Source organism: Oncorhynchus masou, chromosome 18 (genome assembly GCF_036934945.1).
Source record: "Oncorhynchus masou masou isolate Uvic2021 chromosome 18, UVic_Omas_1.1, whole genome shotgun sequence".
Classification (NCBI taxonomy): Eukaryota; Metazoa; Chordata; class Actinopteri; order Salmoniformes; family Salmonidae; genus Oncorhynchus; species Oncorhynchus masou.
The window spans coordinates 39,675,902-39,733,681 of record NC_088229.1 but is presented as its reverse complement, the minus strand read 5'-3'; the positions used below and the strand labels follow the sequence as shown (position 1 = coordinate 39,733,681).

The 57,780-nt window shown below is 46.3% G+C and overlaps 3 protein-coding genes across 4 annotated transcripts; 1 reads left to right on the top strand and 2 right to left on the bottom strand.

Moving 5' to 3' along the window:
• The first annotated feature begins 13,931 nt into the window (after positions 1–13,931).
• Positions 13,932–19,184, top strand: si:dkey-72l14.3 (Glyco_hydro_56 domain-containing protein). The gene is made up of 6 exons (XM_064993526.1): positions 13,932–14,477; positions 14,585–14,977; positions 15,085–15,183; positions 15,290–15,739; positions 16,407–16,799; positions 19,167–19,184. The coding sequence occupies exons 1-6, from the start codon at positions 13,932–13,934 to the stop codon at positions 19,182–19,184; spliced, it is 1,899 nt and encodes a 632-aa protein (XP_064849598.1).
• LOC135504571 (BLOC-1-related complex subunit 6-like) lies at positions 17,197–25,251 on the bottom strand. The gene is given in 7 exon segments (XM_064923279.1): positions 17,197–19,695; positions 19,849–19,932; positions 20,330–20,499; positions 20,978–21,136; positions 21,139–21,352; positions 23,731–24,374; positions 25,175–25,251. Coding segments are annotated over 6 exon segments (1,386 nt in total). The 5' UTR covers positions 24,364–24,374; positions 25,175–25,251; the 3' UTR covers positions 17,197–19,569.
• Positions 25,252–28,204: 2,953 nt separating this feature from the next.
• Positions 28,205–56,844, bottom strand: LOC135504570 (semaphorin-3ab-like). Of its 2 annotated transcripts, none has more exons than XM_064923278.1 (17): positions 56,355–56,844; positions 50,844–50,998; positions 47,346–47,408; positions 47,095–47,214; positions 45,995–46,088; positions 45,711–45,830; positions 45,387–45,532; positions 45,093–45,207; positions 37,826–37,898; positions 33,075–33,219; positions 32,589–32,808; positions 32,395–32,483; positions 32,249–32,290; positions 31,764–31,918; positions 31,381–31,442; positions 30,605–30,747; positions 28,205–30,353 (listed from the first exon to the last, which is right to left on the bottom strand). In XM_064923278.1, exons 1-17 carry the CDS (start codon positions 56,488–56,490, stop codon positions 29,886–29,888), a joined length of 2,346 nt encoding a protein of 781 aa, XP_064779350.1. In that variant the 5' UTR covers positions 56,491–56,844; the 3' UTR covers positions 28,205–29,885. The 2 variants fall into 2 exon arrangements, with proteins under 2 accessions (XP_064779350.1, XP_064779349.1); XM_064923277.1 differs by having other exon boundaries at positions 31,764–31,921; positions 56,355–56,842.
• Positions 56,845–57,780: the final 936 nt, after the last annotated feature.

Here is a 57,780-nt window from a genome sequence, read left to right as displayed (position 1 = left end):
TGCTCTCGATGTTGCAGCTGTAGAACCTTTTGAGGATCTCAGGACCCATGCCAAATCTTTTTAGTTTCCTGAGGGGGAATAGCCTTTGTGGTACCCTCTTCACGACTGTCTTGGTGTGTTTGGACCGTTCTAGTTTGTTGGTGAATAGGGAGAAAGAACAGGGGAGAGTGCCTAATGAGGTGTACATTACAAGGCCTTTCTCTACCTGTGACCACCCAGAGACCCGAAGCCTTGTTCGGCTGTGAGACGAGAGGCTCCCGGGAAATGCTGGAGCCTGAGTGTGGATGAACATCTGATCTCATCATTAGATCATATTCAATGATCTGTAGTGTCCAGTCATGTCAAGTTATTATTATGCTTAGTTGTGTAATGAAAATGGTTTTGATTGTGAATGGAATTAGTTCACGGCAACCAATTGGAGAGAGTTGATTTCCAATTGCTATTTTGTTTAAGGTGTTGTAAAACCACAGATTGAGGAAATTCAAAAACCTCACCAACCACAGATGAACAGGGCAAATAACAGACAGAGAGGGTGTGAAAAGAAAAGGAGAGACGAGAGTGTGAACGACAGAGGCAGTTAGTGGAGGAGTGGAGAAGGAGAGGCTAAACAGGTCACCTGGAGACGAGACCCCGAGCTGTGTGTGCTTTAGGGAAGTAACGGTCGCTATGGAGAGGCAGTGGTCGCTATGGTAACCCGGCGAGCGCGGGTCAGCGGCTACAGGAATGTGTTTGCACACAGAGGGGGATAATGAGAGGAGGACCCCACTGGTACAGTTGGAGAGGGTTGTGAATGTCTGCACCTCCGTGGGGGGGGGGGGGGGTGACAACTGCCACACCGCTGGTGCCATCCCACACTGAAGGGAGGGGGGAGCAGGGTGAAGCAGGTTGACAGGGTGAACCCTGAAAATGATATTCCTGTGTGTGTGTGTGTGTGTGTGTGTGTGTGTTTCTGGTGGGAGGGAAGATGAACTGTCAATGGGAGGTGATGCTGACATCCTGCTATTTGGAACAAGCATCAGGGGCACAGTAAGTGAACTGAACGGGGAGTACACGCACACACACACACACACACACACACACACACACACACACACGCACACTCGCACACACACACACACACACACACACACACACACACACACACACACACACACACACACACACACACACACACACACACACACACAAACACACACACACACTTGTTCCTGCTTCCTAGGCCACTGAACAGACACGCTCACTCAAGCACAAAATGTGAAGTTCAAGCTAGAACATTTAGTCACTTTCCCCACTGCATTTCCATCACATTCAGAGTCAAGCATGATTCAGATGGTTAAACCTGCACAGAAACACACACCCCCGCCCACCCTCACACACAAACACACACACCCCTGCCCTCACACACAAACACACACACCCCCGCCCGCCCGCCCTCACACACAAACACATATACCCCCGCCCTCACACACAAACACAAACACACATTTGTCATGGATCATCAAATCTATGTCTACAGACCCTCTAGTCCTAACATGTATACAAAACCAGTGACCTTGTATCCCTGTTCCTGTCTCTGACCCCCTTACAATGGCCATATGAACCTCCTATAGGCCTTCTGACCCACCCACTGAGCCTAAATGAGCTGTAGCTCTCCACCCTGGCCCATAGAACAGCCCCTGGACCTGACCTTGACCCCAACTGCCACACGACTCCTCAAACCCTCCCTTTGACCTTTTGACATGGTTCAGTTAAAAGGTTGCTGCTGGGACTCTCTAGATGATCCCTACCACGAATGTCCCCCTCTGGAGTGATTGGCGCCGACAGAGATGGCCGCCTCTCTTCGCGTTCCTAGGAAACTATGCAGTTTTTTTTTTTTTTTTTTTTTTACGTGTTATTTCTTACATTAGTACCCCAGGTCATCTTAGGTTTCATTACATACAGTCGAGAAGAACTACTGTATATAAGATCAGCGTCAACTCACCATCAGTACGACCAAGAATATGTTTTTCGCGACGCGGATCCTGTGTTCTGCCTTACAAACAGGACAACGGAATGGATCGCATGCAGCGACCCAAAAAAACGACTCCGAAAAAGAGGGAAACAAGGCGGTCTTCTGGTCAGACTACGGAGACGGGCACAACGTGCCCCACTTCCTAGCATTCTTCTTGCCAATGTCCAGTCTCTTGACAACAAGGTTGATGAAATCCGAGCAAGGGTAGCATTCCAGATGGACATCAGAGACTGTAACGTTCTGTGCTTCACGGAAACATGGCTCACTGGAGAGACGCTATCCGAAGCGGTGCAGCCAACGGGTTTCTCCACGCATCGCGCCGACAGAAACAAACACCTTTCTGGTAAGAAGAGGGGTGGGGGTGTATGCCTTATGGCTAACGAGGCATGGTGCGATGAAAGAAACATACAGGAACTCAAATCCTTCTGTTCACCTGATTTAGAATTCCTCACAATCAAATGTAGACCGCATTATCTACCAAGAGAATTCCCTTCGATTATAATCACAGCCGTATATATCCCCCCAAGCAGACACATCGATGGCTCTGAACGAACTTTAACTCTTTGCAAACTGGAAACCATTTATCCGGAGGCTGCATTCATTGTTGCTGGGGATTTTAACAAGGCTAATCTGAAAACAAGACTCCCTAAATTTTATCAGCATATCGATTGCGCAACCAGGGGTGGAAAAACCTTGGATCACTGTTACTCTAACTTCCGCGATGCATATAAGGCCCTGCCCCGCCCCCCTTTCGGAAAAGCTGACCACGACTCCATTTTGCTGATACCTGCCTACAGACAAAAACTAAAAAAAGAAGCTCCCACGCTGAGGTCTGTCCAACGCTGGTCCGACCAAGCTGACTCCACACTCCAAGACTGCTTCCATCACGTGGACTGGGACATTTTTCGTATTGTGTCAGATAACAACATTGACGAATACGCTGATTCGGTGTGCGAGTTCATTAGAACTTGCATTGAAGATGTCGTTCCCATAGCAACGATTAAAACATTCCCTAACCAGAAACCGTGGATTGATGGCAGCATTCGCGTGAAACTGAAAGCGCGAACCACTGCTTTCAATCAGGGCAAGGTGTCTGGTAATGACTGAATACAAACAGTGCAGCTATTCCCTCCGTAAGACTATCAAACAAGCTAAGCGTCAGTACAGAGACAAAGTAGAATCTCAATTCAATGGCTCAGACACAAGAGGCATGTGGCAGGGTCTACAGTCAATCACGGACTACAGGAAGAAATCCAGCCCAGTCACGGACCAGGATGTCTTGCTCCCAGGCAGACTAAATAACTTTTTTGCCTGCTTTGAGGACAATACAGTGCCACTGACACGGCCTGCAACGGAAACATGCGGTCTCTCCTTCACTGCAGCCGAGGTGAGTAAAACATTTAAACGTGTTAACCCTCGAAAGGCTGCAGGCCCAGACGGCATCCCCAGCCGCGCCCTCAGAGCATGCGCAGACCAGCTGGCTGGTGTGTATACGGACATATTCAATCAATCCCTATACCAGTCTGCTGTTCCCACATGCTTCAAGAGGGCCACCATTGTTCCTGTTCCCAAGAAAGCTAAGGTAACTGAGCTAAACGACTACCGCCCCGTAGCACTCACTTCCGTCATCATGAAGTGCTTTGAGAGACTAGTCAAGGACCATATCACCTCCACCCTACCTGACACCCTAGACCCACTCCAATTTGCTTACCGCCCAAATAGGTCCACAGACGATGCAATCTCAACCACACTGCACACTGCCCTAACCCATCTGGACAAGAGGAATACCTATGTGAGAATGCTGTTCATCGACTACAGCTCGGCATTCAACACCATAGTACCCTCCAAGCTCGTCATCAAGCTCGAGACCCTGGGTCTCGACCCCGCCCTGTGCAACTGGGTACTGGACTTCCTAACGGGCCGCCCCCAGGTGGTGAGGGTAGGTAACAACATCTCCTCCCCGCTGATCCTCAACACTGGGGCCCCACAAGGGTGCGTTCTGAGCCCTCTCCTGTACTCCCTGTTCACCCACAACTGCGTGGCCACGCACGCCTCCAACTCAATCATCAAGTTTGCGGACGACACAACAGTGGTAGGCTTGATTACCAACAACGACGAGACGGCCTACAGGGAGGAGGTGAGGGCCCTCGGAGTGTGGTGTCAGGAAAATAACCTCACACTCAACGTCAACAAAACTAAGGAGATGATTCTGGACTTCAGGAAACAGCAGAGGGAACACCCCCCTATCCACATCAATGGAACAGTAGTGGAGAGAGTAGCAAGTTTTAAGTTCCTCGGCATACACATCACAGACAAACTGAATTGGTCCACTCACACAGACAGCATCGTGAAGAAGGCGCAGCAGCGCCTCTTCAACCTCAGGAGGCTGAAGAAATTCGGCTTGTCACCAAAAGCACTCACAAACTTCTACAGATGCACAATCGAGAGCATCCTGGCGGACTGTATCACCGCCTGGTACGGCAACTGCTCCGCCCTCAACCGTAAGGCTCTCCAGAGGGTAGTGAGGTCTGCACAACGCATCACCGGGGGCAAACTACCTGCCCTCCAGGACACCTACACCACCCGATGTTACAGGAAGGCCATAAAGATCATCAAGGACATCAACCACCCGAGCCACTGCCTGTTCACCCCGCTATCATCCAGACGGCGAGGTCAGTACAGGTGCATCAAAGCTGGGACCGAGAGACTGAAAAACAGCTTCTATCTCAAGGCCATCAGACTGTTAAACAGCCACCACTAACATTGAGTGGCTGCTGCCAACACACTGACACTGACTCAACTCCAGCCACTTTAATAATGGGAATTGATGGGAAATGATGTAGATATATCACTAGCCACTTTAAACAATGCTACCTTATATAATGTTACTTACCCTACATTATTCATCTCATATGCATACTCTATATCATCGACTGCATCCTTATGTAATACACTTTAACTGTGCCACTTTGTTTACATACTCATCTCATATATCATATACTCATATACTCATATACTGTACTCGATACCATCTACTGTATCTTGCCTATGCTGCTCTGTACCATCACTCATTCATATATCCTTATGTACATATTCCTTATCCCCTTACACTGTGTATAAGACAGTAGTTTAGGAATTGTTAGTTAGATTACTTGTTGGTTATTACTGCATTGTCGGAACTAGAAGCACAAGCATTTCGCTACACTCGCATTAACATCTGCTAACCATGTGTATGTGACAAATAAAATTTGATTTGATTTGATTTGAAGTTTTCAATTACAAATGTCCCCTTTCAATCATGGGAGCCATACAGAACGTATCCGTAAAGCTTTGAATGCTTGTTGTGGTATGCAGGTGGTGAAAAGCATTTTGTACACAGACATCATGTGGGTACTTTCACACATTTTCCAGTGAGAGAAACAAAAGCCACTGCATTTGCAGGGCAGTGATAATTGATATCTGTCTATGTCCATGTACCATCTCTACATCTCAGCTCCGACTGCCCCACTTTCAACAACGCTGTCAGCTTCAGAAGCTGGCAGTCACACTGTCAGACAGGACCTGGTAACACAGACGTCCGTGCCAGAACTCGGAGTCCCAGTCCAGGAACTGAGGCCAGCGAAAGAGGCCATCTATCCACTTTAGGCATGGATGCTGTTTTTGAGAGGCTCTCAAGATTGTTTTTGTCACACTGGTTGAAGAGGCTACGTTCAATCTTGTTTTGAACCAATCACGTTCACCTGTTTGTGATGAGAAAAGTCACATTCTGAAAGCTTTCAAGACAGTCAAAATTGTGTCAAATCCCTTAGACGGCGAGCACATATGCCCTGCTTTATGACCTGCTCTAGATTTGAACAGCCTGATATGTCAGAGCTGTACTTTGCCCTCCATCTTTAAAAGTTTGGTGATGCTACTTGTTGGAATAAGACAGGATGTGGAATACTATTCTTAGAATCGTCCACCGTGTACAGTAGCTACAGCGCTGTGCCCACTGCCTATATGCTGTACTGTATGCCTGTCATTGCTGCTCTCTTTCTCAGATGTGTAGGCCGCCCTCCCTCCCTCCCTCCCTCCCTCCCTCCCTCCCTCCTCTCCCTCCCTCCCCCTCCCTCCCTCCCTCCCTCCCTCCCTCCCTCTCCCTCCCTCCCTCCCTCCCTCCCCCTCCCTCCCTCCCTCCACTCTGTCTCTGTGCCCCCTGCCAGCTCCCCTTTAAGACACCGTTCCGCAGCTTGCTGCACTTAAAGAGCTGAACTGTCTGCTAGTAGAGCAGTGAAATGGAAAAATTTAATCGCATTAAAAGATAAACCTTGTCTTTTCATTTGTAAATTCCTGGGACACGCTTTCCCCCTACCCTTCCTTGCTCTGACACGGCTGGTGCACTTAGAAACACACCATCCCCTTACCCCAACTCCTTCTATCTCCCCTGCTCCTCCACCCAAGAGCAGAGGATCCAGGTTCTCCCTCCCCCCGCCTCTCCTTCAGCTCCGTCCTGCTCCTCTAATTCCATTTATTCTTTTTGAAATAAGACAGAGATCAAAGCAGACTGACCTGGCTTGGCTTGTCCCCGCCCCTCCCCACCTCTTCCTGCTCTCCCTCCATCCAGAGCAGCATTGTCCCGGTCCATGTGTCACTCTCTCTCTCTCTTTGTGGGACCCTTTTCCAGTTTCGTGCCATGTCCAACCACCCCCGTTGTCCTCTGGTTCCCTAACAGGCCCAACCTCCCTGACAGTGCCCCTCTTCACCCCCACCTCCTTCTGGACCGGGAACCTCCTCCCCTCCCTACACCAATCTTCACTCCACCCACTCCTGCTTCCATGGGAATGAGCCACCTGAAGAGTGCTGAGGATTAGCGGTCCAGTTCAAAGACTTGAGGAGTTTTGTGTGGGGGAAGGGCTTTTGGCAGGAGGGGTGGGGGGTGGGGGGTAGGGTGTGTGAGGTGTTCTGTCTCTGGGCATCAGGGAGACTGCCTGCAGCTGTGGCCCAAAGCCCAGTTCTTCTGAGGGGCTATCCGGTCTGCCAACTCCAATCAGCTCCAGAGCACGGAAGGCCCCCACCACCGGCTAGCAGGTCACAGGCCAAGCAGCCCGACCTTGGCTGACATACCCCGGCTCCACAGTTCTCTATGCCTCACTGGGCATGTGCACCTAGCAAGCACTCTCAGTGGGACTGATCTGTGGGAAAAACAGTGAAGTAGGCATTGCTCCCGAAACATTGATCACAGGAGGGCGTTCACAGTTAGCCTGGCTGACGCGATCCACTTGACTCATATCGCAAGAAGAGCTCTGACACACTGGTCTGGACAGGAGCCTGTTGTAAAATGTAGTATTCGCACAGAAATTGTGCAAGAGTTTTGATTGATTGTCTCAAGCACCCCCCACCCCCCACCCCCACCCCCTGAGTCCTCTCGTTGTTCTGACAGTTGTACTGGAAGGGGGCTGTGTGTGTCTGTCCATGTGGGTGTTTGAGTGAGAAAGGCACAGAGGAGAACCAACCAGATATAAAGCACAGCCCCCTTCATTATGGACAGCATGTAAACAACATCAAGGAGCCTTTCCAGACTGTGAAGTTAGGAGGACTTAGGTATCCGCCAGGTTAATTCACAGTTGGGCATTGACTTTGACCCAGTTCTATTTCCTGGACTTCTTTCCCTTTATCATTTAAAGGATTGGAAACCATTTTCACTTATCAGGCCTCTACTGTGGTCACGGGAAATTGGGAGGTCGCCACAATATATCTTCCGTACCGTCATTTAGTAGGGAAGTCAATTGTTTCCCTCAAATTGTACAATCTCACAGAGCTCCCAGTGTCAATGTCCATGGGTCCACATTTGTGACTATTAGATGTGGGATTTTCAAACAGACTGAACTTAATAGAGCTATAATAGTGTTCAAACTATTGTTATTTTGTACGTTATTTTTCCTCCATTTGGTTCACATTCCTACAGGATGGAGTCATGTGGAACACAGCACAATAGATGTAACTTGAAAACAATTCTCCTCTTAGTCCAGTTTTCAATGTCAGCTGAACTCGAATGCTATTGGCGGGCGAGGGGGGGGGGGTGTATACACAGGAAGCTCAGTGGTTGTGTGGCCACAAGAGGGGGCCGTCACAGCATCACTGAGAGCATGGCTGAGAAGATTTGACCAATGAACATGATCACCTCAACGTTTTGCCGTTTATATGTGATTCTGTGCTCGTTTTGATGTTTGAATTGGTCTTTGGGGACAATAATACATGTAAATGGAATTGAATCTCAACGTGAGTAAAACACACACTACTTGAGAGGAGCACAGTATCTTTGCTTGGTCAGTGGAAGTAAAACCAACACCTAAACCATCCACCAACCTGACCTAACCCAACCGGCAAACCACCAACCTGACCTAACCCAACCGGCAAACCACCAACCCAAGGTTGCTGGAGTTGTAACCGTGAACAGAAATGCACAAACGCTCGTCTCGCAGGATATGTTCTGCAACATGTATATCCTATGAAACAATGTAAAAGGGGTCCTAATCTCCTATTATATCTGCCTAACCATCACCTTATACAACTATAGAAGCATGGCCTTCAACTGTGTGTCATCCTGAAGGCGTAGCACCACCACCGGACCTGCGCCCTGCCAACACCCGAGCCGATTACCAGTGCCTTGTCCTAAAATCATCTGCCACACCACCAGTTGTGGAAACCCAATTGTCATACTTGAGTAAAAAAAAGCTAAGATGTCTCATCTGTGTGAATTGGACCATTTTCCTGTCCTGCTAAGCATTCAAAATGTAACAAGTACTTCTGGGTGTCAGGGGAAATGTATAGAGTAACAAGTACATGGTTTTCCAAAGGAACGTAGTGAAGTAAAAGTAAATGTTGTCAAAAAATATAAATAGTAAAGTAAAGTACAGATACCCCCCAAAAAGGATTTAAGTAGTACTTGAAAGTATTTTCACTTAAGTATTTTACGCCACTGGCCACTACCACCACCTGTCATATAGGTCACCCACCCCAGCGGATCTGTTTCCATGGTGACGAGCCTCAGAGAACAGGATTCACCTCAGATCCCTCTCCCTCATAATCTCAGGTCTTTCAACCAGCCAGGAATATCTTATCTGCCAATCCGCACTTGGACTAATGGACACACGCAAATAAACACCCACAGACAGACAAACCCAATCGTAGCCATGACAGTTTTTGCAATCACTTTGGTGTAATTTTGACAAATGTGTGGTCAATTTTTAACTCAAAACAATCATCTCAAAAGTAATGTGAGCATTACATTGTGAAAAGCAATTACTTTCTATGAACATGTATTGCAATGTGAAACAATGTATTTTATAGGCCCCCCAAAGAAATGCCACCCCACACCATGACTGACCCACCGCCAAACCTGTCATGCTGGAGGATGTTGCAGGCAGCAGAACATTCTCCACTGCGTCTCCAGACTCTGTCACGTGCTCAGTGTGAATAGCGAATTTGCCAATCTTGGTGTTCTCTGGCAAATGCCAAACGTCCTGCACCTGTGGACATCGGGCCCTCATACCACCCTCATGGAGTCTGTTTCTGACCGTTTGAGCAGACACATGCACATTTGTGGCCTGCTGGAGGTCATTTTGCAGGGCTCTGGCAGTGCTCCTCCTTGCACAAAGGCGGAGGTCGCGGTCCTGCTGCTGGGATTTTGCCCTCCTATGGCCCCCTCCACGTCTCCTGATGTACTGGCCTGTCTCCTGGTAGTGCCTCCATGCTCTGGACACTACGCTGACAGACACAGCAAACCTTCTTGCCACAGCTCGCATTGATGTGCCATCCTGGATGAGCTGCATTACCTGAGCCACTTGTGTGGGTTGTAGACTCCGTCTCATGCTACCACTACAGTGAAAGCACCGCCAGCATTCAAAAGTGGGGCCTCCCGGGTGGGGCAGTGGTTAAGGGCACTGTACTGCAGCGCTAGCTGTGCCATCAGAGTCCCTGGGTTCGCGCCCAGGCTCTGTCGTAACCGGCCGTGACCGGGAGGTCCGTGGGGCGACACACAATTGGCCTAGCGTCGTCCGGGTTAGGGAGGGCTTGGTCGGTAGGGATGTCCTTTTCTCATCGCGCAACAGCGACTCCTGTGGCGGGCCGGGCGCAGTGAGCGCCAACCAAGGTTGCCAGGCGCACGGTGTACCCTCCGACACATTGGTGCGGCTGGCTTCCGGGTTGGATGCGCGCTGTGTTAAGAAACAGTACGGCTGGTTGCGTTGTGTATCGGAGGAAGCATGACTTTCAACATTCGTCTCTCCCGAGCCCGTACGGGAGTTGTAGCGATGAGACAAGATAGTAGCTACTACAACAATTGGATACCACAAAATTGGGGAGAAAAAAGGGGTAAAAAAAAAGCATTCAAAAGTGACCAAAATATCAGCCAGGAAGCATAGGAACTGAGAAATGGTCTGTGGTTCCCACCTACAGAGCCACTCCTTTATTGGGGGTGTCTTGCTAATTGCCTATAATTTCCACCTGCTTCCTAAGTGGACAGTTTGATTTCACAGAAGTGTGATTGACTTGGAGTTACATTGTGTTGTTTAAGTGTTCCCTTTATTTTTTTTGAGCAGTGTATATATATCAGTGGAGAAGGAGAGAGAGATGTGAGCTGCTCCGTCCGTGCAAATAGGAAAGCGTTGGGGCAGTCCTCCCATTGGATTATGGGATTATGGTCAGGACGGGCGGTCATTCGAGTGTTGTGGTCGGCACTGACCCTGCTTACAGCCAGATTACCCTGATGAAGGTGAAGTTGCTTCAACCTGCCTCCTGTCACTTACTCTGGCTCTCCCTCCTTTCCCTGCTCCACACTGGCTCTTTCTCCGGCTGGATGGCTGTCTACCGCGGGTCTCCCCTCTTACAGTTCACCACACCACCTGTCCACCCATGTCTCCCTGGTCAGACACTAACCTGACTGACTCCCTGGCTTCCTCCTGCTGCCAGAACAGTACATGCCTTGGGGTTGAAGCTTCCTGGGGCGTTAGGACACCGGTCTGTGGGGAAGCCTACCTGGATACCACATACACCAGACACCAGACGCATCTTCTCCTTGACCACCTTGAAGAACCTGGGAGCGGTTGACGTCCTGTTAGTCCTGACCAGCGCTGCCCCCCCCCCCCCCCCCCAGTCCGGCAGAGCTTCGCTAGCTAGCTAGCATCAGGCGAATCCAGGGAGTGTCCGTCTGTCCGGACCAGCAAATCAGAGGTGAGTGACCTTCTGACCTGCAGCCTAAGACCTTTGACCTTCTGTCAGAAAGTGGAGCCAGGGAGCCTAAGCCACCTCTGACGCCACTAGTTCCATCATTACTATGGAGTGGTAATGGAGATGTAGTGGTATGGTGTCTCCAGCTGATGGTGGTGCTCTCTCTGGTGGGCCTTCTGCTCTTACTGTGCTATACAGAGCTTAGCAACACTTAAAGAATGCATGTAATCATGCACTCTACAGCGTCTTTTAGCCTTTCAGACAAACTCTGGGAAGAATGAGACATTGGCTCGTTCCGTAAACATGTATTTTTCCATGATCCCCGTCCTCTCCCACGTTGCAGTTCCACAGAAAGAGCAGGTTGCGTTTTTGCCGCAACATAAGGCATCCCGAATCAATGTATATTTTGCCAGGTTTAGAGGGGGATTCCTAAGGGTCTAAGTTTGGCACTGTAGTACTCCAGTCCTTTTTTTCAAGGCAGGGAGTGACTTGGATTAGGGTGAATTGAATGTGTCAAAATAACAGGTACCTTATTTTTTGACCACATAGCTGGGACAAATATACACGCTGAGTGTACAAAACATTAGGAACTTCTGTCTGTGGAGTCCAAACCGTTTGGGCTACAAACTAATATGTCCCCAGCATTGAAAGACGTGATGCTACACCCCCACCAGTGTCACAGGACTCGTCTGAAGGTATCTGGTACTGTTTAAAAAAAATGAATGGAAGCATAGAGGTCGTTTTGGGTTAAATATGTGTCCAAAAAAACAAAAAAATTTCCTTAGATTACTTATATCTCCTAGTTATAGGAAAGACACTTCAAGACCTTATCCCCCCAAAGGCTTAGACTTTTAGAGGTTAACCTGTCTCCTCCCCTTCATCTACACTGATTGAAGTGGGTTTAACACGTGACATCAATAAGGGATCCTAGCTTTCTCCTGGATTCACCTGGTCAGTCTATGTCATGGAAAGAGAAGGCGTTCCTAATGTCCTGTACACTTAGTGTATATATGAAAGCACAGCCCAATGGGAACTTATCCACGATATTGGTTAACTGATTTTCTAAAACAATGGTAGTTAATCCGTTTTACACAGAATCCTACATGTTCACATGCTTTGTGGTGTCCCCTCCCCTTCACGCCTGATCAGTAAAACAAACAAAAGCAGATTACTGCTCAAGGATTAGAGCTTCACCCCCAAAAAAGGACACATTTACAATTTTACGGTCCTATGGATTCTCTGTTTTTCACAGGGCCGTAACGATTGGGACCAATAAGGGTAGTGTAGTGTTGGTTTTTCTCGTTGTTTCTGGCATGGCTCCCTCTGCTACGCTACAGAGTAATTACTGAGAATCCTTACAGAGCGTCTTAGAGATCCTGATGGCCAACATGGGCGGCACTAATGAATCCAATTAACTCCTGTTAATGACCTTTTTGAGGCATTCTGTTCCTCCCGTCTAGTCTCCTCTAATGGCGATGCCACTGACGCACACACACACACGCCTCATTCACCCAGCCAATCGCCTCTTCTTTTGTTGTTTTAGGCCTACTCTTGGAAGGACAATAAGTTTGCAAAAGAATCACACGAGTCAATGAGAATGTCTGGCGGCGACATGGGGCTGACTAGGGATTTGTATTTGTGTTTTTCTTTTTACAGATTAGCTGCTGCCTTGTTCTTTCTGAGGTCCAGCAAAATTAAGGCCGTTTATATCATTTTAAAAACGTTACAATACATTCACAGATTTCACAACATACTGTGTGCCCTCAGGCCCCTACTCCATCACTACCACATATCTACAGTACCAAATCCATGTGTATAGTGCGTATGCTACCGTGTGTGTGTATGCATGTGTCTGTGCCTATGTTTGTGTTGCTTCACAGTCCCCGCCAGTCAATTTCTATCTATTTATTAAAATCTAATTTTACTGCTTGCATCAGTTACTTGATGTGGAATAGAGTTCCATGTAGCCATGGCTCTATGTAGTACTGTGTGCCTCCCAAAGTCTGTTCTGGACTTGGGGACTGTGAAGAGACCTCTGGGGGCATGTCTTGTGGAGTATGCATGGGTGTCCGAGCTGTTCGTCAGTAGTTTAAACAGACAGCTTGGTGATTTCAACATGTCAATACCTCTCACAAATACAAGTCGTGATGAAGTCTACAGTATCTCTGTGTACATCCAAGGGCCAGCCTTGCTGCCGTTGCGCAGCCTGGTAATATGATTTGTTTGTTGACTTGTGATTAATTTTTATTGTTGACAATGATTCAGTGACAGGTATGCAATGTTCTAATGTGATAACAGGTATGCAATGTTCTAATGTGATAACAGGTATGCAATGTTCTAATGTGATAACAGGTATGCAATGTTCTAATGTGATAACAGGTATGCAATGTTCTAATGTGATAACAGGTATGCAATGTTCTGATGTGATAACAGGTATGCAATGTTATAACGCGATAACAGGTATGCAATGTTCTAATGTGATAACAGGTATGCAATGTTATAACGCGATAACAGGTATGCAATGTTATAACGTGATAACAGGTATACAATGTTATAACGTGATTACAGGTATGCAATGTTCTAATGTGATAACAGGTATGTAACGTTAGTGTTGGCATGTAGACAGCTGAGGGTGCCGTGTTGTGTTCCCAGGGCTATGGTTGGTTGTGAGGGCCTGGAGGCGTGGTGATACACAGAGGCGGCAGGCAGCTCCATGGCGTGGACTGAGCTGGAGCTCCGGGCCGGGCTCAGAGCTGGGCCACACAGGGCCCTACTACCACTCCTCCTCCAGGGATTGATGCTCCTTACATCCCCCTGCCTTGGTGGTCCCCCACAGCCGGCACGCACCCCTCTGTCACCCGGGCAGCCTTTTCTAGTACTATGGGGAATCCCCAACAAGGCGTGTCCTGGACGACCTGACCCAGGAGCCTTTGGGATGGAGAGAGAGGGCCGCGTGTCCATGTTTTATGAGGACACTCTGGGGAAGTACCCCTATTACACTAACCAGGACCAACCGGTGAACGGAGGCCTTCCCCAACACACCAGACTGGATGGACACCTCCAGAAGACAGGGGAGGACCTGGCGGCAGCGCTACCATCAATAGGTTACCAGGGCCTGGGAGTACTGCGTTGGGGCCAGTGGTCCCCGCAGTGGGGAAGGAACCGTGAGAAACAGGGCATCTACCTGGAGGGCTCCAGGGCTCTGCTGAGGACCTTCTTCCCTGACTGGACCACGGAGGAGGTGGAGAAGTGGTCTCAGGTAAGATCCTCATCCATGGCAGTTTAGAGTAATAGGAGAAACAGATGTAACAAAGGCTATTCAACATCACAGTTGTCTCATAATGATGATGTCATCCCGTTCCCCAGGTGGACTTTGAGGCAGCGTCCCAGTCCATCCTCATGGAGACGCTGTGGGAGGTGAGGAGGCTCCGCCCCAAGGCTCTGTGGGGCGTGACCCCATACCCCAACTGCTACAACTCCGGCCCCGCCCAGTCGCTGTCCAATTACACGGGTCGCTGTCCCGCTGCCGAGATGGCGTTGAATGACGAGCTGCTGTGGCTCTGGAAATGCTGCTCTGCTCTCTACCCCGCCCTCACTCTAGAGAAGCTGCAGGGTGGGACATCAGGGGCCAGACTGTACACGTCCAATCAGATCCGAGAGGCACTGAGAGTGGCAAGCTTGGCCGGGACCGCCTACGACCTTCCTGTGTTCCCATTGGTCAGGAGTGTCTATACATCGACCAATACTTTCCTGTCTGAGGTGAGAGATAGTGTTGGGTGGAAGTAGACGTTACCATGTTTTTGAAAGTGGTTTCTCTTAGTCTGCTGGATCTGTAACCAGTGATTAACTGAGTGATGTTCCATTAGGTGGACCTGGTCAACACCATTGGTGAGAGTGCTGCCATGGGGGCAGCAGGGGTTGTCCTCTGGGAGAAAGATCAAGGTGTCTTTTCTACAAGGACTCAGGTACAGTACACGCCTCTTCAATGTACCGTACAGTCAGTCAGTCAGACAACTGTAACTGGGTCCGAGGTCTGTGAATGACAACCATTTCACCTCTGTCTGCCCCCAGAGAGCCTGCTCAGAGCTGGCCGCGTTTGTGCGTGAGGTCCTGGGCCTTTACGCCGTCAACGTGACCACGGCCGCCCGCCTGTGCGGCGTCTCCCTGTGCCAGGGGCGTGGCCGGTGCGTGCGCCGCAAACCCGAGAGCTCAGCCTACCTTCACTTGCCGCCCTCCAACTTCGTGATGACGCAGGGGAAGGTGGAGGGGGTGCAGGCCACAGGCCAGCTGGACCCTGGCAACCTGGAGGCCTGGAAGAGGGACTTCCAGTGCCAGTGGTATGAGTCCCTGGAGGGGGCAGTCGCCGACGAGGAGCTCCCCAAGGACAGGGCACAGGGAGTCCTTCCCCCCACGCTGAATTCCCCCTTGTCGAGTGAACTGAACCAAGGGACCAGGCCCACCCTCGCTCTGTCAGACCACAGCGGACCATCACTCAAGGCACCTCTCCTACCTCTACTGCTGGTATTAGCCACAGCTCTATGCCTGAACACAGACTTATGCCTGAAGCTCTGACACACCTGTTGGATTATCAGGTCGGGGCTCAAGACACTGTCGTACCAGTGTATAAGAAATGTTTGTGGAACAGAAACTCTTAAGAGATGTTTCTATTTCCAACAAAGAAATGTCGTGAACAAAAGACAACTATTCTACTTTGGAGACTGTGGATGTTTTTATTGTCTGTACAACTGAGAACGTGAAGTAGATCAAACAAACAAAATATTCTATTCATAGGATTCGTGGTTAACATTGTCATCGTTTCTGGTCAACAGTTTTTGTGTGTTCAGTTCCTAACATTGCAGTACTGGATCTTTTTACAACTCATTTTTGTTTATTGGCACACTTTTTTTCTCCCTTTTTCTTCTTCACGCTACTCAGCTCTACTGCTTACATGGCCATGTTGTGACGGACCTGTATTATGGTCCACACCTTGGTATCCTCAAACGACGTAAACACATTCTACATGCCACTGCAGTCATATCAATTGAAATGACTTCACCGTTCAACATTACCTTTGTATTCTTACGTGTCATGCTATTGCGTTTACAATAAAATCATACCTCTATAAAAATGTACTCATATTTTCTATGAAATGTTGTTGATGCAGTCTAGATGTCCTGTATCAATCTAGATTCCCTGTATCAGTCTAGATGTCCTGTCCCGCGTCAGCCTACATGTCCTGTCCCGCGTCAGCCTACATGTCCTATCCCGCGTCAGCCTACATGTCCTGTCCCGCGTCAGCCTACATGTCCTGTCCCGCGTCAGCCTACATGTCCTGTCCCGCGTCAGCCTACATGCCCTGTCCCGCGTCAGCCTACATGCCCTGTCCCGCGTCAGCCTACATGCCCTGTCCCGCGTCAGCCTACATGCCCTGTCCCGCGTCAGCCTACATGTCCTGTCCCGCGTCAGCCTACATGTCCTGTCCCGCGTCAGCCTACATGTCCTGTCCCGCGTCAGCCTACATGTCCTGTCCCGCGTCAGCCTACATGCCCTGTCCCGCGTCAGCCTACATGTCCTGTCCCGCGTCAGTCTAGATGTCCTGCATCAGTCTAGATATCCAGTCCCGCGTCAGCCTAGATCTCCAGTCCTGCATCAGTCTAGATGTCCTGCCTCAGCCTAGATCTCCAGTCCTGCCTCAGCCTAGATCTCCAGTCCTGCCTCAGCCTAGATCTCCAGTCCTGCCTCAGCCTAGATCTCCAGTCCTGCCTCAGCCTAGATCTCCAGTCCTGCCTCAGCCTAGATCTCCAGTCCTGCCTCAGCCTAGATCTCCAGTCCTGCCTCAGCCTAGATCTCCAGTCCTGCCTCAGCCTAGATCTCCAGTCCTGCCTCAGCCTAGATCTCCAGTCCTGCCTCAGCCTAGATGTCCTGTATCTATATACTCATGTCATCAAAACCACATCCAGGAACAAAACAGACAGCTATTCTTTGCAGCTCATGTAAATTTATTGTGTCATTCTTCTGAAAATATACACTCAGGACAAAGGGTAGCTCAATTATTTCTTTGTTACAGAAAGATATATGTACAGAGGTGCTTTTGATTGTACAGAGATGAAGAGCAGTTAGAGAGGAGGCCATCTCTCCCTCCCCAGGCTAACATGTGCTCCCCCCAAAGTCTATAGTCCCACAGCCCATCCCTCCATTCCAGTGCCTTCGGAAAGTATTCAGACCCCATTACTTTTGCCACATTTTGTTGTCTTAATCTAAAATGGATTACATAAATATAAATCCTCAGCAATCTACACACAATATCCCATAATGACAAAACAGAAATACCATATTTACATATGTATTCAGACCCTTTTCTATGAGACTCGAAATTGAGCTCAGGTGCATCCTGTTTTCATTGATTATCCTTGAGTCCACCTGTGGTTAATTCAATTGATTGGACGTGATTTGGAAAGGCACACACCTGTCTATATAAGGTCCCTGACAGTGAACGTCAGAGCAAAAACCCTGCCATGAGGTTGAAGGAATTGTCCGTAGAGCTCCGAGACAGTATTGTGTCGAGGCACAGATCTGGGGAAGGGTACCAACACATTTCTGCAGCAAAGAAGATCCCGCAAGAACACAGTGGCCTCCATCATTCTTAAATGGAAGAATTGTGGAACCACCAAGACTCTTCCTAGAGTTGGCCACCCAGCCAAACTGAGCAATCATGAGAGAAAGGCACCAATAGCCACTGACAGAGCTCTAGAGTACCTCCATGGAGATGGGAGAACCTTCCAGAAGGACAATCATCTCTGCAGCACTCCACCAATCAGGCCTAGGTGGTAGTGGCCAGACGGAAGCCTCTCCTCAGTAAAAAAAACACATGACAGGTCTGATGAAAACAAGATTGAACTCTTTGGGCTGAATGCCAAGCGTCACATCTGGAGGAAACCTGGCACCATCCCTACGGTGAAGCATGGTGGTGGCAGCATTATGCTGTGGGGAGGTTTTTCAGTGGCAGGGACTAAGAGACTAGTCAGGATCGAGGCAAAGATGAACGGAGCAAAGTACAGAAGTGATCCTAAATGAAAACCTGCTCCAGAGCGCTCAGAATCTCACACTCGGGGTGAAGGTTCAACTTCCAGCAGGACAACGACCCTAAGCACACAGTCAAGACAACGCATGAGTGGCCTCAGGACATTTCTCAATGTCTTTGAGTGGCCCAGGCAGAGCCCGGATTTGAACCCGATCGAACATCTCTGTAGAGACCTGAAAATAGTGGTGCAGCAACTCTCCCCATCCAACCTGACAAAGCTTGAGAGGATCTGCAGAGAAGAATGGGAGAAACTCACCAAATACAGGTGTGCCAAGCTTGTAGCGTTATACTCAAGAAGACCCAATGCTGTAATCACCGCCAAAGGTGCTTCAATTTTATTTTTTAAATTAGAAAGAAATTCTAAAACCCTGTTTTTGCTTTGTCATTATGGGGTATTGTGTGTAGATTGATGAGGGGAAAAAATATTTCATCAATTCCAGCATAAGGCTGTAACGTAACAAAATGTGGGAAAAGTCAAGGGGTCTGAATACTTTCCGAAGGCACTGTATATCCAGTGTGAGGTTGCTGCCTTCTCGTCTAGGTGGGGCTTCAGCAGATCTGATTCCATCTAGTCGCATTCAAGTCCTTCATGGTACAAGCCAGTAACGGCACGCTACATGTCACGGCAAAATAGATATGTTCGATATCAAGAACAGGCCTACCTACTTCGTACCTACCTACCAGCCAACCTGTGAAATGACAGAAGGTACCACAGTCTCCTAAAGCGCAACATATTATCTCGGGATCGGAGAGCTCCGCAGGGAATGGCTTTCGGTTGGTAACAGGTATGTAACATGACATCTGGAGGGACTGCCATTTATACGACACATGTACCCCCACACCCTCACCTGTGTCTCGTCTCACTAGGTTAAGCAACCTGCCTAAGAAGTGACTAACATCTAAACCATCTCATCTGTTCCTGATGCTCACTCTCCATACGGGAGAGAGAGTGCCCCCGTGTGGGCAGCAGCAGTTAGTACAATCTGAACCAGGCGGGTCGGACGGCAATAAGAGAAGCATCAAGTGCTCCGTTTCCTTCAAGTTCTGTCAGGGGGAGGGGCTCCAAGCCGAGCGAGTGGGGGAGGGGTTTGAAGCATGACGTCTACATGGGGAGAGGTGAGGGGGAGGAGCGGATCATCCATGAAGCTAGCATGATTAGTAGCAGTGATTCCAGGAGGGCGGTATGGAGGGAGGGGGGTTGTTAGGTTAGAAAAGGGTCTGCAATGGAAGAGGATCTCTGGGGGAGGGGTTTCCAGGGGGGGGAGAGGGGCTACTTGCAGATGGCCTCAAGGGCATCCAGGGTGCGCTTGATGTCCCGGATCTGGGCGGCCAGAGTGTGGATGGGCTGCATAGAGCGGTCCAGCTCCTCACAGCGCGCCATCAGTGTGTACATTCCCTACGACACACACACACACACACACACACACACACACACACACCCAACACTAATCAGGACATTATACTTATGACGAGAAGCATCTGTGACTGTTGATCAGTATTCACTGCTCATCCTTCCCTTCATGTCTGGCCAAGCTATCTGTTCTCTCACCTTTATGCTCATGTCCACAGACTCCCCCAGGCTGTCCACAGAGTCTCTATAGGTCTGGATGTAGCCCACACTCAGCGCTGTCATCTGGACACACACAGATAAAGACATACAGTATATCGCAGACACTAATTCTGGGCAACATACAATTAGAGCATTACTAAAAGGACAGAAGGGAGATCAGAAATATTTGAGTGAGTGTGTGTGAATCAATAAATGAATGACATTTTATTTGCGTGGCAAAATTGCCAGCTGGCAACCCATCAATTGCGGGATTAATTGACACACAAACAAACATTACATTGATTCACAGCGATAATTCTTCAGATGTCGTGGGCAGCGCATCAAGAATGGACAATTAATCAATAGATAATAGTAGACAAGGTTATCCAAGCAATAAATAACCCTAGAGCAGTACAAATGTAATACAGAACTAAATACTAGAAACGTGTGTGTGTGGTGTGAACAAACTGCGCTAACGTACGTTCTGGATGGTTCCGTTGAGGCTGCGCATCATTAGCTCCACACTGTGGGCGACTTCCTCTGTGTGTCTCTGCAGGTCCACCAAGACAGCAGGGTCGATGGGAGGGATGTCAACCGGCCGCCGCGACGACGACCCACGACCTCTACTGCTGATGGAACCCGAGCAGTCCGCTGGACACAGACAGAGGAGTCACATGCACGCATACAGACCGGAAATTACGTTAACCGACAGTCTGCAAAGCAAACCAAATCATCCTCCCTCATCCAAACCGCTGTGTGAGTCCTTCCACCCTTCCTGCGGGTGCTAATCTAATCACTAGAGGAGAGGGGAAGGGTGGATTGATTCGATTTGGAACTCGGCCTTCAACTGCAACTTCAAAACACTGACGTGTCACTGAAATAACACCAGAAAAGGCATTTTGTGGATTAGCATTTCACTGATCACCAGGGTCGTATTCTGGCCCACTGTTAGCAAAACGTTTTTCAACAGAAATGTCTTATTAAACAAGTTCAGATGGTCTCTCTGTTTCAGTCGTTTTAATTTTTTAAACATTTTTTATTCTGTTTGGTACCTAATGAATACGACCCTGGTGACTAATTAGCCAATCCCCCATCCCGGGCCCCGCGGTCCCCCGGTGCTGGTACTCACAGTCGCAGTCACAGTCCAGGCTGGGCTTTGAGCTCATCTTGATCTTCTGCTCCAGGTTGCGGCAGATGAAGTGGGTCAGGTCCCCGTCGTGGCTGACTGTTCCCTCCAGCTCCAGGGCAGAGGAGATAGTGGCCCTGCGGCCCTCTGGCTGGCCCCCCGACCCCCACCCCGGGCCCCTCCGATGCATGCCTGGCTGATCTCGTCCAGGCTCTTGCTGTCCTGCATGCCCCGGACGATGCGCTCCCGCTCTGGGACGTTCCGTACGCGCACCTGGGCCATGACGTGGGGCGGACAAGGGCTGTTGCCTGACGACTCCCCCCCCTCAGCTGGGACAGAGCTGGGGCTGGGAGCTGCTGCCGAGGGCTCCTCTGTAAGCTGATGGGAAGTGGCAGTCTTACACATATGACAATCCTCAAGATCTACCGGACATATGAATATGCTGCACTGCTCAATGGATTCAAAATACACTTTATTGATAACTACTTTATCTGGGGAAAATGTACTTGCTACGATTGTGATATATTGTCTCATCCCGCTATCATAAGATGAATGCACTAATTGTAAGTTGCCCTGGCTGGCTTCTCCGTTTTTCGGCAGCTACGTCTGGTAAGACGAGGGGTGGGGGTGTGTGTATTTGTCAATAACTGCTGGTGCGCGATGTCTAATATTAAACAAGTTTTGAGTTATTGCTTGCCTGAGGTAGAATACCTCATGATAAGCTGTAGACCACACTATCTATATTACTTGTAGCAGTCTATTTACCACCACAAACCGATGACGGCACTAAGACTGCACTCAACGAGTTGTAAAAAGGACATAAGCAAACAAGAAAATGCTCCATTTGGCAAAGCTGACATAACTCTATCCTCCTGATTCCTGCTTACAAGCAAAAACTAAAGCAGGAAGTACCAGTGACTCGTTCAATACAGAAGTGGTCAGATGACACAGATGCTACGCTACAGGACTGTTTTGCTAGCACAGACTGGAATATGTTCCCGGGATTCGTCCAATGGCATTGAGTATACCACCTCAGTCATCAGCTGCATCAATAAGTGCATTGACGACGTCGTGGAATAATGTGTCCCTGAACAAAGGAGGGGAGGGGTTCAAATCAAAAGTAACAGTCAGTACCTGGTGTGTCCACCAGCTGCAGTAGGTACTGCAGTGCATCTCCTCCTCGTGGACTGCACCAGATTTGCCAGTTTTTGCTGTGAGATGTTACCCCACTCTTCCACCAAGGCACCTGCAAGATCCCAGACATGTCGGGGGAGGGGGCTCTAGCCCTCACCCTCTGATCCAACAGGTCCCAGACGTACTCAATGGGATTGAGATCTGGGCTCTTCACTGGCCATGGCAGAACACTGACATTCCTGTCTTGCAGGAAATCACGCACAGAACAAGCAATATGGTTGGTGGCATTGTCATGCTGGAGGATAATGTCAGGATGAGCCTGCAGGAAGGGTACCACATGAGGGACGAGGATGTCTTCCCTGTAACGCACAGTGTTGAGATTGCCTGCAATGACAACAAGCTCAGTCCGATGATGCTGTGTCACACCACCTCAGACCATGACGGACCCTCCACCTCCAAATTGATCCCGCTCCAGAGTACAGGCCGAGATGTAATGCTCATTCCTTCGATGATAAATGCGAATCCGACCATCACCCCTTATGAGACAAACCTGCGACTCGTCAGTGAAGAGCACTTTCTGACAGTTATGTTTGGTCCAGCGACGGTGGGTTTGTGCCCATAGGCGACGTTGTTGCCGGTGATGTCTGGTGAGGACCTGCCTTACAACAGGCCAAAAAGCCCGCAGTCCAGCCTCTCTCAGCCTATTGCGGACAGTCTAAGCAGTGGAGGGAGGGATTGTGCGTCCTGGTGTAACTCGGGCAGCTGTTGTTGCCATCCTGTTCCTGTCCCGCAGGTGTGATGTTCGGATGTACCAATCCTGTGCAGGTGTTGTTACACGTGGTCTGCCACTGCGAGGACGATCAGCTGTCTGCCCTGTAGCGCTGTCTTAGACGTCCATACTGGACATGGCAATTTATTGCCCGGGCCACATCTGCAGTCCTCATGCCTCCTTGCAGCATGCCGAAGGCACGTTCACACAGATGAGCAGGGACCCTGGGCATCTTTCTTTCTGTGTTTTTCAGAGTCAATAGAAAGGCCTTAAGTGTCCTAAGTTTTCATAACTGTGACCTTAATTGCCTACCGTCTCTAAGCTGTTCGTGTCTTAACGACCGTTCAACAGGTGCATGTTCATTTATCAAGCATTGGAAACTGTGCTTAAACCCTTTACAATGAAGATCTGTGAAGTTACTTGGATTTTTACAAATTATCTTTGTAAGACAGGGTCCTGAAAAAGGGACGTTTATATGGATAGTCACTCTACAAATTACCTCGACTAACCTGTACCCCCGCACATTGACTCGGTACCGGTAACCCCTGTATAAAGCCTCGTTATTGTTACGTACATTTGTGTTACCTTTTGATTAATGCTATTTTTTTTAAACTTTAGTTTATTTAGTAAATATTTTATTCACTATTTCATTGAACTGCATTGTTGGTTAATGGCTTGTCAGTAAGCATTTCACGGTACAGTTTACCCCTGTTGTATTCGGCGCATGTGAGAGATACAAATGAGATGCGTATCTGATAAATGTAATTAAGTACTATTCTTGAGCTGTTGGCTCTGGCACTTTAACATGAACAATTATGTACAGGAGCAGTAGCAGTCAGTATGGCAAACTCACCTCAGCTGAGACTTCAGCCTGTGTGTTTCCTGCATGCTGCTCCTTGCCATCCTTTTCACACTCCTCTTCCACCTCCTTTCCCTCCTCTGTTTCTGCAGCACAGAAGCTAGAAGGCTTTGTGTGCTTTGTCCCGGACTGCTTTTTAGCTTCACTGTCAGTGTCCCCCTCTGGGGCTGTGTCTTTGGATGGAGTGCCTGTGTGCTGCCAGTCTCCAGACAGAGTCTCGTTTAGGGGCATACTTGTTTGGGAGGGTCCAGTGAGGGACATGTCTTTGGGGGGCTCGTGTGGGTCTGGCTCTGTGTCTGCTGTGCATGTGGCAAGGGGGAGGGAGGGATGGGCTGGGAACATGTCGCTGTGTTGCTGTGTGTCTGAATGGGTTGTGGAGTTGTGAGAAGTGTCTATGGGGTTTTCTTGTCCATCGCATGCGCTCTCCCCATCCACACAGTTCTCAGTCTCATCAAGGGATCCCTGCCCAGGACAGGGCACCCTACCCCCAAACTTCAGGAGCTGTGCAGGGGTATTAGGGGTGTGGGTGTACGGGCCATTCACATTACAGGATCCAGGGGAGCCTGGTGTATCCACCCCATTGGCTGCTTCCAGCACATCTGTGCCAATCACAGGGAAGAGGCTCATCCCTCCACCTGCTGCATAAAATACATGTCAGATAACAACTGGCACACTCTTCTCCCTATGCATACAACTGGGTCTGACTCTACAAATCATTGCACATCAACTTGCTCACCCTGGGCTCCAGTTGTTCTTTGTTAGTGGGGTTTGCTTTTAAGAGGGGTTGGGAGAAAGACTTCATTATTTCGTGTGATATGTTTTCTATTCATGTTTTGTACCTGGTTGGATAGCACATCTCTTGCTGGTAATCTAGCCAGTTTACAAGCATACCTCGATAGACCCACCAAATTGAACTGTCACCAATACAACTTTGCAGCTCAATCCAACAAACACAAGAAAACAATAATGATCAAAGGTCGAGTGACTGTACAATACGCGATATAAGAATATCTTTAAACCACCAACAGCGCCTGTGTTTATATGACGTAAGTTAGCTAGCTACAGTAGCTGGCTATCAGTGTGACTAGTAACACCTAGCTAGGAGCAGGAAACAGTAAAACTATTAGCAGTTAGTACCATCTGACTAACGATGTATAAATAATAAATAACGGTGTCAACATCTAGCAAGCAAGTTGACATATTGCTGTCATTATCAGACATAAGCTTGCAATCAGTCACATGACGTTAGCTCGCAGTCTAGCTAGCTGTCGATGCTAGCAAGCAGGCCTCTGAATTTTAACTTGTTTTAAGTTCCCTTTTTATTCCGTGTCAAGAGTAACCACCTGGCAATGAGTGATAGGACTTATTTCGATTTCTTACTTTCAGAAAAGTAAAATATTTGCCCGTTTTTAGCATAACCAAATAAATGAACACTTACCACTGTTGTTCTTTCCTGGAGATGTAAGTCAAGCAGGAAGCTGGGTCGAGTCCACTCTGTAAATTCTTCCATACAACCTGTAGTAGAAAACGCAATAGTTCCGCATAATGATGGATCAAATTATAGGCATAACTCATCACAGAAAGTGTCTCACATGATGATAATATGCAGTAGTAAGATGTTTTGTTTCATATCTATAATTCAAACCAATAATAATTGTAATTACCAAAGAATTTCAGAATTAAGTTGTATTTAATTGAATTCAATCAGGCAGAGTAAATCATGCCTGTGTACTTAGGGACAAATTTAACTTTACTGGGGAGGGGTTGTGTGTTTTGCTTTGGGAGGGTTGTGCTTTTTGGGGTGGTGGCACAGAGGACAGTAGGCCTTTTTCCCCTCGCTCTTATGCTCGCATTTATATTCGCTCTTATGCTTTTCCAACAGTCTTGAAGAGTTACCCCATATGCTGAGCACTTCAAAGTCTTCAAAGTAGCCACCCTTTGCCTTCATAACAGCTTTGCACACTCTTGGCACTCTCTCAACCAGCTTCACCTGGAATGCTTTTCCAACAGTCTTGAAGGAGTTCCCACATATGCTGAGTACTTTTCCTTCACTCTGCGGTCAAACTCATCCCAAACCATCTCAATTTGGTTGAGGTTGGGTGATTTGTGAAGGCCAGGTCATCTGATGGAGCACTCCATCACTCTCCTTCTTGGTCAAATAGCCCTTACACAGCAAGGAGGGGTGTTTTGGGTCATTGTCCTGTTGAAAAACAAATGACAGTCCCACTAAGCACAAACCAGATGGGATGGCGTATTGATGCAGAATGCTGTGGTAGCCATGCTGGTTAAGTGTGCCTTGAATTCTAAATAAATCACAGACAGTGTCACCAGCAAAGCACCCCACACCATCACACCTACTCCTCCATGATTCACGGTAGGAACCACACATGCGGAGATCATCTCACCTACTCTGCATCTCACAAAGACACAGTGGTTGGAACCAAAAATCTCACATTTGGACTCATCAGATAAAAGATTTCCACCGGTCAAATGCCCATTGCTTGTGTTTCTTGGCCCAAGCAAGTCTCTTCTTTTTATTTGTGTCTTTTAGTAGTGGTTTCTTTGCAGCAATTCAACCATGAAGGCCTGATTCATGCAGTCTCCTCTGAACAGTTGATGTTGAGATGTGCACGTTACTTGAACTCTGTGAAGAATTTATTTGGGCTGCAATTTGGCAGTCCTCATGAGAGCAAGTTTCATCACCCCTCATCACTGTCAAACGTTCCCTAAAACACTTCAGTGAGCAGGCCTTTCTAATCGACCTGGCCTGGGTATCCTGGAAGGATATTGACCTCATTCCATCAGTATAGGATGCCTGGTTATTCTTTAAAAGTGCTTTCCGCACCATCTTAAAGAAGCATGCCCCATTCAAACAAATTAGAACCGGAACAGATATAGCCCTTGGTTCACTCCAGACCTGACTGCCCTTGACCATCACAAAAACATCCTGTGGTGTACTGCATTAGCGTTGAATAGCCCCCGGGTTATGCAACTTTTCAGGGAAGTTAGGAACCAATATACACAGGCAGAAAGCAAAGGCTAGGGTAGCCTAGTGGTTAGAGCGCTGGACTAGTAATCGAAAGGTTGCAAGTTCAAATCCCTGAGCTGACAAGTTACAAAACTGTCATTCTGCCCCTGAACAGGCAGTTAACCCACTGTTCCTAGGCTGTCATTGCAAATAAGAATTTGTTCTTAACTGACTTGCCTAGTAAAATAATGGTAAAAAAATGAAATTAAAATTATCAAACAGAAATTTGCATCCTGTAGGACAAACTCCAAAAAGTTCTGGGACACTGTAAAGTCCATGGAGAATAAGAGCACATCCTCCCAGCTGCCCACTGCACTGAGGCTAGGAAACACTGTCACCACTGATAAATCCACGATAATTGAGAATTTCAATAAGCATTTTTCCATGGCTGGCCATGCTTTCTACCTGGCTTCCCCTACACCGGGCAACAGCAACTTGCCCAACCTTCCCCCATTTCTCCTTCACCCAAATCCAGATAGCTGATGTTCTGAAAGAGTTGCAAAATCTGGACCCCTACAAATCAGCTGGGCTCGACAATCTGGACCCTCTCTTTCTAAAATTATCTACCGCAGTTGTTGCAACCCCAATTACTAGCCTGTTCAACCTCTCTTTTGTATCATCTGAGCCCCAAAGATTGGAAAGCTGCTGTATTCATTGATCTGGCCAAGGCTTTCGACTCTGTCAAAATCCACATTCTTATCAGCAGACTCAACAGCCTTGGTTTCTCAAACGACTGCCTCGCCTGGTTCACCAACTACTTCTCAGACAGAGTTCAGTGTGTCAAATCGGAGGGCCTGTTGTCCGGACCTTTGGGAGTCTCTATGGGGGTGCCACAGGGTTCAATTCTCGGGAACACTCTTTTCTCTTTATATATCAATGATGTCTCTCCCGCAGCAAGAGCGACATCATTACTAATTCTATGAGGGAGAGGGTGTTCAATTTATTTTGAAGTGCAAGGGGAGGGTCATGTGAAAATATTTGTAACTCTGGAGGGGGTGGGGGGAAGCATTATTTATTTTGAGTTGAACCAGCCCTCAGTAAATTTTGATCTGTCCCCTATGAGCTTTGCTTCAGTGGCTGCACCTGTACCCGAGTTCTCCATGTACTTACCTCTCTTCCCCACAGATGGAGACAGAGACCATTGCCCTTCACTTCTGATGCCACAGAGCTTTTTGCCACAGGGCCAAGAGTGTCAGCTGTGCTGTGAGAGCCCCACCCATGCCCTTCTCTGCTACAATCTTGTGATGTTCAAGATGGGAGAAACAGATAGCAGATACGCATAGACTATCCCTGGTGATATCTGTCTGCACAGCTATCACCTTAAGCTACAAGCGCTAACTCGTAGGGCCCAAGGACTCTGAGGTAATTCTTCTCACAAAAAGAATTTGTTTTCTATGGTGTCACAATACTTGTGTTCAAATACTGAGCCAACAGCCAACATTGTAAATTGTACGTTAATTTGTTTATTTGTTTAGAGGACACCAGTACCGAGGCAAACACACAACAATATACATACCATATGTTTAAACGCTATCTCACTACCATTTAGATGAAGTCCTAGTTGGACTTGAGGAGACCTGAAGGACCTGAAGCATGTTATGTTCTGTGCTACTCCGGAGAGAGCAGCTTACAGAAGGCAAATGTTCAGTCAAATCTGAACCATGGTGATTGAGATCTCGCCTTAAAAAAACCCACCTCTCCCTCCATCCCAACGGCACAATGCACTGAGCATGTTTGTATGTGTGGTTTCCTTTTTTTTCAGTTCAGACCCGACAGGATATCCTGTTTGTCAGAACCACTTGGCGATTTCAATGTTTCTATTTACTCATTTAATGTTTGCGTTTTTTTAATGCCGAATGAATTATTTTAAAATTGGAAGATATTGGATGAGGAAATGTGGGTTGTTTGACGATGTATTACGTCTTCCAGATCTATCATGTTTCCACACGCTGTGTTAGTGTGGGTGTGCGTATACATGTGTGCGTCTTATTGATGATGGACAAGCTTCCTATGCCACAAAAAAAGGGAAAGTAAGAAAACATACTGGCAAAATGGTGTATCTACACTGTGTGTCTCCTTAACTTGGGAGAGATCAATTGAAAACATTTTATTTCCATTCGCAAAGAAATATTGGCACAGAGACGTAAATATAGGCTACAGAGAGAAATACAAAAGCGCATATAATGAATGAGGGAAAGATCTGAACAAGGTCTTTGAGGAAAGCATAAACATTACATGTTTCATTTCAAAATACTTTCTTTATGGATTCCATTATACTTTATGGTAGGGAATAACACACACACACACACACACTAACGAGGACCTTGCTCAGTATTGGTTCCGTCTTTTATGTGGTAAAAGAAGTCTGGCCACATTTAAAAGGCCTCTCTGCATTTATGCAGCTGCTCCAGATCTTGAAACGAACGTTTATTTTTCTACAGCATTAAAAGTGCTTTAGCTTTGCTGCATTTAATTTTGGCAGATTTGCTGGTTTGACTCGGAGTTTCCCCTTTTCATTTCTCTGTGCACTAATGTCAAACACACCCGGCATCAATGAGGCCAGTTGTGAGGAGTCAAGCTTGAGTTGAAAGCCTAATGAACACCACAGAGCTTTTACTAAATACAACTGACCTCATACAACTACTGAAACTAACCGTTTGATTCAAAACAGAAATAAATATGACACACAAAGTTAAATAAGGAAAATGTAGCATTTTTTGTTTTTTACATCAAAGACAAATCACACATTGTTTACCTCGAAGACACTTATGTCTCTCTCACATGCTTGTGTCCTTTTGACTCCCTCTCTGTCTTTCATTAGGACAGATCCTAGCTTCACCTTCAGGGCCTTTTTCCCCTGTCTTATGAGACACCACATTCTTCCAGGTCCTCTTCACGCCTTAATATATTCTCTACCAGTCTCTTGGACATGCTGTACATCCTTCATCAACACGCTACGCAACCACATTCACACTTCTGAGTCCGGCCCACGCCGAGCCTCCTATGTCCCCATTCTACATGAATATGAGTTTTTGTAAATGTGTATGTGTGTGTTTGTGAGAGTGAGACAGTGTTTGAGAGCGTAAAGTCAGGAGAAAGCACATTGTACGCAGTGGAGCATCTAAGAGCTTCGCGGAGACCTCTGCTTGGGTTTGCTCCTGCTCTTCCTCCCGCCTCCTCTTCCTCCTCCACCTCCTCCACCTCCTCCTCGGCCTCCATGTTTGTGCCTCTCGCCCCTGGGGCCATCCCCTGTCTTGTGGTCACTGTCCTTGGTCTGATCCTGGCCGCGGTTGCGTCGTCGCCTGAAGCCCAGCCTCTGACAGTGCTGCTCTAGGCTGCTGGGGTGGATGAGGGCCATGACGTCCTGGTACCAGGGTTGGGAGGCGTCTGGGCTGGAGTTGGGGTTGCGGTTGCTGGTGGACCAGGAGAGGGCACGGGAGGGGCTCCACACACTCAGATGCACAGTGACGGCGGTCCAGTGGAAGCCGTGCTCCTCCAGTTGACAGTGGTACACACCAGAGTGACCCGTCTCGGCCCGACTGATCAGAACACCTCTCTCTGTCACCACCAGCTGCTCTCCCGACTGCAACTGCAACACAGAGAGGAGTGTGAGTGTTTAGACCTGTGTGTGTATGTGTGCATATGTGTGTGTGTGCATATGCGTGTGTGTGCATGTGTGTGTGTGCATATGTGTGTGTGTGCATGTGTGTGTGTGCATATGTGTGTGTGCATATGTGTGTGTGGATATGTGTGTGTGTGCATATGTGTGTGTGTGCATATGTGTGTGTGTGCATATGTGTGTGTGTGCATATGTGTAATTGCCTGTGTGTCAGTATGTACCTGATTCAGCTCAGGGCTGTTCTCTCCTGCCTGTTTGTACCAGGTCACGGCCGCATGTCTGGATTTGGGCAGGCACTCCAGGTATGTGCTGTTACCCTCTGCAACCATCATCATCCTCTGTTCTGCTTCCACCTGCAGCCCGGCTGAATAGAGACAGAGAAAAATGTCACAATGTCTACTCTACACTGAGTATACAAAACATGCTCTTTCCATGACATAGACTGACCAGGTGAATCCAGGTAGGTGAAAGCTAGGATCCCTTATTGATGTCACTTGTTATATCCACTTCAGTCAGTGTAGATGAAGGGGAGGAGACAGGTTAAAGAATGATTTTTAAGCCTTGCAACAATTGAGACATGACTTGTGTGCATGTGCCATTCAGAGGGTGAATGGGATAAAATAAAATAAGTGCCTTTGAACGGGATAGGGTAGTAGATGCCAGGCGCACCGGTTTGTGTCAAGAACTGCAAAGCTGTTGGGTTTTTCACGCTCAACAGTTTCCCGTGTGTATCAAGAATGGTCCACCACCCAAAGGACATCCAGCCAACTTGACACAACTGTGGGAAGCATTGAAGTCAACATGGGCCAGCATCCCTGTGGAACGCTTTCGACACCTTGTACCCCATGTCCCAATGAATTAAGGCTATTCTGAGGGCAAAATGAGGGGGAAACACAATATTAGGAAGGTGTTCCTAATGTTTGGTGTACTCATTGTATATAGAAACCTAAGCTAGTGTGTGTCTGTGAGAGTGCAGCTCTTGACAGTTCCTCCTCACCTCCTTGTATGACACACTGGGTCAGGGGATCCTCCTCATCACCAACCTGACGAGCGTTCCTCCTTCAGAGGGAGAAAAAACAACAACACATCATGTTAGATAAGAGTATGTACTAAATGTGAGTATTCATGTTCACATGCCTATGTGGCTATGAGTAGGGCAGGCTTATAGCTACATGTGTCGGATGAGTGAGTGCTGGGTACATGAACGGAAGCTGGCAGGTCATAGACTTAAAAATAATAAAATAACTTTGGTTTTCACTCCATTTAAACTTCATGTTTAGTTTATAACGTCATGTTTAGTAATGTAACTGTGGGAAGTGCTAGGTAAACAATGTGGGTGTTGGCTCATAAATGGGTTAAGTGTGAGCTGAGCGGGCCCACCTGCGTGCGATGGGCATGAAGGGGCTGCAGGCGTGTCCATCCCAGGTGCAGTAGGGATCTCTGGCCAGGCAGCACTCAGCACAGGCCTGGCCGTACAACTCACACTGGAACAGAGCCAACTGGGCCACACCCTCTGCAGAACCCACAAACAGCCACTGCTGTGGCCCCCGCACGCACGCACAAAGAAAACAGAGAAGAAAGACATTCAGATCATTCCAACGTGGCTCAGAGAGCAGCAGCCACAACCATCAGTTGTTTCAGGAATTCATGCCTTCGCTGATTCACACTTTCAACGTTCATATAAGAGTGAGACTGACTGCTACAGAGCATGTTGACTGGTGTGTATGTAGATTCCCTATCTCAGTGTGAGCCAGGCCTCATCCTCGGAGGTTACCATAGCAACTGGTGATAAAGCTCTCCTTGTAGATATAAGGTGGAGAGATGACTGTGTGTGTGTGTGTGTGGGGGGGGGGGGTCATTATTACCTTTTTCTTGGACAGTGTCATGGTCGTCACAGGTGACTTGTGCTGTGGGGGGAGAGGGGAAAATATGTTAGAGTAAAACCGAGGACAGAAGACACAACAGATACGTCCAAAAAAGGATTAAAAGGTATAAGGATACAGCATTGTACCTGGAAGACCTGCAGCTGCTCCAGGGTGACCTCCTGGGAAACACCGTGTTCTTTAGGGAGGTGGATAGACTTCAGCACCTGGCCGGAGTCTGCAACACAGAGGGCACTCCTGCTTGTAATGTACTCAAACACACACACACACACACACACACACACACACACACACACACACACACACACACACACACACACACCTGTGCCGATGAACAGGACGTCATACTGTCCATCCACTGCCTCTACTCGTTCCACCAGCAGCCGGCTGAACTTGTAGTGCACTCCCACCCTGACCAACAAGGGGCGCCCTCCCAGCGGAAGCACCGCCTCCTGCAGCAGAGGGTGGGTACGGCTGAAGAAGATGACGTCATCGGGGTACTCCCGGGTAGAGCTGTAGCTACCGTATGTGCTGCTGGGACACTGGAGGGAGAGAGCGAGAGTTGTATTGGCATCAAGCATTCAAAGCCATGGATGGAGTCGGACATAATATGGTTAGAGTTGGGTTTAAGTTCAGGTTGAGAAGAAACTGGTTGGCCCATTGTACTAGAGTTGTTGTACCAGAGAGTTGTTGTTTCCTTTGAATTGGCAGAGAGCCTCGTCCTAAGCACGTTTCGTATTACATAATGAATCAGAATATGGTGAGTAATGATGGTTGGGAAATGACAACTCATTAGAAGGGAACTTACTGTGCCAGGTCTTGGGTAGGGGATCTTTCCTGTGTACTCGGCCCACTTGTACTGTGGTCCCTCCTTGTGGTAGAAGTTTCCTTTGTATGCCCGGACCACGTCCTGCATGCGGTACACACACACCGCTGAGCCATTCAGAATGTCACTGTGGGGAAGAGAAGGTTATTGCCTGTCAATCAACTGTAAAACACAATGACACTCACACAGCCAGTTTGTTATGTGTCTGCTATCATCTGTTACTACAGACAGTACTGTATGTTGTCTGTATGTCACACAGCAAATTATCTAGTGTTAAATCAACACTGAGAGTGTTACGTTTAACACTGGTCCAGTGTATATTAGGGTCCACACTTTTCAGTGTCAAATTAACACAGTACTTAGTGTAAATCCTTATTTACATATTTCCCAGTGTGCCTTTCGAGTGAATTGTAGAGTTACCACCCATGACTGTATTTGTTAGTGACAGAGACATGGTTGTTGCATTCATCCATTTTCTGTCCTGTGGCCTTTCACCATGTGAGATCCTAAGTGAATCTGTTTAGTAAATGTTTTATTATTCAAGACAACACAATACGTATTTCAAAAGGTCTTATTTTGAGGGCCAGGTTTTACCCTAATACAGTACAGTGGCCTAAAACTCCTGGTTTACAGGCCACCTCAGGTCTACAAGTCACATTATGCTGGCTTGCAAAGTGATGTGTAATTCCTATTGAAATCAAGTCAGAGTTGGTATATCCAACAAATAGTATTTTTTATTCATCAGCAACTTGCATTCAGAATGACTGCCAAGTTGTGAAGACTAAGATATGACAGGTGCAATAAGTCCAAGTAACAGATTGGACTATCTTATGAAAAATGTATGTTATTTATATTGAATGCCATACTAGTATTTAATCAATCAATGTACATGTAAAAACATAGATATTGAAACAAAACAATTACAAAAAAATTAACCAGCTATGGAGCATGCTGCAAAATATTATAATTTTGCGCGTGGTTTTGGTTTAACACTGGTTATTAACACCAACGCTGGGCTTCTTTTACACTAATTAGTGTTAATTTAACACTTCCATAGTAGGTAGGTAACACCGGCCAATTTGCTGTGTGTCAGTATACTCATGGGATGTGTGTCAAAGCTTGCGTGTCTCAAACCTGATTCCGGATCAGATCAGTCTTCACTGAAGCCAATGATAATCATCAGGATAGGGATGCTCCCATACCACCATCAATCATACTACCATCCGCAGTGAAATATAGTGTCACAGATTCCATGATTGCATATTTCTAAATGTATATTTTACAAGTGAAACCCCACCCGGATACGGTCAACCCCAGAGCCCTCTCCACCACATGGCCCTTAGCCCACATGCTACCAGAGCCTGGTTTACTGGGCTATTCCCAGAACCTCCACACTAATCACACAACCCAGAGAGAATGTGCCATTGCAGACAATGCACTTTCTCTGTCTCTTTGTCTATCTCTCTTTCTCTCTCACACACACACACCCTTGGGCCAATCAGACAATTTTGTAAATTATGGATCTCTATGTCAAGACACATCATTCACCCAAGTTTCATCAAAATCGGGAAAAATGGTGTCTAAGATAGCAACATAGCCTGAAAGGCCGCTCGGCAAGGAAGAAGCCACTGCTCCAAAACCACCATAAAAAAGCCAGACTACGGTTTGCAGCTGCACATGGGGACAAAGATCTTACTTTTTGGAGAAATGTCCTCTGGTCTGATGAAACAAAAATAGAATTGTTTGGCCATAATGACCATTGTTATGTTTTAGGAAAAAGGGGAAGGCTTGCAAGCCAAAGAACACCATCCCAACGGTGAAGCACGGGGGTGGAAGCATCAAGTTGTGGGGGTGCTTTGCTGCAGGAGGGACTGGTGCACTTCACAAAATAGATGGCATCATGAGGCAGGAAAATTATGTGGATATATTGAAGCAACATCTCAAGACATCAGTTAAATCTTGGTTGCAAATGGGTCTTCCAAATGGACAATGACCCCAAGCATACTTCCAAAGTTGTGGCAAAATGGCATAAGGACAACAAAGTCAAGGTATTGGAGCGGCCATCACATAGCCCTGACCTCTATCCTATAGAACATTTGTGGGCAGAACTGAAAAAGCGTGAGCGAGCAAGGAGGCCTACAAACCTGATTCAGTTACACCAGCTCTGTCAGGAGGAATGGGCCAAAATTCACCCAACTTATTGCGGGAAGCTTGTGGAAGGCTACCCTAAACTTTTGACCCAAGTTAAACAATTGAAAGCCAATGCTACCAAATACTAATTGAGTGTATGTAATCTTCTGACCCACTGAGAACGTGATGAAAGAAATAGAATCTGAAATAAATCATTCTCTACTATTATTCTGACATTTCACATTCTTAAAATAAAGTGGTGATCCTAACTGACCTAAGACAGGGAGTTTTTACTCTGATTAAATGTCAGGAATTGTGAAAAACTGAGTTGAAATGTATTTGGCTAAGGTGTATGTAAACTTCTGACTTCAACTGTAAGTATTCACACCCCTGGTTAGAATCAGCTTCAAACTGTCAAGTTGGTTGTTGATCATTGGCAACCATTTTCATGTCTTGCCATAGATTTTCAAGCCAATTTAAGTCAAAACTCTAACTATGCCACTGAGAAACATTCTATGTTGTCTTGGTAAGCAACTTCGGTGTATATTTGGCCTTGTGTTTTAGGTTATGGTCCTGCTGAAAGGTGAATTTGTCTCCCAGTGTCTGTTAGAAAACACCCTGAACCAGATTTTCTTTCCAAAATATTGCCTGTGCTTAGCTCTATTCCATTTTTTTTAGCCCTAAAAACTCCCTTGTCCTTGCCGATGACAAGCATACCCACAACATTATGCAGGCACCACAATTCTTGAAAATATGAAGTTTTACTCAGTGATGTGTTGTGTTGGATTTGCTCCAAACATAAGGGTCTGCATTTAGGGCATGAAGTTAATTTCTTTACCATATATTTTGCAGTTTTACTTTAGTGCCTTAGAGCAAACAGGTTGCATGTTTTGGAATATTTTTATTCTGTATGGGGGCTTCCTTCTTTTCCCTCTGCCATTTGGGTTAGTATTGTAGTGTAACTGCAATGCTGCTGATCCATCCTCAGTTTTCTCCTATCACAGCCATTAAACCCTGTAACTGTTTTAAAGTCACCATTGGCCTGGCTTCCTTGAGTGATTTCCTTCCTCTCAACTAAGGAAGGACTCCTGTATCTTTGTAGTGACTGGGTGTATTGATACATCATCCAAAGTGGAATTAATAACTTTACAATGCTTAAAGGGATATTCAGTCGGAGTTGAACACTTGAAGACAGCTTGTCTGTCAAAACGTTGGATATTAGGTTATTAAATTATTGCACCTGTGCTCCTAGTGTGCGGCTCTCCTTTTCTTTTTCAAACACTATTATTTCACACAGAGTCCATGCAACTTATTATGTGACCCGTTAAGCACATTTTTACACCTGATTTGATTTAGGTTTGCCATAACAAAGGGGTTGAATACTTATTGACTCAAGACATTTCAGCTTCTCATTTTTTATGAATTTGTACAAATTTCGAACACCATAATTTCACTTTGACATTATGGGATATTGTGTGTAAGACATTGACACAAAATCTCATTTTAAATTCAGGCTGGAAAAAGTTAAGCGATGTGAATACTTTCTGAAGGCACTGTAGTATCATAACCCAGTAATTAATATTTTAATAAACCAGTAATTTGTATTTTCTTAAGTCTAACAACATTGCCATGCAGGCATGCCAGATAAGATAGTTAGAGACGCTAGTTCTAACTTGATTGATAGCCCGAAATGGCTTGGTAGCTAGCTAAACGCCAATTTCATAAAATTGCTAGGTGGCTAGTATTACATGGAAACAACAAAACATTTGAGTTGTATTTCTTCATCAAGAGCAAATCAATAGGCTACATAGATTTACAAGCATACGTTCAGGTGAGTCCTGCCCATCACCGGCAGCGAAAACCGAATTATGTAACGTGTCACTCGACACTCTCTCTCCTCCTCCACAGACGATACTGTCTACACGCACTAGAGTATCTAACGTCCCGATTAGCATATCTTTGCTTCGCTGTGCACCTTAAAAGGAACCAGGGTACTCTTCGCCTGGTCTGGTCAGTGTGAACCCTCTGCAAAATACGGCTGTCAGATCTTGATATATAAATACTGATGATTAAACGTGGGCTTAAAAATGAAGTTTAGTCATTCATTTAACATATGAATTTAAAAACAGGACACATCTGAGGGGACACGTGGCCCCGTATGGGCATGACGGCCTCTGCAGACACACATGCACGCCTGCACGCACACTTTCTCCCTCTCTCCTAACCCACAGCATGTATTACACAAGCCATTAGTCACTTGCCAGGCAGCCAAACCGAACACAAACTACTGTCACAATAAAACTCAACACAACGTACAACAGAAATATGCAGCCCCATACAAAAGTAACGATTTAAAGCGTTTGTGCGTCATTGTCACGGTCTCATAACTGTTTTACATCAGTGAATCCCTCAGTGGCAGCTCTGGGATGCACCAACAATGCTAAATATCTGGTAACACTTTACCTTGGGCACCCCTCATGTATGCATTCCTAAATGCCTTATAACAGCTCCATAAGACTTACATTACATCAGCCCTGGGAAACAAATGACTACTCCAATGACCGTGGGGTTGTGGTGAACTGTGTGCCTGGAAGCTGGCTTACCTAGATGTGGTGAAGAGGCCGTAGATCAGGGGGTTCTTCTTGTCCTTTCCATCATGGAGGATAAAGATGTCCTCTGGAAGGAGAAGAGATGGGACACATGACTTAGGTACTAGACTTTTGTCAAACTGATTATAGGGTTGATTTGCAGTAAAAAAAAAAAAAAAAAAAAAAAAAAGGTGACATGACAGAGTTTGAGTTTGTGGTAGGGTTGTGTGAGTTTTCTCTCTCTATCTGTGCGTGTGTGTGTGTTTGTGTGTACGTGTGTGTTTGTGTGTGTGTGCGCGCGCAGTGTTGTACTTATGAGCTAATATTTTAAAGTACTACATAAGTTGTTTTTTTGGGTATCTGTACTTTACTTATTTTTTTGACAACTTTTTCATTTCATTCCACTACATTCCTTTTTTACTAAACTAACATATCAAATTATTCTATGACGGTCATACCAATGATCATTTAACTATTTGATTTTTGAATTTAAGGACCCCTTCAGGTATCAAAACAATATATTAAAACATTTATTTGAGGAAACATTGCATTTGGTCTTACTGCTTTTAGCGCATAGAAATGCATTGAATAACAGATCCAAACACGGAAAAACAAATGGTCAAAAATTAAATCAAAAGGAAGTTGGACTTAAAATGGCTGTCCTATATCTGAGAGATAAGAAAGACCAGGAAATGATTAGATTTTTGAACCATATTTAACAAAACCTTTTGAGCACTTCAACTACTTCCCTATAAGGTGGTCATTCCTTCATTAAACTGGTACAGGGCAAACTGGTACCGGGCTTCCTTCAGACGAGCCTTGTGAGGCTTGTGGGAGTCTTAGAGCGAAACCAAAATGTACTTGTTCGCGAGAGTCTCACCTTTCCATAGAGGGGTCATATAAGTGTGTAGCGATAACTGTTCGGATGCTACAGATGTGCTCGTGAGAAGACCAATTTTCGGGATTTCTCATGGTCTGACAAACTCCGACCGCTGTAGCTCGGCCACCTTCCACCGTAGATGCGGAAGGCTGCTATTGGCGGATGTGGTGGATTATGATGCAGCCCATGCAAAAAAAAACAGATCTCTCTAGTTTAAACAGATGGATTTTGATGGGGATTTGTCTATTATGCTAATTCGATTTACGCGGGGGAGCGGACATCGACTTTGGGGTTCATGTGTTCAAAAACATGTTCACACTGTGACGTGTTTTGATTGAAATTCTAAATGCAGAAAAGTGTTTAGTTATGGGCTCCCGAGTGGCACAGCGGTTTAAGGCACTTCATCTCAATGCAAGAGGTGTCAATACAGCCCCTGGTTTAAATCCAGGCTGTATCACATCTGGCCGTGATTGGGAGACCCATAGGGCAGCACACAGTTGGCCCAGCTTCGTCCAGGGCAGCGTCGCCCGGGGTAAGCCGTCATTGTAAATAGGAATTTGTTCTTGACTGACTTGCCTAGTTAAATGAAATAAAAATGTAATGTGTTCAGATCCTAAAAACGTGGTTTTACAATGTAGGCGCCAAAGTTCCAGAGCATGTCTTTGTGGTATCTTAACTTTTACTCAAATATGATGATTACTTATGATTACTTCTTCCATCACTGAGTGTGTGTGTGTGTGTGTGTGTGTGTGTGTGTGTGTGTGTGTGTGCGTGCGTGCGTGCGTGCGTGTGCGTGCGGGCCAGCATTCATGCGCGTGAGAGTGAGTATGTGTGTGTGTTCAAGTATGTTCCCATGTGTGCGTTTGTGTGTGTGTGTGTGTGTGCGTGCGTGCGTGCGTGCGTGCGTGCGTGTGTGTGTGTGTGCGTGCGGGCCAGCATTCATGCGCGTGAGAGTGAGTATGTGTGTGTGTTCAAGTATGTTCCCATGTGTGCGTGTGTGTGTGTTCCTAATGCCGTTTGGTGTGATGGTACGGCTGAGTGGACCAGTCTAATGAATCCCAGGCAGTAATATCCCATCTCAGTGTGAGAGCTGGAGACGAGTTGATCCTCCATGACCAATCCTCATGTAGCAGCCCTCCCCTGCCACGCAGCCAGGCCACTCTGCCTGTCTGTCCCCTAAGGCCCCCACACTGTCCTCTATCCCTTCCCCACGACACAGATCAACTACTGACCAACTACATGACGCGTGTACATGTACACAAACAAGACATGGATATGTACACACACGCACACTTTACACGCGATACACGAACACATGCGTAGACACGCGCGCAGGAACGCACGCGCACATTAACGGACAAACGCAAAGCACGCACACACACAGTATGTATGGTGGGCTTGTATTTGAGGTGTGGTACACAGTAAAGAGTTTTATTACTCTCTCACATTCCTCTTGTTCCTGCTGCTTCATGTGGCCTCGATGGGATCAGACTGGTGGAAATCTAATCTCATCTCTCTCTCACACGCACGCACGCACACACGCTCACACGCACACACAAGAGAATGCCAAGAGTGTGGAAAGCTGTCACCAAGGCAAAGGATGGCTACTTTGAAAAATCTCAAATATAAAATACTTTTTTGGTTACTACATGATTCCATATGTGTTATTTCATAGTTTTGATGTCTTCACTATTATTCTACAATGTAGAAAATAGTAAAATAAAGAAAAACCCTTGAATGAGTAGGTGTGTCCAAACTCGACTGGCACTGTACATCACTGCACACACACAACGTTGCACACATACACACACACTGCAGCACGCACACAAATGCTGCAGCATAGCCCAGGGCACAACACACAGCAGAGGACTCTGGGTACACCATGCTGCAGAGGCACTGCTCTCTTTCTCTCTCCTCTCTCCTCTCTCTCTCTCTCTCTCTCTCTCAAACCCAGCCTAGAATGCATTAACTTTCTCCTACATTCTACTTCTCCCTTTGTTCGTTATCCAACACATCTTCATCCTAATTTCTTTCTCTTTCTCTCTCTGAACGATCATCTTCCGTTTATCTCTCAAATCCACCTTTTGAAGTCTCTCTTCCAATACATTTCTTTGTCTTTCACTTTGTCCTCCCAACCCTCTCGTTCTTTCTCTCTCTCTTTGTCTGTGTCTCATTTTCTCTCCCGAGGGCTCTACTTGTGTCAGTTCCTCTAAACAAAGAGATCTGTTCCCCCGGGTTGGGAGATATCCTTGTCTTGCCCACACCCCTCCAGCTCTAGCCCCTATCTTTCCCAGTCTTATCCCAGAAAATACCCTTCTCCTCAACTCTCCACCCCTCCTATTCCCTCATCCGAGCTAGGCCATCTAGGGACTAGGATGTGGGCGCACACACACACATATACACACACACCAACTTCCTCTAAATCATTGAAATCTATAAACCCCAAACTCCTCAAGACTTTGTTGTCCTCTGCTTTGGGACCTGAGTGGTCTAACCTAAACTTTGTGGTCAAACAGTTAGTGTCTCCTGGTCCAAACTGATGGTATGACTGTCCTGAATAACAACACAGTAACACGCCAGAGAATTCCATCTCTCCTGGCTTTATATGTCTGTTTATGGGCTTCTGGCCACAAACAGACGCCCTTCAAATGTTTCCAACTGATGAACACATTCAAAAGACATTTTAGATATCTATATGTAGGCCTATTAAAACACCATTTTTAAAAAATATATATACTCCGTTACTCTGAGAGCTTCCCTAACACGCAGTGGTGGGGAAAGTATCCAATTATCATGCTTGAGTAAAAGTAAAGATAAGTTAACAGAAAATGACTCAAGTAAAAGTGAAAGTAAAATACTACTTGAGTGAAAGTCAAAGTATTCTTTTGAAATATATTTAAGTATCAAAAGTAAATGTAAATACTCAAATATATGTCAGTATCAACAGTCAAAGTAAATGTGTAAACCATTTCACATTCCTTATATTAAGCAAACCAGACAGCACAATTATTATTATTATTTTTTTTAAATTTACGGATAGCTAGGGGCACACTCCCAACACTAAGCATTTGTGTTTAGTGAGTCCACCAGATAGTAGGGATGTAGGGTGGGATGACTAGAGATGTTCTGTTGATAAGTGGGTGAATTAGACCATTTTCCTGTCCTGCTAAGCATTCAAAATGTAACGAGTACTTTTGGGTGTCACGAAACTGTATGGAGTAAAAAGTACATTCTTTTCTTTAGGAATGTAGTGGAGTAAAAGTGGTCACTTTATTCTGACTATAGGAGGATTAGAAACGAATGTATTCAATAAGTACTGATGGTTGAGTGCTCCAGACTGTAAACAATCCCTTTCACCTGTACAAACACTGATGACCTGCCAGGATAGTGGCTCTTGTTAAAGTTGACACCCAAATATTCTCGTAGAAGTTCCGGCATCGATAACAGCCTGGCTCCTTCAACATGAGGGGCCCCGGACCCGAACAAGGCGCTCATGCGATTCGTAGTGTTTCTGGCCGACGGAGCGTGCCGTAAACACAACACCGGCGGCATTCTTGGGCTGATGGGATCTTTTCAGTTGCAACGTGTCCCGGGGCAGGTTGTTGTGTGGGGATGTTTATGTTCATCTTCCTACTCACTGTCCTGGGTGAGACGGGTTGGACAGGGAGTTGTCTGTGTGTGATGTGTGTATGTTTGTGTGTGTGCATGTTTGTGTGTGTGTTTGTGTGTGTATGTGTTATGATGTGTGTGGTTCACTTTGCCTCAGTATAACCCCAGAGAGAGAGAGGGGGGGGGGGGTGTTGTTTATTTTACTGGCTGGTTGTGTTTACAGAAACAGATGTGATAAGGGAACGGTCCTGTCTCTCGGTCTCGCTTCTAGCGAGGCCAACTACTGATCACATCACTGACTGATACTCTATGGCCCATAAAACTAGCGATGACAGGGTGCATGCACAAGCATAGACACACGTGTACACTCACACAGGCACACAGACACACACAGACTTGAAAAACCGGAGATCACAGAAAGGGTAGATGATAGACCCTTAAATGCTCTCTAATAGAGACTTCATGGTAGTTGCCAGGGCGACTAGTGCTGAAGTACTACAAAGGCAGAGCAGGGTAAAAAGGACAGGGCTGCTGGTCACCGTGGTAACAGAGTGGAATACCACAAGCCAGGGTGGAGTGGAGTTATGCTGGCTGCATGATCAAAACACTAAGCTTTCTGTAGGCCAAACATAGACTCTTCACTTCTATATACAGTGCACTCAGAATGCATTGATACCGCATTACGTTGAGTTACAGCCTGAATTCAAAAACTGATTAATTCTATTTTTTTCTTACCCATCTACATTCAATACCCCATAATGACAAAGTGAAAACATGTTTTTATACATTTTAGCACATTTATTGAAAATGAAATACAGAAATACAAAAGTATTCACACCCCTGAGTCAATACTTTGTAGAAACACCTTTTGTGGCGATTGCAGCTGTGAGTCTTTTTGGGGAAGTATCCTAAGAACTTTGCACACCTGGATTGTACAATATTTTCCCATTATTCTTTTTAAAATTCTTCAAGCTCTGTCAAGTTGATTGTTGATCATTGCTAAACAGCCATTTTCAAGTCTTGCTATAGATTTCCATGCCGATTTAAGTCAAAGCGGTAACAAGGCAACTTGGAGCATTCAATGTCGTCTCTGTAAGCAACTCCAGTATAGATTTGGCCTTGTTTAGGTTATTGTCCTGCTGAAAGGTGAATTTGTCTTCTAGTGTCTGTTGGAAAGCAGACTGAACCAGATTTTCCTCTCTGATTGTGCCTGTGCTTATCACTTATATTCCGATGACAAGCATACCCATAACATGATGCAGCCACCACCATGATTGAAATTATGAAGAGTGGTACTCAGTGATGTTTTGGATTTGCCCCAAACCAAACACTTATTTATTCAGGACAAAAAAGTGAAAAATGTCCTTGCCAAATTTTTTGCAGTATTAAGTAATAACCTTTTACTGCAGTGGGCTAAATCAGGGTCACACAGAGTGTTTAATCTATTTTAAAACAGAAGGATACACCTCACACACATGGTTATGGGTATAAAAATAGAAGACACCTTCACCATGTCAGATATCGAGTTGTAATGAATTAAGTTAGTGAATCCCATTATTTACACTTTATATACATCACATAACAAAACCGTTCGACATAGAAGCACTGGATTTTCAGCAGCTTGTTTATTAATTATGAAATTATGAAAAATATTAATAGCATTCAACCCATGAGGCAACTAGGTAATTTGACTGCAGGAAAGGGTTATGTGCCTTGTTGCAAACAGGAAGCATGTTTTGTTATATTTATATTCTGCACATGCTTCCTTCTTTTCACTCTGTCATTTAGGTTAGTATTGTGGAGTAATTACAATGTTGTTGATCCATCCTCAGTTTTCTCATATCACAACCATTAAAGTCAGTAACTGTTTTAAAATCACCATTGGCCTCATGGTGAAATCCCTGAGCTGTTTCCTTCCTCTTCGGCAACTGAGTTAGGAAGGTGTCGAAGGACGCCTGTCTCTTTGTACTGGCTGAGTGTATTGATACACCATCCAAAGCTCAATGAATAACTTCACCACGCTCAAAGGAATATATTATAATGTATATATATTATAATATATAGGAATATATCAAAGGAATATATTCAGCGTCTGCTTTTTATTTGTACACATCCACCTATCAGTGGTGTCCTTCTTTGCGAGGCATTGTAAAACCACCCCTGGTCTTTGTGGTTGTATCTGTGCTTGAAATTCACTACTCGATTGAGGGACCTTACAGATAATTGTATGTGTGGGGTACAGAGATGGGTTAGATCTCACAAAATCATTTTAACCACTATTATTGAACACGGAATGAGTCCTTCAACTTATTATGCGACTTGTTAAGCACATTTTTACTCCTGAACTTATCTAGGCTTGCCACAACAAAGAGTTTGAATACTTATTGACTGAAGACATTTCAGCTTACCATTTTCAATTCATAATATAACAAAATTCCACTTTGATATTATGGGGTATTATGTGTAGATCAGTGACACAACATGTAAATTGAATAAATGTTTTAACCCGGCTGTAACACACCAAAATGTGGACAAAGTAAAGTGGTGTGAATACAATCTGAAGGCACCGTAGTTGCTTTAGAGCCAATACGGTCTATACAATATCCACTCCCTCCTCCACTGCTGTCTTATTGAGATTCAACACCATTAACCATTATGGTACGTCTGTTGAACTTTAGTACGATTGTTTGTGTTTCACTTGGTGAATTGGTGGTCATGGTCGGTGAGCTTATGGTCATGTGTGTGTGGTCACTGGTCAGTAAGAGCGAGGTAAAGTTGATAGTTCATACTCACGTAGTTGGTCAAAGTGAGTCTGTATCCCGTCGGATCCAGGGATAGAGCACACGATACGTGCCTTCTGGAAGGTGCTCCACTTGTTCACCAGACTCCGCTGGCCCCCGATGTCATTCTGTACACACCCAGATTAGAATAGATGTCACTATCGACAGAGACAGCAACCGTGATAGTAAGATGGTAAACAAACACACATATACAGGCACATCGATAAACACACAAGTGCACATGCACGTGCACACACACACACACGTACATCGGTACCAGTACACACAGGCACGTAGAGATCCTTACCTTGCAGACACGCGCCACTCTGGAGTACAGCACCTTCCCAGCAGCCCCCTCTGCCTCCTGAGCGCGCTCAGTGAAGAACACGTACACCTTATCATCCTCTGGGTTATCAGTCTCTGCCATCCAGGCCACCTTAACAAACTGGGCATCTGACAGAGAGCGAGAGAGAAGAGAGATTTTACCATTTAGACAGAGAGAAGTACAGAGAGAGAGGGTGTGAAAGATATGTTTACAAATTAGAGCGAATGAGGGGAAACGTTTCGATGTGAAAGAGAGCACAAAGATAAATGATTGAGTTTTTATTGTTTCATTTATACACGTCCTTACTCTGCAGCCAGGAGGAATCGTACTGCTCGGTGCGGATCACATGACGACTGCCCAGGCTGCGGAAGAAGGCCGAGTCTCGACTCATGAAGTCAGATGAGATCCCAGCATACAGCTCCCCATCTGGACACGGGATACAGAAAAACACATCATCCAACACACTGTATAGGCTTACCCATGGAAAAAGCACCAACACGTCATTATCCACATCAAACAGGTCTTCGTACTGGTGTGAACTCACTCACATACAAGACATTTGCTCACAGACATACTGTGTGTGATCTTACCAATAATGGCGGAGGCAGTTCTCTGGTGGGGATCATATGGACACTTTCCCTTCCCGCATTCAGTCTGTCCAAATGATAGAGTTTGTCGCTCCGACTGCCAAAGAAACAGAATTGAATAGACACAATTTAAACACTCTACACACATACACACACGTGCACTCACTCACGCATGGACGCACGCTACTGCCACATGACCAGGGGAAGACTGACCATCTGGCATTACGGGCAAATGCCAGATGGTCTTGTCAATGTTTAGCCAGTGGCCATGTCTGTCTTGTTTTTTTTTTTTTTTTTACGTAAAATTATCATTATCTGGCTAATAATGGGGGCGTCAAGAAAAAAATGAAATGGTCCGGTGTGTTTGAAATGCCAGGGGACGATTCTTGGTCCCAGTCCGCCCCTGCACATAACTCATGCACAGTACAACTCTAAAACTCTCCCAGACTTGTCTATTAAGGAGGCCGTAATCTCTGTAAATATTTGGCAGAAAAATTAGTCAAATGCAATGTGAGGGAGGCAGCGTCGCTGGCCTCTCAAAGCATCGCGGCCCCTCGTGTCCTTGCTCAGGAGTCTAAGCCCCTTTCATGGGTTTCGCACCTTCTCCCAGAAACACAGACACCAGCACACATGGGGACCTGAACACAGTGTGTGAAAAAGTGAAAGAAGAAAGAGAGAGAGGAAGAGCACGGGAGTTTAGCTAAGAATCGTTGAGACGTGGGGCAAACACACGGAGGCATAGGACAGGCAGGCATCGGGGTATAGGGGCACACAGTACAGTACACATAGTAGGTGTAGCAACAGATAGCGCAGCTATAGGGGCTGACAGCTAGGCCTTTAGTCAGACAGAACACACAGGTATAGGATGTATTGCTATAGGACAGATGTAGAAGGACAGAGAGAGAAAGCTTGAGATAGGCATCCGTTTTCCTCAATATATTCCTGGGGGACCCCCGGGTGTGCGCATGTTGGTTGAGGAAGGAGTGAGTGTGTGTGTGTGTGTGTGTGTGTGTGTGTGTGTGTGTGTGTGTGTGTGTGTGTGTGTGTGTGTGTGTGTGTGTGTGTGTGTGTGTGTGTGTGTGTGTGTGTGTGTGTGGCTTTACCTTGAGGAAGACGGTGGTAGGGATGAAGGCACAGCGAGGGTTGAAGGCTCCCGTTCCACACACATACAGGTGGGTCTGGTTATAGGGCTGCAGCACTCGCAGGAAATTAGCGCACTCCAACTGTAGAGGGGGATTGGAGTTAGGAGTGTGTGTGTGTGTGTATTTGTGTGTGTGTGTGTGTGTGTGTGTGTGTGTGTGTGTGTGTGTGTGTGTGTGTGTGTGTGTGTGTGTGTATACCGGTAACCCCTCACCTCCCGGTCCTTTCCAGCCATCAAACACTCTTGGACCCGGTCTGGACTTGCTGGCCAGTAGAGCTGAAAAAATAATGATGATCTGGTATCACCATGATGATCTGGTATCATGCCACCATGATGATCTGGTATCATGCCACCATGATGAGGTGATATCATGCCACCATGATGAGGTGATATCATGCCACCATGATGAGGTGATATCATGCCACCATAGATGACTAACCTCCACAGCATGTCCACTGAGTTAGTCATTTAGGGGCCGTAGCAGAGATCACGTGACAAGATAAAGATGTTTTTTCTTTCTTTCTTCATTTCAGCTTTCCATTTTTAAAAGCTCCGGTTACCGATAAGCATACACCCACTGAGACACGGACTGTTAGAACGGCTAATTCACCGTGGATTGATGAGGGATTATGAAATTGTATGGTTGAGAGGGGCGAGGCAAAAGGAATGGCAAATAAATCTGGCTGTCCAGTCGATTGGCAAACGTACTGTAAAAAGAGAAATTATGAGACTAAACAACAACAAAAATAATAAGAAGAAATTGTACTACGAAAACAAAAGGTACATTTTTATAAACGATGATTGTACAAAATGTGGAGTATCTTCAATGAAATGTTGGCCAAAAGGGAAACGTAGTTTCATCCTTCATTGAATCAGATGTCTCATTCATCACAAAACCCTTTGATATTGCCAACAACTTTGATGACTTTTTAAATGGCAAGATTAGCAAACTTATGCATGACATGCCAACAACAAACTCTGAGCCTTCATACTCATGCTTAACTGACCAAATAATGAAAGACAAGCATTGTAATTTGGAGTTCTGTAACGTAAGTGTGGAAGAGGCGAAAAAAGTATTGCTATCTATCTATAATGACAAACCCCCTGGTTGTGACAACTTCAATGGAAAATGACCGAGGATGCTAGTGGACTCTATTGCCACTTATATTCGCCAGCTCTTCATTGTAAAGCCTTTCAAGTACATCAATATCATGAACGGCAATCTATCCTGGCTCAAAGTAGAGGGGAGATTGACTACTGGTCTTTGTGAGAGGTATTGACATATTAAAAGTACCAAACTGTCTGTACAATCAGTTAACACACAGCTCAGACACCCATACACACATGCTACCAGGGGTCCAGAACAGAGGCTAGGGAATGCACAGTACTATACATCTCCATGACTACAGGGAACTCTCTCCCACCTCAGGTAACTCAAACTAGCAATACATGTATTTTATTTATTTTTATTAAACCTTTATTTAACTTGGCAAGTCAGTTAACTCTTAACCCTTTTTTCAATTTTCGCCTAAAATGACATACCCAAATCTAACTGCCTGTAGCTCAGGCCCTGAAGCAAGGATATGCATTTTCTTGGTACCATCTGAAAGGAAACACTTTGAAACTTTTGTAAATGTGAAAGGGATGTAGGAGAATATAACACGTTAGATCTGGTAAAAGATAATACAAAGAAAAGAAATGACGTTTTTTGTGTATTTTTTTGTACCATCATCTTTGAAATGCAAGAGAAAGGCCATAATGTATTATTCCAGCCCAGGTGCAATTTAGATGTTGGCTACTAGATGGAAGCAGTGTATGCGCACAGTTTTAGACTGATCAAATGAACCATTGCATTTATGTTCATTTTGTATCAAGGCTGCCCAAATGTGCCTAATTTGTTTATTAATAACTTTTCATGTTCAAAAATGTGCACTCTCCTCAAACAAAGGCATGGTATTCTTTCACCGTAATAGCTACTGTAAATTGGACAGTGCAGTTAGATTAACAAGAATTTAAGCTTTCTGCCAATATGAGATATGTCCATGTCCTGTGAAATGTTCTTGTTACTTACAACCTCATGCTAATCGTATTAGCCTACATTAGCTCAACCGTCCCGCGGGGGGGGGGGGGGACTCACCAATCCTGAAGAAGTTTTAAGAACAAATTTTACAATGGCGGCCTAGGAACAGTGGGTTAACTGCCTTGTTCGGGGGCAGAACGACAGATTTTTACCTTGTCAGCTCGGGGGATTCGATCGAGCAACCTTTCGGTTTCTGGCCCATCGCTCTAACCACTACGCTACCTGCCAACCCCATACATGTGTATGATGCACAAAGTTCGTATATGACGATATGCTTAACTTCCGTCTGTACCCCAGGAATTGTAGCTGCTGCCTTGGCAACACCTAACGGGGATGCTCATCGAATACTAAATGCTATCACTGAATACCAGAGGGGGGAGTAGACTGGGCGACCACCAGCATTCACACTGGGAATATATAAATACACCATCTGTGACGAATACTATGTCTTGGAGGGGAGTTTTGTATAACCAGTTCTATGCCCTGTCACATGGACAAAGATGTGGAAATGCATAGACCCTACACTAATCCCTGTGCAACATGCAACTCAATTAGCAAGGGACTGAAAAGGAACCAGATTTTTTTTTTAAGTAAAGAAAGAGAGGGAGGATATGGAAAAGGAGAGAAATTAGGATGATGCTGGTAGCGGGCATGGGTAAATAGAGAGTTGGAGATCGGTCACATTTGCACACAGAGACACACACACACACAAACACACACGCCCGCTCACGCACAGCTCTTCCGTCCTTGTGTGTGATGTGGGCTGGCGGTGAGGGACTCATGCAATAGGAATGCCTCAGGGGTTGGTTGATCAGAGGATGGTGTTATTAGTGGGAGCATTGGCACTCCAGTCAATCTCCTGCCAGGCAGAAGTGGGAACAGGGGTGACCTTAGAATGAAACCCTCACTTATACAATACGGGGCTATTCCCGTCTGGGAAAGAGAGTCAGAGAGAGAGTCCCTGTGTAAATGTGTGTCTACGTGTATTGGAATGAAAGTTTGAGCGGGAGGAAATGGAAAGGGAGAGGAACGAGAGGCTGTGATTGGTAGTGGGCATGGGTACATACAGGAGAGAGGTGGATACGTGTGATGATTGCTGTGTGTTTCAGGTAGTGTTAGTCTGAAAGAGTGGGATTGAGAGATACAGGGGGCTTGATGGAAAGAGGAAGGGATGCTAGACAGCTGGAGGTGGCTTACTCCTCCGTATTCTGGTTACCATCCATTTGAGCGTCTTTATCCCTCTACGTTACTTTCTCCATGCACACTGGACAACGAACAGTGACTGACAGTCATCCAGCCACTAACATCTATTCTCTCACAAGATTCTCTGGGTTATGGTGAAAACCAGCTAGGAGTTAACGTTTTTCCTCACTGAAGAGTGTAGCTGGATCAATACATGTGTTCATGGGAGTGTAAGTGTGTTGGATCTATTACCCTTTTTTCACACAATCATGCAGACCAGAACCAGACTGTGGTTTGGATAATTGCTTTTCAAATCGTCTTTTTTTCCCCAAAAAAGTTCTAACAATTACGGTGGTTGTGTCACCAGGACAGCTCAGTACAGCTTGGTTTGGTTTGGCTCGGTTCGGCTCAGTAGTGTGAGAAGCCTATAGAGAGCCAGGCAGTCTGACCTTGCTGGGGTTTTGTGTGATGTCATCCAGGCTGGTGGACAGCAGGTTGTCCTTCATGGCCACGTAGAGCCGACGGCCATCTTCATCTGGCAGCAGAGAGTGCATGTCCCCCGCCGCCAGGGGCAGGGATAGGAGACGGCCATTCTGGACCAGCTCTGAGAGAGAGAGACAAAGAGAGAGAGAGAGAGAGAGAGAGAGAGAGAGAGAGAGAGAGAGAGAGAGAGAGAGAGAGAGAGAGAGAGAGAGAGAGAGACAGAGAGAGAGAGAGAGAGAGAGAGAGAGAGAGATGCAGAGAGATGAATACAACAACAGCACAGTACTGAGGCTGTCCTAATATGAACACCGTACAGCAGAGAGATGAGTCCGCAGTCACAATATGATACAGACACCAATAACACAGCAACAAATATGTCTAGAACCCAATGACTAATGAAACGTGACCGTATGAGCAAACAATTTGTATAGACAGCTCAATGAAATACAGATAGGACGACCGAGAGATCAAAAACACAGTCACACACCAGCTATAACAACGCATATGGTCCTCCAAAGACCAGCTAATGAGTGGTACTAGGCTGCATCCATTAATCTTATGAGTTGTAGTATTCTGTGGCTAGGACTCCAGTCCACAAACCCACATAATATGACTCAGCACAAACCCTTTCCCACAGCGTCTAACACACATTCATCTATTCACTTCTCCAGCGCGCTTCCTGGAGATCGACATAAGTCAGAAGTCCGTCCGTCAGACAAACAAACTAATACATCCCCAGACAGATTAGACGAAGGTGGCTGATACAACAGTGAGACTATGATAGAGGCTGTCCGTCGGTTAGACCCCATAGCCGGAGAGCTAAGAGTAGCGATTGGCAGAGGATGACCATCACCACTATCAGTCTACTCTCCCTGTGAAACCACACTTCTCCCACACAAACTACACTAACGTACAGAATGTCAATTGGCGTTGAGATCACATAGGAAGGAATTTGGAGGATGGAATTGGTTTACATTCCTCTAACTGCACATATTATCTTTTCCCTTTTACACTTAGAAAGAAATGGTTCCAAAAGGGTTCTTCAGCTGTCCCCATAGGGGAACCCTTTTTGGTTCCAGGTAGAACCCTTTTGGGTTCCCAAAAGGGTTCTACCTGGAACTAAAACTATTCTACCTGGAACCAAAAAGGGTTCTTTAAAGGGTTCTGGGGAGAACCGAAGAATCCTTTTAGGTTCTAGACAGCAAAGCTTGCCTCTAAAGCTGAGCTTGCATGTGTTTGATAGAAGATAGAAGCAGGAGGGTTTGGAGAAGATTGAGAAGTAGTGACAGACTGTGTCTGGTGGAAAAACTGGAACAGTGAGATGAGACTGATGCCACTGTGATGAGACTGACAGACTGAGAAATGAGACATGGCACGCGTGGAAGGAACTACACTGCGATGAGAAAGAGGATGAATCGATGGGGAGAAGGGCATGAGAGGGAAAAAAAAAAGTATGGGAGCAGACTGAGGGAAACTATAAAAATAAACTGCCATTTGGAGTTAATTGAATCACTTTCATTTGCTGACGAAAGAGGTAGCAAATATTTATTTTAAGAAACTGGGAGGACTGTAAGATCAACTGGCATACACATTCTATTGGTTGTTGGCAAACTTGTTGAGTGACACGTTTCAAATCTCACAATCAAAGTCCCCGTTAAGAGTGTACCCATCTCATCTCTCTCACACCCAAATATATTATTTGTACTGTATATACTGTACATTTCTACACACACACTGGACTGTAGAGCCAATGGCCAGAACACCTGTCAGGATGGCGTCATTCTGACTCAATGATGATTGTCTCTTATTCAGGGTGACAGAAAACACATTCCAGCCTCTCCCAAGCTAAAATACCCTTTCAGACACGGACATGTAGTCTCCACGCACACACACACGCACGCACGCACGCACACACACACACACACACGCACGCACACGCACACACACACGCACGCACGCACGCACACACGCACACACACACGCACGCACACACACATATACGCACACGCACGCACACACACATATACGCACACACACACACACACACACACACACACACACACACACACACACACACACACACACACACACACACACACACACACACACACACACACACACACACACACATTCCTGCCACTCTCCCAACACACCAGCTGCACCCACCAACCCCAACGGGCCCATCCTTCCTCTGGGGTAGTTGCCTTGACAACAGTGACCATGTCGACCCAGTGGGGGTTCCAGGCCTGTTCTCACCAGCAGCCCCTCAGAGGGATTAGTACTGTCAGTGTTTCACCTGTCAGACTGGCTTCCACAGCTAACAGCAAAAACACAACACGTCTGCTGTAGAAAGTCCATTAGCTTCATGCAGTAACGCGCTAACGGCTCAACTGTAAATGTAGGCCAATGTGTAGGAACAAACTAGTGAGAAGTAGATTTGTAAAGGTACATTGTTCAGTTGAGAAGGCTTAGATTGGAATCCTGGAAATCTTGTTGAAATCCAAGATCACAAACAGAAGGGTCTTTGTTTCTAAATGTGTCTTAACTCATCAGAACAACCATGTATTTTCAGTCCGGGTAGACTCAACGTGTTTGTGAAAACTGCAGAGTGCCTCCGTCCTCAGACAAGCTGAAGGTGACAGCGAGGTCCTTAAGGCCCTGACCCTTGACCTCCAGCCAGTTGAGCCTTGACCCCGTCACTCTTAATCAAAGAAAAACTTTGACATATCTCCACCGCCCACTCGCCCCACCCTCTCCTCCCTGTGTCCTCATGCCCCGACCTTAACACTTCCTCTGGTGTCTGTGGCATTCTTTTGAGGGCGAGTCTCTGTCTGCCCACCACCCTCTCTTCTTCCAGTCCTGTGTGGATGTGGACGCCGTGAGTTAGGATGGCATCAGGAGGAGAGGTATATTTTTAGCCACCAAACAAACCTGAGCCAGCGAACATTAGATTACCTCAGTCATGGGAGCAAACTGATGTGCGTCTATGTGATTAGGGTGAATGTGTGGCGTGTGATTCAGCTACGAACATTCCTGCATCAGGAGACACAGACACACACACACACACACACAAACACACACGACAAGGGCACATACAGACACACACACAGACTAAAATGAACATTGACGCAGGCAGGAATGTGCACGCATGCTCACGCACACACGCACACACACGCACATAAACACACACATAAACACACACACACACACACACACACACACACACACACACACACACACACACACACACACACACACACACACACACACACACACACACACACACACACACACACACACACACACACATAAACACACACAAACACACACACACACACCATGGTGGGAGTCCATTTTAAAACAGATGGTTATTTTCCTCAAACTGGTGCTAAGCATCCTGTCTATCATGATTCAATAGAGTAGTTATCATTAATCTCCCTCATTACCATTTTTTTTATTATCAAGAGGATTGCTAGCGTGTGTGTGTGTGTGTGTGTGTGTGTGTGTCTGTCTTTGTGTCTGAGTCAGTCTACCTGTTTCTCTACACGGGCCCCATAGCTGAGTTGTCTGGCTCACGGTTCCCAGTGGGAAGACTTTGTGCGGTGTGCCACTAGAGAAATGAGGAAACTGGGGCCCGTTTCCTGTGGAAATGGGGTTATCACTTCACCAATTACAGTGCAATTAGAGAGGCAGGACTGGAGATGCCTGGGAAACAGACAAACACACACTCCCTGACATCTGGATTCTTTCACCACTCAACCAGGCACACGTGGATACCCTGCCCTTTGACCTTTCTGAATAAATACGTATTCATCATAATCAGATGTTTGGCAAAGGTAGCTCTCTGTCTGAGCATTACAGCACAGCTTTAGTTCAAGGCTGCAAAACCACCGTCTACCGTTGTCAAGGTTGTTGCCAGGAAGAAGGGGTACCAATCCTCACGGCACCACCCTCACCCTCGGGTGAAAGGGGAAAGTGTCATCATCTTGAGACGATGGACTAACTTCCAATTTATGTCACAAATGTCTTGCGTTTATCATTCAACACGATAATGACCTTCCCAACATGGCCGCCTCTCCAATCACTGTACAGGGTAATGATGCATCCTCGCGGGTCACGAGAGGAGCGGGTGAACTGTTCAAGGCAGCCGGGGCAAGGTGAGCGTCATCAAACGGCAACTCTATAACCCGGCTTGTGTGGGGTTCCCAATCATTCTACATGGCTTAACAGCTGGCATTGCTTCATTAGGCTTTTATATGTGCCGCTATACATTTCACATCATTCGCAGCAGTAAAATGTCCTTTTTGTGTGTGGGAGGCAAGAACCCAATCCCCAGCTGTCATTTATCATTTGGGAAATAAGGGCTGGAGTCGACAAGCGACTGGAATAATTGAGCCGTTAGGATTTGGGGGGGGTGGCAGGCGGTTTAGTCCAGTGCTGGCTGGCTGGCCCGACGCAGAGATTGAATAACTGGTATCATTTAGTCATTAAGGCAAGCTGGGTTGAGAGAGAGAGAGAGAGAGAGAGAGAGAGAGAGAGAGAGAGAGAGGGACCAGGCGGCCAAGCTGATTTACCCAATCAGTCATGGTGGGGTTAAGACCAGCTCCCTCACACGTGGACCTCCAGGATCTGATCTGGAATCAGGACCTAGTGGTGAATCTGACCCGTGAAGAGCAGAGGTTAAAGGGCAATAAAGGCGTTCAGACATATAGCGAGGTCCAAAAGAATTTCCAGTCCTTTTTTTAAAGATTCTGGGCTTTATTTTCTTCCGTACCTCTGATATTGTACTCCGCGTTGTGACGCTCATGTTCAAAAGCAGCCAGATGTAGCACTGAAATGGAGTCCCGCAAAGCAGAAGTGATGCAGGAAATGAAACGTCAGACACCTTCACTCTGACCGAACTAACTAAATCCAACTAGCTTCTCCCTGTGCACAAGTTCCCTTTCTACTTTCTAGGTCACGTACATTTCAGCCTTGAATCAAATTGTTATATGTTACTCACATACGACTGATTAGACTATCACTCCCAACTGGGGGTTCGGGATTGTTGCATTCTCAGACATGAGCAGATGGAGCAGCTCACATATCTCTCAATACTTACATTAGCACAGACTAAAGATCTTAACATACCTCTCTATTAGAAGACAGATAAATACACTGTCATAATCATTCCTTAGAAAATGGAAAAAAAAGCCTGCCCCTTCGATGACACACATCTTCGCACAATAATTGCACTCCGTCAATCATACGCAAACATCATCACACAAACATCCCATTCTCTCCTGCACTGTAGCTGATCCCTCACCGTGTAAGAAAGTGTCCTGGAACGAGGAAAGCAGTGAAAGGGACAGACGTTGAACTAGATAATACAATTAATAGATAACACAATGTGTGGGCAGACAGGAGAAATGCGAGCCACACTAACAAGAGACAGCAGGGCGTGTGGGGGAGGGAGAGAGAGAGGGGTTCTGTCTTACCTGAGTGAGTGAACTGCAGGCGCGGCAGGGAGGCTCTCCATGCCCCTGTCAGACTGCGCCCCAGGTGGGCTAGAAGGAACAAGGTCGCGAACCTCCACATGGTCTCACACACGCGCACACTCAAAGTCCCGAGCATATAGCACACACACTTCACGATTAAGGCACCAGCAGGACACACACTCACTTGTGTCTGTGTGTGGGCTCTGAAAAGCAAAGAGATTTAGTCCAACGGAACACACTACTCCCACTTGGCTTCAGCTCGACAGCTACAGAGATGTGTCTCCTCTCTTCTCTTCATGTGACTTGTCTCCTGTATCTCTCGCTCTGTCTCTTCTCACTCTCGTCTCTTGGGTTTCTCCCCTCGTTGAGTGTTGATTTCTCTCTCACTGTACTCTAATCTCGCTCTCTTTCTCTCTCGCTCCCTCTCCCTCTTTCAGTCCTCCTCTGTATAGGCAAGGAGGAGGAGGGGGAAGAGATCCCAAATCATTGCACCAGCCACACACACACACACACACTCCTTCTCTTTTTTTCACTGCTCCAGGAAAACCTACTTTAATAACTGGTAATAAGACAACTGCTGTGCGGGGCCTTTCATCTTATTTCCCGTCTCTCCCTCTCTCTCTGTCTCTCTCTCTCCGTCTTTCTCTCTCTCCCCCACCAAATACACACAGAACTCTATTGCTCTTCATCTCCCCATACTAAAATGCTCAGCTTTTGAATAATTTGTAAACTACAGTCGAACCCTTTCACAGTCTCTATAATGCTGACCTAATGCATCGCCTGCTAACAATAACATGAATGATTTAAAAAACTGTGACAGTCATGTCAGATAATATATTAGGTATTCAGTGCCTTTGGAAAGTATTCAGACCCCTTGACTTTTTCCACATTATGTTACGTTACAGCCTTATTCTAAAATGTATTCAATTGCCCCCCCCTCTCAATCTACACACAATACCCCATAATGACAAAGCAATTTATGAAAGTGAATCACATTTACATAAGTATTCAGACTCTTTACTCAGTACTTTGTTGAAGCATCTTTGGCAGAGATTACAGCCTCGAGTCTTATTGGGTATGAAGCTACAAACTTGGCACACCTGTATTTGGGGAGTTTCTCCATTCTTCTCTGCAGATCCTCTCAAGCTCTGTAGGGTTGGATGGGGAGCGTTGCTGCACAGCTATCTTCAGGTCTCTCCAGAGATGTTCGATCGGGTTCAAGTCCGGGTTCTGGCTGGGCCACTCACGGAAATTCAGAGACTTGTCCCAAAGCCACTCCTGAGTTGTCTTGGCTGTGTGCTTAGGGTAGTTGTCCTGTTGGAAGGTGAACATTTGCCCCAGTCTGAGGTCCTGAGTGCTCTGGCGCAAGTTTTCATCAAGGATCTCTCTGTACTTTGCTCCGTTCATCTTTGCCTCGATCCTGACT

Bases quoted from the DNA above. Each gene is read 5' to 3' on its own strand.
- si:dkey-72l14.3 (XM_064993526.1), top strand. From the start codon at position 13,932: ATGGCGTGGACTGAGCTGGAGCTCCGGGCCGGGCTCAGAGCTGGGCCA. The intron at 14,978-15,084 runs GTGAGAGATAGT...ATGTTCCATTAG, and splicing joins CCAATACTTTCCTGTCTGAG to GTGGACCTGGTCAACACCAT. The intron at 15,740-16,406 runs GTATTAGCCACA...GTATCAATCTAG, and splicing joins CTCTCCTACCTCTACTGCTG to ATTCCCTGTATCAGTCTAGA.
- LOC135504570 (XM_064923277.1), bottom strand. From the start codon at position 56,490: ATGCTCGGGACTTTGAGTGTGCGCGTGTGTGAGACCATGTGGAGGTTC. The intron at 45,533-45,710 runs GTAAGGACGTGT...GCTCTCTGTCAG, and splicing joins CGATTCCTCCTGGCTGCAGA to ATGCCCAGTTTGTTAAGGTG. The intron at 32,809-33,074 runs GTAAGTTCCCTT...CTCTCCCTCCAG, and splicing joins CCTACCCAAGACCTGGCACA to TGTCCCAGCAGCACATACGG.